The sequence below is a fragment of the Melospiza georgiana genome, chromosome 16, assembly GCF_028018845.1.
Source record: "Melospiza georgiana isolate bMelGeo1 chromosome 16, bMelGeo1.pri, whole genome shotgun sequence".
Taxonomy (NCBI): Eukaryota; Metazoa; Chordata; class Aves; order Passeriformes; family Passerellidae; genus Melospiza; species Melospiza georgiana.
Window position 1 is genome coordinate 16097287 of NC_080445.1, and position 59847 is coordinate 16157133.

General features: G+C 47.5%; 1 protein-coding gene across 4 annotated transcripts; it reads left to right on the top strand.

Moving 5' to 3' along the window:
• Nucleotides 1-4370: 4370 nt before the first annotated feature.
• On the top strand, nt 4371-43045 carry TBC1D24 (TBC1 domain family member 24). Of its 4 annotated transcripts, none has more exons than XM_058035691.1 (9): nt 4371-4433; nt 16289-16525; nt 18853-19887; nt 24008-24025; nt 28341-28499; nt 29441-29504; nt 33345-33440; nt 35907-36141; nt 39070-43045. In XM_058035691.1, the coding sequence occupies exons 3-9, from the start codon at nt 18929-18931 to the stop codon at nt 39222-39224; spliced, it is 1686 nt and encodes a 561-aa protein (XP_057891674.1). In that variant the 5' UTR covers nt 4371-4433; nt 16289-16525; nt 18853-18928; the 3' UTR covers nt 39225-43045. The 4 variants fall into 4 exon arrangements, with proteins under 4 accessions (XP_057891674.1, XP_057891673.1, XP_057891675.1 ...); XM_058035690.1 differs by having other exon boundaries at nt 4372-4427; XM_058035692.1 differs by having other exon boundaries at nt 4372-4427; nt 16289-16419.
• The last annotated feature ends 16802 nt before the right edge of the window (nt 43046-59847 follow it).

The following is a 59847-nucleotide window of genomic DNA, read 5'->3' on the forward strand; positions in this document are numbered from 1 at the left end:
AATGTGAGATATACAACTGTACGTAGCAGAGAAATTTCTGTTCCTGTAGGTTCTGGAAAATGTATGTTCAGGGGGAATAGCATTCCCACATAAAGGAATAGTTCAGTATGAGCTCACTTGTTCTTCAGAGAACAGAGAGAGAAGCCACCATCAAGGCACAAAGCCCAAAGGTCACAGGCTTCACCCAACACTGCACTTGCAGAACTACTTTATTTCATGCTACATGAAATAACTCTGGGAACTAGTTAGATATAAACAAAGATCCTTCTTTCATCCCTCAAAAGTCTCCATAGACTCACTGCCCTCCATGCCCAGGGACTAGCCAGGTCTTTCTCTTTATTTGAACCACTGCAGGGTTTAGGACTTAAGAGAGCCTTGGCATTCCTTGGCTTCTGTAAAGCTGCCAGCAATGAACATCTTCCTCCAGGAAGAGGAGTGGCTGCATTCAAACATGTTTTGCAGCAGCCATCAGCCAGCTCCTCAAGCAAGGCCTTCACCCTCTCTCTCACAGTCACAGACAGTCCAACAGCCTGAACACAGGTTGGTGGAGATTACTCATACAGCCACGCAGGCTCCAAAGTTTCACATCCATTCTACCTGTATCATCTGCCATTTCCACCATAAATCCACAGACTGCTGTCTCCTTTTATCATGCATTCACACAGGCCCCTCCTGAAAGATTTCCCCACATTGATCTTATCTCTGTGCCTTTATCTTATCTCTGCCTCCTTGAACTCTAACTCCCTACTGCACCCAGAGTACCAGAATTAGGTAAAAACACCAGGCAATTCAGAGGCTTTAGGCACCATTATACTCCTAAATTATCTCTCAATAAGGCACCACTGAGCATGAGGACAAAAGTTCAGAGAAAGCCTTCCTACTTTCAGAACACTGAGAACAGCTGTCTGGCTAAACAGCATGTTCAGCTCCAATAATGGTTCACATTTCAGGAGAGAAACTCTGTGAGTCTGGTCCCTCTCCCTGTGCCTGCTCCTGCTTTTCCAAAGCCTGTCACTCCCCAGCTTCCTTTTCCCCATGTGACACATTGTCTCTGCTGCAGTTTCCTGGGAGGGAAGTGAGAACAGCAGTGCTGCTTTACCTCAGAGGGGCACCATGAGCCCAAGTATGCAAAATACATGTCTCACATATTACAGTGAAAGGATCTATAAATACTGAAGACAGATGAAAGTTTTCTATCCTCCTGCAAAATGCTGCCCACACTTATCTCTGTCCTCACACCTCTCCATCTACTTTCATCCTCTTTTAAACCTGCTTTCCTTGCTAGCTCAGCTTCATTTAGCAGAAGGAACATAATGCTTTACATGTGTGGAATGTCCTTTAGGGCCCTGCAGAATTAAACACAAGTGAATATAAAATAATGTATTATATTCCAATTTATATTTGGATAAACAAATGATTTCTTATCACAGCTTCTGGAAGTGGCTCTCATGCTCCATGACACGAGCCCATTGCTGTCCACAGATTAGCCAGTCACAAGGAAGCACATTGCAAGGACTGCTTACTGCTTCCCCCAGTTTGGGGCTCAGGCCTGCCCTGCCTGGCCACCTGCAGAGGCAGGGGCACAGCACAGCCCAAGACCCCACTGACCAATTGGCACAGCACAGTGGCTGCTGTGTCTGTCTTCAGGACTTAACAGGGGTCTGCAAGAAAGGTGAGGACAGGCTATTCAGCAGGGCCTGTGGTGACAGGAAAAGGGGGCATGGTTTTAAACTGAAAGAGGGGAGATTTAGACCAGGTATTAGGAGAAGGTTTACTGAGTGAGGGTGATGAGGCCCTGGCACAGGTTGCCCAGAGAAGCTGTGGCCGCTCCATCCCTGGGAGTGCTCAAGAGCAGGTTGGACAGGGCTTGGAGCAATCTGGTTTAATGGAAGCTGTCCCTGCCCATGGCACAGGGTGGGACTGGCTGGGCTTTGAGGTCCCTTCCAACCCAAACCTAGGATTTTATCTTGCCTCTCTGCTCAGGAGCTTTAAGGTAAATATAAAACACCCTCTTAAGACCCTTAAAATGCAGCTGCAAATGGCTCCAAGTCCTCTGTGTATTTTATGTTTCATTATCATGTTTAGTACTTTCTTTGTGGTCCTTTGTGGTTTCCTTTAGATTGTAAAACTTCCAGGTAAGGGATTTGTTATCTCTTTGGCAAGATCCAGCCGTACCAAGCTGTGTACATATACAACACCATATAAAAGATTAGTGCTTTATTGGCCACTGAAGCATAGCTAGTTAATAATCTTTAATGTGGCAGTTATTTATCCAGTCGTAAACAGAGCATTGCTGCCAAGCCAAGTCAAATAAACACTATGGAAATCCTTCATCCTTAAAACGAACCAATTTCTGTCCTGGCCATTGTAGGCTTTGCAAAAACATATTGTTACTGAGCACAATAGTCAGATTTTAAAGCTTTCCTAAGGCAGCAATTGTTTCTAACATCTGCGCTGAGCTTTTCCCAGGCCCCAGGGCAGAAGCACAGCCCAGTTCTCCTCACACAGCCCTGCTCTCTGTGGGATAATGACCCAGGAGCCAAGCAAGGGCTGAGGCTCAATACCTACAGTGTGTGCTGGGTACCCTCTGTGTTATCTCTGTGCATGGAGAGCTGCACAGCTGATGTCAGGAAAGGCCCTGAAGGAGCAGGTCCTGTACAGATGCAATGATCCTGCTCTCGCTCTGAAGAATGAAGCAAATGAGAACAAAGTTGTATGACCAGAACTTCGAAGGACACCATAACAAAAAATCAAAACAAAAACCACAAAAAACCCCCCAACAAACCCTGCATATGCTAATTGCCTTCATTAAGTACCTTAGTCTCACATATATTACAGTATTACATTGCTCTCTGCTTAGATCATGCTATATGTGAAGAAGAAGGAGGGGGATAAGATTGGGGTGTATATATGGAGGGTAAAAATTTCACCTAGTTAGGAGGAAGACCCAAAAGGACCTCAGAAACAGATGATGGGCTACTAGTCTCCTCTCCCTCCTCCCAAGCATTCATTGTAAGCTTTTACATAAAATGATTACGATTATTATTACCTCAGCTAACACTATACTACTGCTATTGTTAGAAGTCTACCACAGCTAGTGCATCCATCTAGGGCAATTCCAAATCTATTATTTCATAGAATCTTACAATTGTTTGGGTTGGAAGGGATTTTAGAGCTCCTCTGGTTCCACCCCCTGGCATGGGCAAGGACATCTTCTACTGTCCCAGCTTGCTCCAAGCCCTGTCCAGCCTGGCCTTGGGCACTGCCAGGGATCCAGGGCCAGCCACAGCTGTTCTGGGCACCCTGTGCCAGGGCTTCACCATCCTCTAAGTAAAGATTTTCTTCTGAAAATCTAATTAAAACATACTACCTTACAGTTATTCTCCCTTTCCATTCCCCCTTGCACTTCTGCCGCTTCAATAAACCATACTATTCATGAACCTGTGATGGTGAAAGTTCTTATTGAACATTACCAGACTCAGTGTTGAACATGCCCTGCTTGAGGACCTGTGCTCATGGAACTTCCTATTGAACACAACCACTTATAGTACCAAACAAGTTATAATAAGAACTTAAGCCCAGCTACCCTCACCCTCTCTGATCCCTAATGACCAGCTGGCTAACAAGGCGTTTCTTTTCCACCAAATTTCTATACTCTTATCACAACACTGCCACAACCACCCTGTCTGCCCCACATTGCCCACCATTCCTCACAGTCCCCGTCACCCCTCACACTCCCTAAATTTTGGCCTGCACTCCCCTCACAGTCCCTCCCTGTAACCCTCACAGCCTCCTGTTCCTCCAAAGCTTCCATCAGCCCTCACAGCCACCCTCACCACCCCTTTGTCAGCCCCTCACAGCCCATCACAGCCCCTCACCACCCCTCTGTCAGCCCCTCACCACCCCTCTGTCAGCCCCTCACAGCCCATCACAGCCCCTCACCACCCCTCTGTCAGCCCCTCACAGCCCATCACAGCCCCTCACCACCCCTCTGTCAGCCCCTCACAGCCCATCACAGCCCATCACAGTCCGTCATAGCCCCTCACCACCCCTCTGTCAGCCCCTCACAACCCCTCCATCGCCCCTCACAGCCCCTCACGACCCGTCACAGCCCCTCACAGTCCGTCACAGCTCCCATCAGCTCTCACAGCCCTTCACAGCCCTCCACGGCCCCCACCACCCCTCACAGCCCGTCACAGCCCGTAACAGTCCGTCACAGCCCTTCACAGCCCCTCACAGCCCCTCACCGCCCCTCACCGCAGCGCCGCTTGGCCCCAGGGCCGCGGACGCTCCGCGCGCTCCCGCCCAGCCCGGCCCGGCAGGACCGCGTGCGCGCGCCCGTCCCACAGCTGCCGCGCCCTCTGCGCAGGCGCGGGGCCGCTCGCGCCCCCGGTCCCGCCGGACGCGGCCCGGAGCGGCGGAGAGCGGTGAGGGTGAGCGGGGCTCCGGGAGTCCTCCGAGGGGGATGGAACTCGGTGTCGGGCGGTAGCATCGCGGCAGCATCCTCCGGCGAGGGGCCGGGAGGGAGCCGGAGGGGGCCGGCTCCGAGGCTGGCCTTCGTCAGGCCCCCGTGTCCGGGCCGCGGGTCGCTGGCTGTGCTCTAGACCAAGGGGCAGCTGCGGGGGAGGCTCGGGCGCGGCCCCAGCCGCTGTTTCTGGCCGTGGGCTCCGGAACCCAGGGCGGAACCTCCGGGGGTGTCGGTGACCGGAGAGCGGGCGCCGGTCCCTGCGGCGAGCCGGCCGTGGGGGCTCTGGGCTGCGCCTGGGGCCGGCTCGGTGCGTGGAGGGGCTGGAAGATGTTCGAATGGCTTGTGCGAGCCCCAGGTGCCGGGCAGTGCCCGAGGATCTGCCCGCTGGCGAGGCTCCCCCGGCACGCACAGTTTACACCTATGCTGCCAGCCCACCCCGCAGCGGGCAGCGCGTCTCGGCAGGGAGAGCTCGCTAAGCCTGGCTCTTGTGTTCTGCAGCCTCCGCCTTCAATGTTGTTGAAATTTCTGTAATGAAGGTAGAATTTTGTTGAGAGTTTGTTTTCACCTCGGTCTTTCCGGCCCATGCTTCAGTGAAATTTGCTGATGGAATATTTGGGCTGGCACACTGTTAGCCACCAAACACCAAATTTAGAGTGCTGCCTGGGACCTGTCAAAACGCTCCCCAGCCTCTCTGGGCCTGTGAACAAGCGAGCGATGGCCGGGTGGATGCAGCTGATGCTGATTCTGGTCCCAGGGCAGCAGGAGGGAGCACTCCTCTCATGTGCTTGTGAGGAGAGGACAGTGAGACCTTCTCCTTTGAACTGTATTATCTCAATCCTTGTGTTTTTATGTCCAATTCCTACAAGAAGCTGGAGCATCTGAAAGCTTTTCTGGCTTAGAGGAAATCCCAGTAGGATTTTCAGAGCATACAGGAGTACCCAGAGCATAGAAATAACATGGATCATATCTAGGGCACTGTATTACCAGAACAGGGGATTCCCTGGTGTTGGCATTCCTTCTCTCTGTAATCACTAGCTGTTAGACTGTTGCAAAAGACTTCTCCGAGGTGGTTACTCAAGAACAGCAATGATAACTCTAGTTCAAGGATTCCAGCAACATTTTATAGTAATTTTTTGTTCCTTCCAAGCAATACCTGATACTTATATCCTTTGTATTTTTCAAAACAGCTGTGGATAGTATTGAACAATAATTAGCTGTTGGGAATCCTTGTACTGAAAGTCTTTTCTGTCATTAATATTTGAAAGTTTGCAGGTGTTCCCATGGCCATAAATTTTAACTCAAAGAAAAACAGCTTTCTCCCTGAGATTTTTTGGGTTGGTTTATTTGTTGTTTGTTTGTTGGTTTTGAGGGGGTTGTTGTTTTGTTTTGTTTGAGATTTTTTGGTGGTGGTGGTGGGGGTTTTGTGGTTTGTGTTTTCTTCTTTGTTTCTGAGGGGTTTGTTTGTTTGTTTGTTTGGGGCTTTTGGGGTTTTTTGCTGTTAGTGATTAAGTGCTGCCAAGTAAATGTTTCTAGCAGGCTGTTTGTGGATCCATCACATATTTAAGTACCTCTGCTCTTCCCAGCTCGCTCCTTTTTTTTGTGATCTTTGTTTTCTCCCTTTGGTTGTATTTGCTTATTTGTTCTGTTAATCTGAAATCTTAAAGGGCCTCCATCCTCTGATCCCCCTGTTATTTGGACTGCAAAGAAAATGGGAAAAGAAGCTATCCCTGTACTAAAATAACTGTCCATGTATTTAAGGCAAGCAAAGCAGTCCACACTGCATGGGTGTCTCAGCATCTCCAACACCAAGGTTATTGCAGTCTGATATTGCATTGTTTAGACATTATTGTCGGCTTGTGTTGTTTGCATTGTCTGGCATTTGTTTAGGTTGTAAGTGCCTTTGCTTTAGTGCTGAAGAGACATGCAGGCAGTGACAGCACGTTATTGGTAAGATGCCATAGCTTAGGTCCTTGCTGTTCTTCTGGCTCTGCAGAATTCCCCCTGCCTTCCCTGTCAGGTTGGAGAGGCAGCTGGGCTGTGTGGCTGCATGCTCAGGCACAGATGAGTCTGTGTTACCACTCAGAATTGATAAACTGTGTTACTGGTCTGAAGGAAAAGTAGCTCCTTTTATTCTGTCTGTACAGCCTTGAATCAGGACTAAAGAACTACAATTTTTCTCAAATTTGTTTGGGGATGCCTTTATTTTCAGGTTTATTTGCAATAGTCTGACACAATTGAATGGAGGTGCTGTAGGTTTTGCTGCAGAAATGGTGTTCTTGAGCTATTTCCTGCTTTGGTACTTGACCAGTCACCTGAAACAAAAGTAGATCTTATTGCACTATAATTAATGATTGACTGGCTTGGAGTCCACATGTGTTGGTGGGGATATGTGCTGGTGAGGTCCTGGTCTGGACTCGAATGTTTTAAAATCCCTGACATTAATGGAAGTGCTTGTAGCTGTGGTGTTCATACTCTTAGGCTTTAACAGAACTCATTGTTTCTCCTCCTGCTTAAACTTCTGCAGTTAGAGAACAATTGCCTGAACTTTCAGAAATGTTGCAAAAGACCATGAGCTGTTGATTCCCAGTGTCTTGTGAAGGAGACTCAGGAGAAATCTGGGTGACTGCCAATGTCTGTGTTAAGGAGTGTGCTGAATGATGCTTGAGGTGCAGGCAGCTACATCACCACAGGACCACAGAGTGCTTTGCCTTGGAACAGCCCTTAAGGCCCATCTTGTTACACCCCCTGCCATGTCCAGGGATGCCCTCCACTGTCCCAGGTTGCTCCAAGCCCCATCCAGCCTGGCCTTGGACACTTCCAGGGATCCAGGAGCAGGGATTCCAGCTTCTCTGTGTCTGCCAGGGCCTCAGCACCCTCACAGGAAAGAATTTCTTCTGAAAATCTAATCTAAACTTACTCTCTGTCAGTGTAAAATCCTTTCTCCCTCTCCTGATTATGTTGTCAAATAAGCGTAACTCAGGTGTAGCTGCCAAAATTCAACACTTCATTATTTTGTTATTTTTTATGGGGAAAACAACTTAAAGGAGAAATAAATCATCCACAAGTACAAGTGTAGTGACTGTGTTTCAGAAAACGTGTACTATTATTGCCAAATCTATGCTGGCTATCAACATTTTGAAAAGAAAAATAACATTCAGATTAGTTTGAATTTTTCTACCTAATAGGACAAGGGCCAGATACCAACTCTCAGTGAATCAGCTGTTCTAACCCCATAGTCCACTGCATATGATCAGAGTGGAGTTGGGTTTGTTTCAGAACTGGTGATCCAAACACTGCAGAGCTGGAATTCCAAAATCATGTACCTGTGCAGCAAGTACCTATTAGTCCCTGGAGGAGAGACATTTTCCAGAGATTGCCTATTTAATGTAGGCTTTGTACATCCTGTAGAGAATCAGGGGGGGCTAAAAGTATTTGTGACACAGCCGCCCCAAGTAGTAATCCTGCTTGTGATTTTAGGGACTGAAATGAGTTGTTGATGCTGCAAGCACTTTGATAATGTGGTTATTTAGCTGTTCTCTTTGGTGAGGGTGTTTGTCACCTTGTTTTCTACAGCACAGTTTCAGGAATGAAGGTTGAAGCTATGCATGCAGATAACTTTTTTTTTAAGCTGTGGAGGTCAGTGGTGCACCTGATGCATATCAGTGTTGCCCAGTGCACTGTTGAAAACACAGTCTAGTTTTTACAGGTTATTTTTCACCTCACAAACAGACCAAACAGAAGGGAGTAAGTTATAAGAAGATCTGTACAGTCACAAGTTCTAAGATAAGGGTTAATAAAAGCACTTCAGTCTGAGTGGCAGAGGAGTTTTGGGATTCTTTTTGTTTAATAGTTTTGTTTTGTAATATCTTCATTCTATAAAGAAAATCTTTGTTTTCTAACCTGGATGTGGAGACAGGACTCTGCTCCTGGTTTACATTTCAGTGTGCCTGTATCCTCCGGGTGCGAGACTTGGAACCCATTGGCCAGGGCAGTGCCACTGGAGAGAGGAGCAGGTGCCTTGTGGGATGGAGACAGAGATCTCTGCACCAGGTCAGGAACTTGGGGTTTATTGCACAGGGCCTGGGGGCAGGGCCCTGCTGGGAGCTGCCAAACACAGCTCAGAGCAGGCTGAGAGAAGAGAGGGGGAGAGAGGGTGAGAGGTTAAGAGAGTGAGGTTCCCATTACAATACAATAAATCTTCTGTGTTGAATATTCTAATTCTTACTAACCAATCTAGTACAAGATACAAATCCTTCAGCATTTCCATACAGCCTATAAGAATCTTACATTACCATACTGTGTTACATTTTAAACCCTATAAACTGCTCTTTGGACCCCTTCTGCTACTCTGACCCTTGGGCCTGTCTGCAAGCAGAGGGTGTTGTTCCATCAAAAGGGGATTACCTTCAGCTGGACACACCATTGTTTTCCAGTTGTTCAGTACCTGAGGGATCTCAAAGCTTGCTTTCATTTCAGTCTCGCTTATAGTTTCTATATTCTCAAAATCTTTTGCCACACAATCATATTTATAAGGCTTTCCTGTTTCATCTTCCTCAACAGTGTGTCAGGTGTGTTAAATCCCTTCAAGTTTCCTCAGAGCAAGCACATGGGTACAGAGCACCCTCAACAGCAAACCTTCCTGTAAAATCTGTGCCCTGGATTCTGAACTCTATGACAGAGCCAGTCACCCAAAGTTCTCTCCCCAGAAAAACTAGAAGATTAGCAGTATAGTATACACTAATAGTAAGATTATAAACTTGGCAACCTGTCTGTTGTGATTTTGAAATCACAATCAAAGTAACGCAGGACTAGTGTGGGATTTCGTACTCATCAGTTTTTCATTACAAGGTGCTGTTTCTGTACCTTTGCTGCCACACAGGAGTGTTTGTTGCTATTATTTTAATTAAGCATAAGTTGTGCTTATGCAATGTGTTGTTCCAGTTGCCCAAAGTGGAGCTTTTGGATGAGCTTAGGTTCTCCTTTGCTTGTAAAGTGTTGTAGGTGTCTGAATATCTCCCCTGTGTAGGGTAATCTACACTTGGTTTCAGCAAAGGGTAGTCCATTACAGGGCATACCAAATTATTGAAGCTTTTCTTCTGAGCAAGGTCAGAAGAAAGGAAAAAAATCTGTAGGGTTTTGCAGGGCTACAATAAAATTAAATTCTGACTATAATGACAGCTTTAACTCCTTTTTATAGGCTCATTTTACTGTAAATTGGCTTTTGCTTTCCAAGAGAAAACTGCTGTGCCCTTATACTTAAAGTAAACAATCATTAAATACTCTGAGATAATAAGGTTTCCCTTCCCTGTTTTTAGCTGCTGGCTGAAGTTATGGGAGCACAGATCTCCCCGGAATAAAAACGTTGTGGGGATAACTGTTGGCAGGAATGAAGTGTACATCTCCATTTGCTTACCACACATACAAGAAGTGTGTGTAGTGAATTCCATATGCTCAGCATGGATAAGGATTTGTGTGCTCCCTTACACCAGGGTTACAGCTGCATCCACACCTTTCCCAATTTAGGTGCACCTTAAGCTCTCCAGCACTGCCCCTCAAGTCTTTATATGTTCATGTGTTGTTGCACTGAGGACGTCTTAAACCACTATCAACATGTATTATCAGTTAATTTTCCAGAAGAATTAAACTGGCATAAGTATCCACACAGATACTTGATTTTTTTTTACTAAATTGTCTTTTTGTTCTGTTTTAAAGATGATATGGGGAATTGGAATGTTGGCTGGTTTCCTTAACAGACTTTAAGTGGCAGCATTCATATTTTGAACCTTTCTCAAGAGAGAATGTCCAGCAGTCATCTGTGTGGGTGTATTTTTGATAAGTATTAATATTGTGGGGAAAATTATTCTGAGCATTAGTTTTTAAAAATGACATGTGTATTTGATATATTGTATATATATACAATATATTGCCATGCACTGGGAAAGGCTTCTTGGCAAACATCTCTCCTAGGGAAGCCCTTTCCGGGTATCTCAGATTGTGTCTTCTGCTTGTAAAAATATACCTGTGTTTCCATTCATGCTGTGAACTGCTGTTCTGGACCTGAAGAAACTCTAAATGTAAAAGAAATAACACATGGCTGCATGTACCTGTAAAGTACATGTTCCTGCACCCTCTGGTTTAGATAAGAGGAAAATAAATAAATCAGTGTTTGACAGAAACCAATGCAGTCACTGTGTCTGAGAGAAGAACATATCATCAACAGATATTTAAATATGTTTTTCTGCCAGTAAATGTAGTGGAAAATAGTCTCAAGGTGATAGATGTCAAACTGACAGCATCCAGTGCAACAGAGAGGGAAGAGGGATTTGTATTATTGTGTATGGATTTGATACCATATCAGGTTTATCACTGACAGTCAACACTGTCTTTGGTTCTGCGTAGTTGACTGTACTTCCAAACAGAGAAAGATACAAGTGTTATGGGAAAGTAAAAATAATAAGACCAAAGATTGTATGTTCAGAGTCAGAGGTTGCTTTGAGGGGATACATGTTTGCAGTTATTTCCATTTTGCAACCGAGGGAAGACAAATAATTAGCACAACATGAAGGATTTTTTCAGCCTTACAGTTTGGGAGGACCAGAAGGAAAACTCAGACTATGTGGTCAGAAAATTGTAGTGATCTTTTTGCACTACTTTGACAGATATCGTTTTTATAATGAATCATTTTTAATGCATCATGTAAGATAGTTTTGCAGTTAAGTGCAGTTTTCATCTGGAGGGAAAAAAGGTAGGAATTACCCTCTCTTTAATTTTGCTGTTTGTTCCTTGAGTGTTTTTATGGTGTAGGCAGGAGAGAAAGCTACTGATCTATGGCTTTGATAACGTTTGCCTCCAATATCCTCTTACAATGCTCTGCTCTTTAGCCTTTTTGAACCTTTGTGGAGCCATTAACTATTTCTTTCCTCTTACATTTTTTCAACAACAATATGTTGTGTTTTTCCCCAGACTTTTATCTTGTTGGGTTCTGTGTGTGCCTTTTTGATATCTTACTGCTCACAGCACCCACAGGGACATCAGAAGTGCTTGTGTCATCCCAACCCAGAGATGGGAAGGAGGGGATGCTTTGTAAGTGCTTGCAGCTATGAGATGTATATAAATTAGATGTTAGGAAGAAATTCTTTCCTCAGAGGATGGCGAGGCCCTGGCAGAGGGTGCCAGGAGAGGCTGTGGCTGCCCCATCACTGGAAGTGTCCAAGGCCAGGTTGGATGGGGCTTGGAGCAACTTGGGATAGTGAAAGGTGGCCTTGTCCATGGCAGGGGGTGGAATGAGATGATCTTTAGTCTCTTCTGACCCAAACTGTTCCATCATTCTATGGCATACTCATTCTCCTAAATATATGCTACTATCACTTACCTGTCCAGCAGTGAGGAAGTGCTGTGTCTGAATGTGCGTCTGAACTTTAATGAAGTGCACAACAAATTCATTACAGATAATTTAGACTGTTTAAGAAGGTGATAGTATGTTCCTAAGAAAGAAAACATGGGATTCTAGGACAAACTCTGTTACTGTGCTTCATACACAGTGGTGATATCCCAAGAGAAATCATCTAAATGCCTAAAAGTATTTGCCCTGTAGAGTGCTCTGATATCAGGTCTTTATCAGTTACTTGGGAAATTGTGAGGACTTTGTCCTTAAAGCATATCAAAAACCCAGCAGGAAGCATCTAATAATCTGCTATCACACTATTGCTAAACTTGTAATAGAACATTATCAGAAATTTTATTGTGGCACCCAGCTTGTGAGTGCAGAGTGCCCAGGGCACAGAGAGATCGAACTGCATTTAACCACGTTAAAGCAATCCATCGAGCTCTGTGTACTCTGCTAGAAGGCATCATCACTGCACAATGCAGCTACTGCTCCCAAACGCTGCATGACATGAGATGGTCGCTTTCTGATGCTAAATGGAGTGTTTAATTCAAGCTTTGAAACACATCTGTGTTACCGGGCTTGCAAGGGTTCCTCAGGGGTGAAGAGATAGACGAGAATCTTGACTCCATGATCAGAAGGCTGGATTTATTATTTCATGATATATAATACATTAAGACTATACTAAAAGGAATAGAGAGAAAAGTTCAGAAGCTTGCTATGCTAAGAATAGAATAGGAATGAATAAACAAATGAGCTCTCTTTGATTCTGTCCCAGAGAGAGCTTGGTCTTTGATTGGCCCTTAATTGTAAACATGGAACATGGGCCAATCACAGGTGCACCTGTTGCATTCCACAGCAGCAGATAACCATTGTTTACATTCTCTTTCTGGGGCCTCAGCCTTCCAGAAGAGGGAAAAATCCTAAAGAAAGGATTTTTATGAAAAGATGTCTGTGACACGTCTGCACCAGGGAGGGGAGGCAAAGTTACCATGGAGGCTGTACAGTACTTGTGATCAGGAGGTGTTTGGGTGCAGGGGGAACAGCGATGTCCAGTCTTGTTGCCAGATCCATGTAGCAGAGATGTCAAGGGTGCTGCTGTAAGTCCAGCATTGGGAAAGCTGCAGGATGCACTGAAATACTGGGGGAGGAGAGAAAAGCTGCCTGCCACTTGGCTTTTGTTCTGCAGTTACTACTACCTTACTGAGTTGCTTTGTGCTTCTGTCAGACTTCTCTTTATGAAGCAAACATCTCAGAGGTGATTGAGTACCCCTCAAGAATGGAATTCATCTCAGACTTTTGGGGTTCATTTCCTCTTACTGGGAAAAGGACTAGTAGCAAGCAGTCTTGAGGAAGCAGTTCTCATTATCTCTTCATGTGCCTTCTGCATGGATTAGTTGCTGCACAAGGTTATGAAAAAGAATAAATTTGAGTCTTTTCCATGCCTACAACACTGGTCAGAAATATAAACACCAAAGGATACGCTGCAGGTCTGGAGGATTACGTTACTCTTGATTTGAAGGGCAGCAAAAAGGAAAAATAGCTTTCTATTAGAACCTTAAAAAAATGTCTGCCAAAATGTTGGTTGTCAGTATCTAACTGTGTCTGTGCTTAGCAAAGAGCTAAATCCAAGGTGGTGTAACTGCTCATGCATGAGATGAAAAATGTAATTTTCAAATTTGGTAGTTCCTGTTATAGAGCAACTACACTGGATTAAAATAAGTGTTTTAATAATCTTTTAAGCTGTAGGCAGACTTTCAGAATACAAAGTTGCAAGAATACCTAAATGGAATGGGGAACCAGGATCTGATTAATTATGGCTCGGGTTTTTAGGACACTCTTATGTTTATTAAAAGCAATATCAAACAATGTAATCGCAGGCTTCAGCCAAAGTTGGAATTATTTTTAAGAAGTTTAGACTGTGCATATGTCACTACTGCAGAGTATTTTATGTGCTCTCACTTTGAAAAAATAATTGCCCTCTGAGTTAGTTGTGGTTCAGATATTTCAGTTTCCTAGTTCCTGCATTTTGTAAAGAAAAAACAAACAAACCCCTTTAATAATAAGATAATTATTCTAAATAATAAAATTGTTGAACTTGCCCTCAGCCATGTTATCTTTAGTAAAATTGTAAGCTTATGTTCCCCATACTGAAAGTAAGTAATAATTCAAATTTTTTTTTCTGATATGTTTTTAAACACTTCCTTAGAATTTTTCTTTGTAGACAGTATGGGAATTTTCCTGTCACACTTGGCTTCACTGCTGTGTGTTTTATACAGATTCAGACAGTTTTCAGCAGCCTTCTGAAAGCAGCCAAAAGACAATGGGAAGAGCTAAGGGAATGAAATGGAAAATGTGGCTAGAATAGCAAGCTAAATATTTCCTGAAAATTCAGTCACTGACTTAAAATCATGCAGGTTGCTGTGGTCTTTGCTTGGGTTTAAATTGTAATGGTTGCTTGCCTGCTTCAGAGTTTAAACTTAATCTTGAAAAAGCTTTTGCCTGTGCTGCAGCCACTGTTGGCAGTATGCATTTTTCTGGTTCTACTTCTCACTTGGGTACTTGCCTTTTTTTTTTTTTATATTGCACTTACCTGAAGAGCTCAGTTAAAAACTAATACATTTAACAATCCACAATTGCAGGGTAGGTACTAAGAAGAAAGCTCTTTCTCCTGGTTCTGTTCTTCTATGTTAATTCCTACTTTTTTTAAAGTCAGTCTGATTAGAAAGGATAATGACCGCTTACTCTTAGTACAGAACTCGAAAGTTTTGTGGCTGCTCAGAGAAGCTGTAGCTGCCCCTGGATCCCTGGAAGGGTTGGACAGGGCTTGGAGCAAGCAGCCTGGCATAGTGGAAGGTGTCCCTGCCCATGGCAAGGGGTGGAATGAGATGAGCTTTAAAGTCCCTTCCAACCCAGAATGTTCTGTTTCTATGGTTGTTAGAAATAATGCCTTTTTTTGTTGGGTTTTTTTGGGGTTTTTTGTTTTTTGTTTTTTGTTTTTTTTTTTTTTTTTTTGTTTTGGGGATTTTTTTGCTACTTTATCCAATGCCCTTATCATTCTATGCCAACTCATACTGGAGTGCATTTCAGTTCTGTGCTGTTCAGGTGCTCACCCATCCTGGTGTCCCTGTCTCCAGTTAGGGGACATTTACCATAACATGATGTTGACTTCTCTAAAGCAGGAGGGAAAGTGGTTTGCTGCAATAAGAGGCTGTAAATGAGTCTCTGCCTGCCTATAGCCATATCTGTATATATACATTTTATTCTGAAATGGTTTTTTCTCTTCTGCCTGTCTTACCCTCCTTTATATGGAGGGGTAAGCAAGGTAGCTCAGGTGAATATGGGACTTTGTGGCACAACTGCAATCTCACACAGCCATCCTCCAGTTTTACCCCTAACTGAAACTCCAGCCTCCCTCCAAATACAATTCTGTACTGCCTGCTCATTTCCTTGTGGTGGGAGGGATGGGCAGGAGACAGCCCTGACTCACTGGCTCTTGACTGCTGAGGGTGACATCTTCTGTCTCCTCTTCCCAGCAGCCCAAAGTTAAACATTGCCCTTTACCAGAAGAGAGAGAACTTGCCTCACAGGAGAGGGGGAGGACAGTTCAGAAAGAGTTGAGGAGGAGTTGAAGGCTGGCTGGAATTTTCCTGAGATTTCTTGGGCTCTTCTGTGGCAAGTAAATCCTCCCTGTTTGAGGCCTGCTGGTTTACAGTAGCTGCTGGCAAGGTATCAGGAGCTATGCACCATTACACTGGAGCACACAAGTTCTGTTGGTTTTGCAAGCACAGTTAAGAGCTGGTCATGCTCTGGCAGCCCTGACAATGCCCAATTACTTTGCTGTCACTTTTTATTGCAGCATCTAGACCTGTGAAAAGTATAAGCAGCCAGACCTACTTGCAGACCCCACAGATTTATCCCAGCCAAAAAATGTATAAAACTGTGAGCTCAAATCAAAACTTCTGGCAGTCTGACTGCCATGGATTTCAATGAGCTTCAAGAGCACGCATTAATGAAAGTCATTAGTTCCTGGAATGGGCAATAATTGCTAGAGTGAAAATGTCTGTTTGATGCAGCCTCTAAGTATGCCTGTGTATGTTAAGAAATAAGACAGGAGAAGAAGGTTTACAGGGGAAAAAAGAAAAAGCCAAAATGAATCTGGGTGTCTTAGAAGTTGTCTTACATGATGAACATTTTACTTAACCCTCCCTAATATAAATCTGAGCAGCTCCCAAGGGACGATGGCAGAAGGTAGAAGCCTGCTGGAGACACCAGCAAGCACAAGGCAGGGATAGTTTCTATGCTGAAGTGTCCAGGAACAGAATGATTCATGCTTCCCATGCTTTTGCCACTGCAAAGTAGGATTAAATTTCTCTTCTACAAAAGGACGTTATTTTAGGATTTGCATTAAAAAGGAGTGTTTCTGTGATTCCCAGGTGGAGAATTACTGAAAAATGTTCACTTCCCTGGAGCTGACATTGGCTCTGCGATGGATGGGTGTCCTGCTGTTACGGGATCTGCAGGAAACACATGCTGAGCTCACACGGAGACCCCACAGCTGAACCCTGTAAGATATCTCACTTTCAGAACGGGAGTCAGGACTATGTGTTGCCTCCTTTAATTACAGCCTGAGAATTGGTTTTAGATGTGGAAGAATGCAACAAAAAGAAATGGTGAGCATTTCTGTATCACTCTTACACTGTAAGAATGATGATCTAAAACCAGTCTTCTTTTTATAAAAAAGCCCTGAATTAAATATAGTAGAGAAGAGCCATCCAAAAGCGTTCTCTGAAAGGCTCCTGCATGCTGCTGCCAAACTTTTGAAAGAGGAGTTAAATTTGGGACTTTCAGCATGTGATTCCAAAATACCCATGTTAGCATTTACTCAGAATCTAGAACTGTCTGGATTGGCTGCTATGGCTGCTTCAGGCAAAATGTTTGATTTCTTTTCCAAAGGTGCAGCTATGAGGATGAGATCTCATCTTGATGGTATATCTTCCTTAAGAGCTTCAAATCATTTTAAAGCACCTGATTTATGGAATGTAGCAGCGTGGAAAATGGATGGTGTTTGCTGCTACCTTCCCAAAAGCATCTTCTGAGAAAGCCGCACGGGCGGGCACAGACAGTTCCTCAGTCCACACTCACACCACAGATAGGTCAGCAAAAAAAGATGGAAAAGGTGTCTGTGTAGAGTTCCAGCAAGGCTTGTTGTAGAGTCATGCTGGAGGAGTCCAGGGACAGAAGACAACGAAGCAATGCAGTGTCCTGGGTTAAGTATGGGGTCAGGGGCAGTACAAGGGCAGGGCAGAGGGCAATGACCTATAGGGAAGGGGCAGGGTAGAGGGCAGTGACCTATAGAGAACTGAGGTAAATTAGCATAGTGCTGCAGAGCACCATAGGAACAAACCTTTTCCTCTCACCCTAAGCAGTGAGGCATTCTCAAAGCCTGTGGCAGATTCTTCCAGGACATTAGAAGTTCCCTTAATAGGCTCAAAGGCCTCCAGAATGGAAAAGCATGCCAATAAAGGTCAAGTTCCATGTGTTTTTCAGTCTATCAATACTGGAATGGCTAAGAGTTCTTTGGAGGCCTTTCAGTAAACATTTTCATTGCTTTAACCTTGCTATGTAACTTTTTAATTGGACAGAACAGTTTTATGGGCCTGTTGGATTTTATAGGGATTGTCTACCTTTGCAGTGTGCAGCTTCCACAGCCGTGTTTGCAGCTTCAGTTGGACACTGAGGGCACACGGGCAGAGGTTCCAGCACCCAGCAGAGCTGCTGCAATAGTGGAGGTTATTGTGCATCCCCTTCTGGCTTTGCACTGGCTGATTAAAGCTGGTTTGGATATAGCCTTTAGTGGTGACAGCCACACTCTCTGCTGAGACACAGGTGTGTTTGAACCTGGAGCCAGCAGGTAGATCAGGTAAATCTGGCACAAGGCACTAGAGGCCAGAACCTGATGTTTCAGCTCCTGGTGCTGTCACAAAGGTTTCTGTGGCATCTCCAATGGGAGAGCTGTTGTGTGCCCCTGTCACAGGGCATGGCCAGCATCCAGAGCAGCGCTTAGAAAATCTAAGTGCTTTAATGAAGGTGTTTGAAACTGACTTGACCCTGTGCTGCAGTCTGGAAGCAGAGTTCTTGTCCTGCTCAAGTCTCTCTTCTGGCACTAGCAATGATCTGGCTGACTGTACAGCTGCACACTGTCATTGAAGTTGGAAAAGACCTCCAAGATTGAGTCCAACCTTTGACCAATCACCACCCTGTCAACTAGATCAGAGCACTAAGTGTTACATCCCATCATTTCTTGAATGCTTCCAGGGATGCTTCTTGAGCACTGTTCAGGAACAGTGATTCCACCACCTCCCTGGGCAGCCTGTTCCAATGTCTGACCACTCTTTCCATGAAGAAATCTTATCCAATGGAAGAGGAAAATTGTACCAGATTAACAAGCTAGTCTCGGTGACTCTGTGGTCACACAAGTGCTATGACAAATAAATTACTTGGAGGACGTGGCTGTGGTTAGTAGGAGCACAGTTTATCTCCTCAGTGGCCACACTGTCTGAGAACAGCATACACTACCTATGAGACTGCATCCTTCTAGTATAAGTTTCACTTTATACTTCCCCAGAGAATTGGAAAGAGAGGTTGCAAATTGAACATACTTTGCAATATTTTTTTTTGCAATGGGAGTCTTCTGTTCTCTTAAGTAGGATGTTAATGTAAAGGTTCATGCCTCAGCTTGGACTTTCAGTTAGGGAAATTAATTTCATGGAGAGATGTCCTCAGGATCAGCCTCTTGGCTGGCATTTGATCAGTTACTGCAGTAGGAGTTACTGACAGAATGGAAGAAAAGTTTGGCTTAAAAAGGCATCTTTTACTTTCTTTGCTTTAGAAAACAGTTTTGCCATTGCAGGAACAAGTATGCACAGATCTGGGTTCATAAAGAAAATAAGACATTATCTGTTACTCAAATGTCTGGTTTTTTACTTCCCTTTTGCAGAAAAATCCAAGAGTCCATCAATGACTTACTAAAGTCTCAGTTTTCATGATTTATGTGATTTGCTTCTCCGGGAGCCATGGATGAATACAGCCGCTTTGTGGACTGGGACAAAATGGATGTGAGTGCCCAGAGCCAGGACACAAAAGAGCTCACCTGCACAGACTTACATGAGCTCAAGCAGCTCGCCCGGCAGGGCTATTGGGCCAAAAACCACTCTCTGAGAGCCAAAGTGTACCACAAACTCATCAGCAATATCCCATGCCGTACAGTGACCCCCGATGCAAACGTGTACCGGGACATCGTGGGGAAGATCGTTGGAAAGCGCAGCAGCAGCTCCCTCCCACTGCCAGAGTTCGTGGACAACAGCCTGATCCCCACGTACTGCCTGAACGCGGAGGGCGTCGGGGCCGTCAGGAAGATCATCCTGTGCGTCGCCAATCAGTTCCCGGACATCTCCTTCTGCCCGGCGCTGCCCTCGGTGACCGCGCTGCTCCTGCACTACAGCAAGGACGAGGCCGAGTGCTTCGAGCAGGTCTGTCGCATCCTGGCTTGCAATGACCCCTCCAAGCGGCTCATCGACCAGACCTTCCTGGCCTTTGAGTCCTCCTGCATGACCTTCGGGGACCTGGTCAACAAGTACTGCCAGGCAGCCCACAAGCTGATGGTGGCAGTGTCCGAGGACGTGCTGGAGGTGTACTCAGACTGGCAGCGGTGGCTCTTCGGAGAGCTCCCCATGGTCTACATTGCGCGCATCTTTGACGTCTTCCTGGTGGAGGGGTACAAAGTTCTCTATCGCGTCGCGCTGGCTCTTCTGAAATTCTTTCACAAAGTCAGAGCTGGGCAGCCCATGGAGTCTGACAGCATCCAGCAGGACATTCGAGCCTTTGTGAGGGATATTGCCAAGTCGGTGTCCCCGGAGAGGCTCCTGGAAAAAGCCTTTGCTATCCGCCTGTTCTCTCGGAAGGAGATCCAGCTCCTGCAGATGGCCAATGAGAAGGCTTTGCAGCAGAAGGGCATCACAGTCAAACAGAAAAGGTAGGACTCAGCACAGGTAACCTGAGCAATCTCCTGAATTTTCCCAGTGTGGGGAGCAGTCCTGGCTGACTGGTGGGGAAGCTCCACTGGTGCATGCTGGTGTCTGCTGATGCACTTTCTCTGCAGAAAAACTCAGCAGCTCCAAAATCAAGTGTTGCTGGGATTGTAATGGGAACTTTAAATGAAGTACTATGATACAAGAGGAACAGAAGTTTCTTATGAATTTATATGGGTATATATTAATTACAAGTATCATATCTCAAAAGTGTGTTTCATAAGCACTTTTCAAACTAAAAGGCATTTTAGCAAAGTTGGTGTAGTGGTTTTGGTTCGCCAGTTTGAGATTTCCTGACCAACACACCAATTAATGTAGTGTGTCTAGTGCTGGCTAAATGCTAGTGCACCCACTATAATATACTTACTTATTTCCTGCTGTGAGGTAGGATTAGGAGGAAGGCAAAGAAGACTCAAAGCTTCAAAAGGGTGTAAAGAAAGCTTTATTAACAGTAACTAAAAGAAAGAATAATAAGAATCAGAATAAAAGCTTTAGAACACTTATCCTCCCCCCTTCAACCTTTTATTTCTCACTCACAACATACAGAAACAATTCAGTTTATCACTTCTAGAATAGTCTTTCTTCAGTTCACTTAGGCAGAGGAGTCCCTCTTGTCAACTTATGGAGACTTCTCCACAAGAAAGCAGTTCTCTTGTGGCTTTTAATTTCCATGAACAGCAGCTACCCAGAAAATCTGAGATGGTGAAGTCCTTCCCATTTTTCACAGCTTTTCCCACAGCTGTGTTTATGGGCCATGTCAGCATATGGTGTACTATTTTTAGGATGAGCTGTTCAAGAGCAAAGGTTTTCTATATCTATCTCTGAGATTATCTTCATCTCTAGGAACAGAGGTCTTCTTCTTCTTTCCCTGTCTTTCTGTTCAAGCTTCTCATAGGATCACAGCTACTTTAACATCTGCTTACTATTGTATTATATTAAAGAATGGTATACTAAACTATACTAAAGAATACAGAAAAGATACTTAGTGAATGCTAAAAAGATAATAATGAAAACTTGTGACTCTTTCCAGAGTCCCAACACAGCTTGTCCCTGATTGGCCAAAGAGTGAAAACAACTCACAGCAGAAACCAATGAATCAATCACCTGTGGGTCAACAATCTCCAAACACATTCCAAAGGAGCAAAACACAGGAGAAGCAAATCAGATAATTATTGTTTTCCTTTTTCTCTGAGGCTTCTCAGTTTCTCAGGAGAAAAATCCTGGGTGAGGGGATTTTTCCAGAAATGTGAATACCATAGCTTGCTGCAGCTTGGAGGCCTTTGCTCATATCTACAATTTGAACGCTTCATCTCCCCATATTTTTCAATGAGTCACAGGGAAAAGGAGTCTGATGTATCAATTACATCCTTCTCCATAGCTTTACAAGAGGATTTCAGCCCTAAGATCAAGGCATCTCCTCATCCCTCCCATCTGGGACTTGACTCTTTCTTTACTGACCTTGGTGTCTTCATGTTGTTCTTCTACATGTTCTCACTCTGTCCTTTTCTCTCACCTGAGGGAGGACTGAAGGTTTGCAAGTCTCATCTGTGCACTGAAAGAGTCAGTGTCTCACCCGGGGCCTGCAGGTGCTCGCCTGAGGCCGGCAGAGCTGCAACTGGGCTGGGCTGGGCCGGGCCGGGCCGGGCCGGGCCGGGCTGGGCTGGGCTGGGCCTGGCCGGGCTGGGCTGGGCTGGGCTGGGGTGGGTCGGGCCGGGCCGGGCCGGGATGGGCTGGGCCGCGCTGGGGCAGGGCCAGGATCTCAGCAGCCAGGCCAGAGCACAGCAGCAGCATGGCCGGGGGGCCGTGGCTTCTCCTCCCGACGGCCCGGGGCCGCTGCCAGGGCCCGGCAGAGCCCAGCTCAGGCGGGGCTGGCGGCGGGGCAGGGCTCAGCCACAGCAGATGCTGCAGCCCTGGCCTGGCCCGGCCTGGGCCCCGCGGCCTCCCCTGCCCCCGCCGGCAGCCCATGGGGGCCCGGCCCCACGGCAGAGCCCACCCGGCCCAGCCGCGACAGGGAGGGGCCGGGCTGCCCTTGTGACCTGCTCTCAGGCCAGAACAGAAAAAAAGAGAATTCCCGGCGTTTTTCATTTGTAACATCGGTGTTCACAGAGGCATGTTCAGCTCTCTAGTGGTTTAACAAAGTGTCAATATTCAACGCCGCTCACTGATTGGTTTTACCAGGCACAGAGGAAGCTCTCAGCAGCTCCAATGATAAAACCAGCACTGATAAATTACTTGGAAGAAACATACCCAAAGAAATGTGGAAATTGATTCTTAAATATGATATTATTTGTATAAAATGTCAATTTGATGCTGCCCAGTACTGTGAATTCAGCAGTTTCTTTAGTGTGAGATGCTGTCACAGCTGAGAACATTGTGCCTGACTGCAGAGCTGTTTTAACAGAGCAAGGAAGAAACATGTCTTATTTTCAGGTTACTTTTTAAATAGATTTGGCTGCAAGCCTCCTGGAAATCAAGAGTGTAGTACTCACAGGTAGGAGTTGACCTGTTTTGTGGCAGGTTCATGTACTATTAGAAAAAATAATTTTGAAAGAACCATGGAAGAGTGACTATACAGATCCAAGAAACTGTTGCAAAATCACAAGCTCTTCTCAGAAATAAGGGGAAGAAGAACTAACTCTGAAACCAGTAAATGAAATCCTGCATTGATGTGACAGTAAAAGTCATACTCATAAAACGCTTAGCTGAAAGGCCTCTCGATGGATATAGAAAAGGCACCAATATATTAATCTGAACAAAAATAGCATCTTGGCAAGTGCAAATGTATGTACAGGTGAGTAGTACATGTTCTGTTTTTCCAGAGGCTTCTGACAGCAGAAAACTTCTCCCAACAATTTCTGAACTCTCAAGTTCAGAACTGTTGTACAGTTTTATGAACTGCCCTCTGAAGAGAGGTGACTTCTCAAAGTCCCCTGGGTCAGTGAGTGTGATATCTGGAATTTGGTGTTCTAGACACACAGTCTCACTCTCTAAATCTCCACTGATGTAGTAGGATCTTCCAGCCAGCTGTGTTGCTGAGTTAGTTACAGTGGTTGCAAAGTTACCATTCCATGGCATGGCAATACATACTCAGTACATTTCAGCCTAAAAGATGACATAAATGTTAGCTGAACCTCCTTCATGTGTCTGCATAACTGGTAAGCTCCCCCTGGTCTCTTCCAAGGGTTAATTTTTTAGACTCACAGCTTGTTTTAGAATCAGCTTCAGTATTTTCCTGTCAGTCTCAAATATTTCAAGGTCTTTAGCCACTGGATTGTCACACTAGAGGCAGTTCAGACCTTTGTATTTGAAACTTGTAGCAAAATATTGACTCCTCTATTGTATTTTCCTGTTAGGAAGTTCAGGAGAGTTGTAATACCCTTGAGTATATTGTTTAAATTGGAATTAGAGCTTTAAATTTAAAAATAAATAAATAATTTAAATAAACCAGAGAAAAAGAAAACATGCATCAAGCAACCACAGATGCTCCAAAAGCTCCTGCTGTGTTAAATGTTGCAGGGAAACTCTCACAACAGTGATGCTTTCAAGGCAAAATACAGTGATATGCCCAAATAAAGCCAGTAGTTACTGCTATGCCAGGCAGAGTTGTCACTGAAAAATTTTCACCCTCTCTTGGCTACCTTTGTAAACCCACTGAAATTTCTCAATGTCCCCAGGCGCAGGGCTGCTGGGAGTTTGGCTTGGCTCAGTTTGGGTCCCAGTGTGGGCAGATGGAGGTGCAGGAGAAGTGAGCTGTTCTCCAGTGCTCCATGGGGTGCCAGTCAGTTCTTTTCTCCCCCTATTTGGCCTGTGCAAGGAGAAGATGATTTATTTTCCCATCACATAACAAAACAGGAAGAAAATAAAAATATAAATGTTTTAACCTGTCTGATTATTTTTCAGTGCTTGATGACTCAAATCAAACCTTGCTTTGTTTCTCTCCAGGCTCCTTTCACTTTCTTTGTCATGGATGTAGGAAGTCACTGATCTTTTCTATCTTTTTTGTCTTTCTTTTTGTATGTTCTCCTTCTGTCCATTCCATCTCCACTGCACCACTCCTGTATGCAGTCTTGCAACTCCCAAAAGGTAGGTTAAAACACTGCAGTCTCTGCACTTTGCTCATTCCTGCTGTCTTTGGCTTGTTGTTTTTTCCAAGGTGATCAATATTGCTAACATTGGGGCAGGAGAAGCAGGCCAGCAATCAGAGCACCAGATTGCTGTGCCACATCTCCAGAATACCCTCCTGCAAAGTTAGTTCATAGCACCTGCAAAGCTGTGAGAGCAGGGGTAGTGGGCCCAGGGGCACAGCAGAGTGGGAAAGAGTCCTGTACATGGAGAAAGTTCATGCTGGGATTATGGTTATGGCTATAAAAGGCCTTTATAATAATGGTCCTTTCTACTCTGGAAGAAAAAAATGTCATTTTTTTTAAACATCTCAACAGCTCGGAAGAGCTGTTAGGTATCATCCCAACTCCAAACCTGGTATATGCTGTTGCATTAGGTGTGAAATATAGTCAACTTTTTATCTTCTTTGGAAGCTTTCTGCAGTTAATTGGAAAATTTTTGGACTGACCCCAACTAGGCACACTCCTAAAAATGACCTGTCTCTATTCACAGTAGTTTATATTTGCTTTTAAGTAGGTTGGGAATTTTTAGAGCCAAGACAAGACTTTTTCTGTGTCAAGGAGGTCAGAGTTACTCAGCCGTAGAGCATTAATGGTTAATGAAGTCATTTATCAAGTCTTGGCCTGAAAAGTAAATCTTAAAGAACAAAACCCAGTGAATGGATTGTGATATCTGATAAGCGGAGAACTTGGAAAGAGAAAGGCTGCCCTGTGAGTATTAAATACCAGAGATGTTTGGGTTTAAATTCATGCCTTTGAGAATCCTCTGGCCTTGCTGCAGGTGCCCTGAGTTAACTTTAGTGAGTGATGAGCACTAACATCTGTACTAATTTATAAAATCAAAGCTGGAGTTAACTTCCTCATGTTTTCATGTTTGAAAGAACACCTTAAGAGACTTAGCAAAGCATGTTTCATACCGTAACTTCTTTGTTGAGGATTTTACCTCTGATAAATCAAAAATCTGTTAATCCCAGTCAAGCGAATCTTCAGCATCTGTGTATTATTTTTGCAGTTAGGTTGTTCTGAAAGTAGCAGAAAGGCTTGATTTATGCCTAGGAAGCAGTTTGGATTTAAGGGGACTTAGGGAGAGCAGGATGTCTGTTGACACTGATCTGGACACAGGATTAAGTTTCAGGCTTATATATCACAAATTACTTATATAGCTATTTATGACTGAAAAAGAAATCTCCTTTTACCCTACAATTATGCCCTCACTGAAATTATAATGGATTTCAAGATTAATGCATCTCCTCTAAGATTTGACCCAAGCCAGAGTAGAGAAGGAAGGTGCCATTCTGAGAGTAATCTTTGGAGTTGGGGATTTTTGGTTTTTTGAATAATACAGGGCACATCCACTTTGACAGGTGCCACTGCACGTCCTCAACCTTGGCTTTACCTTTGGGAGCTTTGAGGTCTCTGAAGCACATAGTATTAATGATAATAGCTGGAAAAGCAACATTTCTATGAAATTAGCAAACGCTGCTTTATTAAACAGTAATTGTGCTGGTTTTCAAATCTAATTCCTTGGAATAATAGCAGTTGAACAAGTCTTTCTAACATCAGCAATCAAGAGAAGGTTACCATGTCAATCCCAGTAACTGAGGAAAACACTAATGCAGGTAAAACCTTCTGAGTTTGTTCAGTCCTAGTGGTAGACTTTAATGCTGTCCAAATTTACTGGTCTCTCAAGCTGCAATGTTTTCACAGATGACCCAGAAAAGAGTGGAGTGGTGAAGGCTAAACTGAATTTTCCTCAGTAAATAAAAACCAAAACACTTGGGTTTTTTCATAGCCCACTTGTGTTCTGTTCATTTTCACTCATTTACTGCTTTGAAAAGCAACTACCAAAGTGAAGGAGATGATTTTCAGTGTCATTAGATAAATACTGTTAAAAATGAAGAGAATTAATACAGGTTAGATGTTTGTAACTACTTGCAATTAATACAGATTGGATACTTGTAACTAGTTGCAATCTGGAACTCCCCCCAGAAAAGTTATTTTTTTGCTCAGCAGCATGGAGTTTGGTTTGATAGGTGCAAGCTGTATGTGGCCACTTCTCAACACAGGGTCAGGTTTCAGTCTCAACCATCTGCAGCTGTGATTTGTTACTGGGAGATAACACATCATTTTGTTTCACATTCTTAGGCCATGTTCTTTGGTTTAACTAGATGGTGCCATTAAATAGAAAATTATTTACTGTGATAGTCAAAAGGCAGGAACTGTATGCCTGGTACAGTTTTAAATGGTCAATACAGTGGTAAATTCTTTCTAGTAAATCAGAAAGATCTGTTTGAAAAGGTGATACTCTGCCTGCAATAAAGAGTTGTGGGAAGGCACAGAGTACTGAAAGAGATGTGTTCAGAAGGCTGCTGAACAGGCTTTGAGAAGGGTTTGGGTAGGAAAGTCTTTAAATCAGGTTATAGTAGCCAGGAGAAAGAAAAGTTTGAAAGCAAAGATACTCTGAGTGAGAGCCTTTTGGAAAAAAGAACTGGAGTTTAGTTGCCCAAACAGTTCACAGAAATGTGAAAGATGTACAGTCCAGGTACACAAATAATTCTGAGGCTTGCTTGAGGTGTAAATTTAAACCTGTATTATTAAGTCTTAACCTATTTATCACCATTGCTTTTCTGCTGGAAATTCATTCTAATAAACAGTTGACTGCCCTAAATATTTTTTAATTCCTTAAATGTGGAGGGAGGAAAAATCTTAATTTCTGCTGAGCTGAAACCAAGTCTTAGTGTCTCAGCTCTGTTCCATAGTGATGTCAGTTTTAGCTGCAGACCTGCCAGAACACAGAGGATGGGACCTAAAGTAAGATTCTGAACATGGAGGTTCAAGGCTTAGTCCCTAATTTGTTTCAGTGGATCTCTCCTTTGCCTCAGATTGCTGTGTTTAAAAGTACAAATAATGTCCCTAGTCAGTGATACTGTAAGTTTTAAAACCCATAAATAGTTACAGCTTGCCTAATAGCTGCCCACAGAAGTTCCTTGCATTAAATAATGCAGGGTAGCAATGCAAAGATTGATTTCATTCATTTGGCTAAAATAAGCAGTAATGAATAGTCACTTCATTGAAAATGCTGACACCAAGGTGCCTACAGTGAATTCCAGAAAGCAGCTCCCAGTGTCTCCAAGCAGGCACTGCTCTGCATTGCAAATGCTGCTGATTTTTTGGTACTATGAGCATGAAAAATAAAAAGTTTATATCTTTTGTATGTTTTAGGGAGTGAACTAAGGTATCCAGATCCATGCAGATGTACAATACTGAGGGCCCCTTCATGATCATCAAACTGAGAGAAAAGAAATGTGTAATTGTCAGAAAAACCCATCAGAAATAGGCAAATACTTGCACCCAAACCCTTGCATGCAGAGCAAAGTAATAAAGCTTTATTTAACACCTGGCTGCCCAGTAATTCAGTGACTTGTGTAAATTCTGTGTCCTTGGCTGTCTCCATTGCATTTTAAGCATTTAACATAGACTGTGGAAGCAAATAACATCTAATTCCCAGGCTCTGGGTTTGCATGCTTGTTTAATTTGAGAAATGAAGACTGGTTAAGATGGTGATGATTGTTACCTTCAAGTGTTTAAAAGCCATGAATCAATCCTAACTGTATCAGACCCTTCTGGGGGGTACAGGGATTTCCTTCCCAGTGGCTCCATCTGTAACCACGATCCCAGGAACATGTTTGTTTCATAATGAAGTAGAAGTCATTGGTAATTACATGTTTCCAAGAGGTGGAACTTCTCAAAAGCTTCAAATATTTGCCTTGGATTAAAATTGCTTACCCTGGTAGTACTGATTCCTCTAAAGTTTCTGGGGGGTTTAGGAATTCTCTAGTCACACAATATGGGCAGGACTTCAGAGGTAGAAAAAATACTACCCTTTCCTCTCAGATCTTGTCTGTTTGTTTGGGTATTGTGTTCTCTGTGCTTAAACACAAGTGCCAGAGAGAATTAAAAACAACAAATATAAGGCCATGGTAATTTTTAGTGGCTCAGTGTTGTGTCCTCTGTGTGTAAAGGTGCAGGCCACAGCTGCCATACAGAGGAATAGAAAATACAGTCAAGCCAGATCTCTGCCTCTGAGGATTATGTTAAATTGAAGTAAGTTTATTACCTTCACCAGGTCACGACCACCTAACTCCGTGGACTGGAGCTTTGACCAATAATTTATATACTGGAGTCTGTTAGCATTCAGCTGTCTTCTCATGTTTCAGTTCAGTAATCTGAAACTTGTTAAATTATTGCTTCTCGGTGTTTTGTGTTGCATTTCTCAGGCAGAATGTGCACTTGGCAGTTCATGCTGAGAACTTCAAATCAGAAATTGTCAGTGTGAAGGAGATGCGGGATATCTGGTCATGGATCCCAGAGCGGTTTGCACTCTGCCAGCCCCTCCTGCTTTTCACCACCTTAGAACATGGCTGTAGTCTGAGCAGGTAAGGAAAACCTTCTTCTCTCTTCTCTACTGTAGGGCAGAAAGGAGCAACTGATAAGTATTTGCTGGATTGACAAAAAGCCCATTCTTAGTCAGGATTTGATCTGAAGAATATCATTAAGGATGGAATATAAATGTGACAAATTCCTGTTGCCTGTGGCATTTGACTGGGATATTTCCTATGCCATAACATTTTAAACTATTCAAGATCAATTGGAAAAGTCAAACTTGGATCAGTTCACAGATTCTGCAGGTCTGAGTCTGGTTCCTTAACGTTTGAATGGTTTAAGTCAGTGGCTGCTCTGCAGGCACTTTTGATAGATAACCACATTCATACTGATCCAAGGAAGAAGAGAACTGGAAACTGGAAATTACCTATGAATGATTGGGGGGTTTTCTAAGTGAGATAAACTAGATGTGAGTTGTCCTTGCACCTGGTATGGAACACTATAACCCTGTAGCCCCTAATAATGACTTTGACATCCGCAGGTACTGAGGCAGGGAGTGACCTGCTCTCCCAGCCTTATATGCCTATGAGGAAGAGCAAAAGCAAGCAAAGAGAATGCATCTCAGTTAATTTCCTTCAGGACCTAAAGCCCTTCAAACATGGTCATCAGTCCTAGGCTTTTACAATCTTTTAGGCTGTTTCAATTCAATATGCTGTAAAAGGCTGCAGTTCATCTAGGTAAGCTTCTAGTTATTCTTCAGAGACATAAACTGTACAGGGGACTGAGTAGAGAGCAACTGCTTGATAGTATTTGCTTACACTCAGCTATATTATTTACATGGACTGTATAAAGTATTTGCAGGAATATTCTCAGTCTTCAGGTGGTTTTTTGCCATGGCACCAGTTGGAGAAGGAGGCAGTGCCTGACGTTGAGGAGGAAAGGAGCTGCAGTTGGTGGCAGTGGAGTGCTCACTTTGTTGTGCTCTGCACTTCAGGTTCTATTCCCACAGCGAGGGACATGAACCAACTCTGCTCCTCATCAAGACAACAGCGAAAGAGGTGAGTGAGGCAAAAGACAAGTGATTAAATTGGTGTTTGGGCAGTCTGTAATACTGTGCTGCAACACACAGCTGTTTATAATAAAAGGAATAAGCAAGCTTTGGCTTGGTTTTGTTAAGAATCCATGCTTTAAATTATTCTATTTGTTGGTTATAGAACTATGTGTTCTTGGGCAGACCTTGCAAACCAGGTCTTGGTTAACTGCTTTTTCTCTTGCAAGTAGTGTGGGGTGATGGACTAAAGTAGCTCATTTTGCTCTTGGACAGACTGAAATGCAGAACCAGAGGGACAGAGTGGGAATTGTGCTAAAGTTATGATTCATAGAAGACATTTTCATTTTCTCAAGGATATGAGGGAAGAAAGTAGCAGAATTTAAATGGTATGAATAATGTTAGACTACATGATGTGAAAACAAAAGCCTTAGTTCATCTCATTCTTGATTGGGAAAAAAATAAGCCAAGAAAGCTCTGAGAACCTGAGGAGGAGTGCACATGTCCCTTTTTTCTGCTCCTGTGTGTGACAATATTGGACAGCATAATATGAAAACAGCAACATGGTTGTTTAAAAAATTAATAACTAACCAAGAAGTCTTCCCAGAACCTTCTCAGGAGGGCACACACGAACTTCCTGTAATGGTGTTGTTGTCTGTGCCACTGTACATGACTTTGAAATATTCTTTATATAACATTAAGCTATTACTGCAGCCTTTATTCCTGCTTATTACTGTGGGCTTTATTCCTGTCTATATAGAATCACACAGAATTACTGGGTTGGAAAAGACCTCAAAGATCATCGAGTCCAACCCAACCCCAACACCTCAACCAAACCCTGGCACCCAGTGCCACATCCAGGCTTTTTTTAAACACATCCAGGGATGGTGACTCCACCACCTCCCTGGGCAGAACATTCCGGAACTTTCTCACTCTTTCCATAAAAAACTTTTTCCTAATATCCAACCTGCATTTCCCTTGGTGCAATTTGAATCTGTGTGCTCTGGTTCTGTCAGTGCTGCCTGGTGAAAGAGACCAACCCCAGCTGAGCACAGGCACCTTTCAGGGAGTTGTAGAGAGTGATAAGGTCACCCCTGAGTCTCCTTTTCTCCAGGCTGAGCACCCCCAGCTCCCTCAGTGGTTCCTCAGAGGCCTTCAGTGTTGCCAGCCCCTCTCCAGCCTCGTTGCCCCCTCTGGATGTGCCCAAGCGTCTCAATGTCCTTCCCAAACTGAGGGCGCAGAGCTGGACACAGCGCTCGAGCTGTGGCCTCCCCAGTGCTGAGTACAGGGCAAGGATGAGCTCCCTGCTCCTGCTGGCCACAGCATTCCTGCCACAGGCTGTTGGTGCAGGATGATCCATTCCTGATCCAGACCAGGAGCCGTTGGCCTTCCTGGCCCCCAGGGCTCACTGCTGGCTCACGTTCAGCCGGCTGCCAACCAGGACCCCCAGGTCCCTTTCCACTGGGCACTGTCCAGCCACCCCGTGCCCAGACTAAAACATTGCAGGGGATTGTTGTGGCCAAAATGCAGGACTGGGCACTTGGGCTGATTAAACTTCATCCTACTGGACTCTGCCCGTCCCTGTGGGCTCTGTTCAGGTCTCCCTGCAGAGCCCTCCTACCTTCCGACAGATGGACGCGCGCTCCCAGCTTAGTGTTGCCTGCAGATTTACCAATTAAAATCTCAATCCCCTCATCCATGTCATCAATAAAGATACTGAACAGGGCTGGCCCCAGCACAGAGCCCTGAGGGACACCCCTGTGCCTGGCTGCCAGCAGGATGCAGCAGCGTTCACCACCACTCTGGCCCTGCCATGCAGCCAGTTCTGAGCCCAGCACAGAGTGCTCCTGTCCCAGCCCTGGGCTGCAGCTTCTCCAGAAGTGTGCTGTGGGACACAGTGCCAAAGGCCTTGCTGGAGTCCAGGTATACAACATCCACAGCCTTTCCTGCATGCACCAGGCAGATCACCTGGTCATAACAGGAGGTCAGGTTGGTCAGACACGCCCTACCCCTACTAAACCCCTGCTGGCTGGCTCTGCTAGCCTGCCCATCCTGTAAGTGCTGTGTGGTGACACTTAGTATAAACTGTTCCATTACCTTACTGGGTACTGAGGTACTAGTTACCAGAATCCTCCTTCCCACCCTTGTTGTGAATGGGCATCACACTGGGCAGCTTCCAGTCATCTGGAACCTCACCAGTGAGCCAGGACTGTTGGTAAATGATGGAGAGCAGCTTGGCAAGCTCATCTGCCAGCTCCCTCATCACCCTGGGGTGGATCCCATCTGCTCCCGGGGATTTATGAACATCCAAGCAGCTCAGCAGTTCTCTGACTGCCTCCTCCTGGATAACAGGGGGCCCATTCTGCTCCCTGACCCCATCTACCAGCCCAGGAGCACAGCTGGGGACAAGCCATCTCCCCACTAAAGACTGAGGCAAAGAAGGTGTTAAGCCCCTCTGCCTTCTCTTCACCTGCAGTTACTGTATCTCTGCAGGATGGCTGTCCATGAACAGGCCCATTTCTGCTCTTATTTACATCTACGCAATGCTCACCCTCCAGGCCATTTCATAGTTCTGCATGTGGTTTATGTCCCTTCAGGCCTGTGTTGAAATGCAAGTGGCTTATGGAATGCCCCTGGTATCTGAAGGGTAGAGGAGGGAACAATTCTTTTGCTTCTTGTTTTGGAACCTGTCAAAAGTCTGGCTTTGTAAGGGATTCTGTTTTTTTATAGGATGGTTTGTTCCTTACCCCTCAAAAAACCATATATTAGCCAAAACAAACAAGCAAACAAACAAAAACTAGGAGAAAAAAATGGGGTTTTTTTTCATGCTTATGGATTTGGAGGGGTTTTGCAAAGGGTTGTTCATCCTTTATTCGTATGTCTATGGTTAACTTTTAGAATGAGGGAAATTTGCCTTCTGATTTTCTGCCTCTCATATGCATCAGGCATATCACATCAAATGGACTTCTGGATCATTTAGATTTAATTCTAAATCTGAATTTACATTTAAATCTAAATACAGATTTATCTATATAAAAGAAATCTGATCTTCAGAAATTTTGTCCTAGGAGCTCTGCTTGTAATGCTTGTGGAGGCCAAACAGCAAATGTACCGTAGAACAATTCTGTATAATCATAATTGTTTTTCTGATTTCTAGGGGGGTAAGCACAGATGCCTTCATCCCACTTTTGGAGCTTCATTGTTTCCTCTGTGTGCACATGCCAGTGATGTGTGCTGCTGGTAGCAAAAACTTCTGGTGCAAACACAAGACTGCAGAGACCAGCTCAGCCCTCAAAGGGTGCTTCTCCTTTATTGGAGACTAGAGGCCCCCATGTGGTTTGAGTGGATGCTCTAAATATCTGAGCTAGTTCAGCATTTGCTTAGCTGAGCTGGCTTTAACCTATACTTTGAAATGTAAGAAAGCCACCAAGCCACCACTGTTTGACTAAAAAGTGTTCAGGCAGAGCTGCTCATACTGTAACTTTGGACAGCTCTGCTGCTGTGATTGCCAGAGTGAGTGAGTAGGAGTCAGGCTGTACAAGCCTGGAGTGATCTTTATTTTGGTACCTGAGGTTGTGTTAGAAAATTGTGTTTAGAAAATTTCTCTTTTAAGGCATCGGAGGTATGAAATAATCTGTGACACTCTTAGGATTTAGAGGTAACCAACAGCTTTAAAGCAGCTTAAATCTGTCTTTAGATATAAGTGCTTGTGCTGCTTTAATCCACTGGTGTAGAAACTCTGAAACTCAAACTGAAGTAAAGCCTGCATTTGCTCTCTGAAATATCAGTATCAGTGGGTTTAACACACTTTTTTTTTCAATGGGAAGCCTGACTGTGCTGTCTGTGCCAGGTCTGTGGGGCTTACCTGTCCACTGACTGGAGCGAGCGCCGGCGAGGAGGGAACAAGCTGAGTTTCTTTGGAACGGGCGAGTGCTTTGTGTTTAGGGTGAGTAAAATTTCGTTGTTGCTGCCCAGTACCCAGACAGAACAACTGTACTGGTTAGCTGTCACCTCCCTTCCACTTCAAGAGGCTGGATTATGTGGAGGAAAAATTTTACTTTTAAGTTTTGTGGTGACTCTTTTTCTCCCCTTGCACAGAACATTTTCTAAAAAGATCATAGAATCATCAAGATTGAAAAAGACCTTTAGGATCATGAAGTCCAATCGCCAACCCAGAAATACTATCATGTTCATGAGTAAACTATGTCCCCAAGTGCCACATCCACACATTTTTTGAACACTTCTAAGGATGGTGTTGTGGTTTGACACTGACTAAATGCCAGGCACCCATGAAATCTGCTCACTCACCCTCTCCTGCTACAGCTGGGCAGAGGAGAGAAAATTTAACAAAGGATTCATGAGTTAAGGACTGGGGAAAAAAACGCTCCAAAAGCAAAACAGGCTCAGCTTAGAGATATAGAGTGAAATTATAATTAACAAGATCAGAGCAGGAAAATTAGAAGTAAATTAAGCCCTTAAAAACACCTTTTCCCCCAACCCCTCCCTCCTTCCCGCCAACAGTGCAACAAGACAGGGCCTGGAGGGTTTGGTCAGTTCATCACCCCAGGTTTTCTTCCACTGCTCAGGGAGAGGGGTCCTTGCCCTGCAATGCTGTGGGGTCCCTCCCACATGAGTCAGTTCTCCATGAATTCTGCAGTGTGGTTCCAGTCTCTGTGGTTCCAAGCAGCAGCTCCCTGCAATCTGCTGCAACATGAGCCCCTCCCACAGACACACAGTGTCCCCAAACTGCTGCAGCGTGGGTCACTCTTCCACGGGGTGCACTCCTCCCAGGATAGGCTGCTCCAGCCTGGAAGCAAGGGCCCCCTCTCTCCACCAGGTCTGCAAGGGGCTCACAGCCTCCACCAGTACCCACCTGCTCTGGCCTGGGCACCTCCCACACAGGCTGCAGGTGGATCTGCATCCCCGTGGATCCCCACGGGCTGTGGATGGATCTCTGCATCCCCATGGACCCCCACGGGCTGTGGGTGGATCTGCATCCCCCTGGATCCCCACAGGCTGTGGGTGGATCTGCATCCCCCTGGATCCCACAGGCTGCAGGTGGATCTCTGCATCCCCATGGACCCCCATGGGCTGTGCATGGATCTGCATCCCCATGGACCCCACAGGCTGTGGGTGGATCTCTGCATCCCCATGGACCCCACAGGCTGTGGGTGGATCTCTGCATCCCCCGTGGATCCCCACAGGCTGTGGGTGGATCTGCATCCCCATGGACCCCCACAGGGTGTGGGTGGATCTCCATCCCCATGGATCCCCACAGGCTGTGGGTGGATCTCTGCATCCCCATGGACCCCACAGGCTGTGGATGGATCTGCATCCCCATGGACCCCCACAGGGTGTGGGTGGATCTCCATCCCCATGGATCCCCACAGGCTGTGGGTGGATCTCTGCATCCCCATGGACCCCACAGGCTGTGGATGGATCTCTGCATCCCCATGGACCCCCACAGGGTGTGGGTGGATCTCCATCCCCATGGATCCCCACGGGCTGTGGGTGGATCTCCATCCCCATGGACCCCCACAGGGTGTGGGTGGATCTGCATCCCCATGGACCCCACAGGCTGTGGGTGGATCTGCATCCCCATGGACCCCCACAGGCTGCAGGTGGATCTGCATCCCCATGGACCCCCACAGGCTGCAGGTGGATCTGCATCCCCATGGACCCCACAGGCTGTGGGTGGATCTGCATCCCCATGGACCCCCACAGGCTGCAGGGTGACAATCTGCTTCACCACTGCCTGCAGAGGAATCTCAGCTCCAGCACCTGGAGCACCTCCTTTCCCCTCCTTGGTTATCACAGAGGCGTTACCTCCATTTCTAACTGGCCCAGCCTTGGCCAGCAGCATGTCCATCTTCAGAGACATCAGGGATTGGCTCTGCTGGGCATGGTGGAAACTTCCAGCAGCTTCTCACAGAAGCCACCTCTGTGGCCTCCCCACTATCAAGAACCAGGGTGTGCAAAACCGACACAGATAGTCACTCTACCCCTGGGCAGCCTGTGCCTGTGCCTGACAACCATTTCAGTGCAGAAATTTTCACAATATTTAAACCTTCCCAGGCACAACTTGCAGCCATTTCCTCTTGTCTGTCTCTTGTTAACTGGGAGCAGAGCCTTACCCCAACGGACTCCACCCTCCTTTTATGCAGCTGTAGAGAAAGATGATCTAGAGAAGAGAGATGTACTAAGGTAACCCGGGAGTTATTGCATCATTTCTTCAACCACCTAAAAAGCAAAGGAATCAAGGATAACATCTGGCCTAAAAGAAAGATTGAGCCAAGCTTTACTGCTGACTGTGCAGGTGGAGACTGAGGTGCTGGAATGTTCTTTTCTGAGCAGAACTCTGTGTAGTGTGCGTGCACTAATGTCAGCTCTGCCCTTTTCTGCCTCTCTGCAGCTGCAGCCAGAAGTGGAACGCTACGAGTGGGTGATCATAAAACACCCAGAACTAGCCTCGACTGGATCAGAGACAGAAAACCATGCCCAGCCAGCTTCTACCACCCTTTCCTCCAGCAGCATTCCCTCAGATCCTTCAGATCGCCTTTCTCCCTTCTTAGCAGCCAGGCACTTCAACTTGCCTTCCAAAACAGCCTCCATGTTCATGGCTGGCAGCAGTGAGTGCATCATTGTAGGTGAGTCCGTGTGAGAATTCGAGCGCAGATCCTACCCCATCTCTTCCTGTCCACCTTAGATAGATGGTAAACATGTACCCTGTAAACATGGTGCCTGACCCCTTTATCTATTTCAGTATCACCACAGGTAGAGATAAAATTGCCCAAAACCTGACATCATTTCTAAACCAAAATTTTCTGTGGTAAAAACTGCATACAAGCATTTTAGAGAAGAGAGTAACTCGTGGCTTTAAGTATAGCCATTACTTCATACTGCCTAATTCACAATGAGAAGTAGTTCTCAAAAAGGACCTTACTTTTTCATCAAGGTTTTTGAAACACAGAGTAAGCTATAAAACATGTTAATTCTCCAGGAACTTTATTGGATCTGTGGTGCTGCTGACTTTGGCAAAAATCTGCTTAGTAAGGTTGTCACTTAAATGGGATTTACAAGGAACAGATCTAAAATCATAGTTGTCATTTTCCCAAAAGTCTTTACTTGACACTTGTTAGGAGAGCAACTAGCCTATAATTTCCTCTGTAATGTCAAGTGTTGGCTGGTTTCCCACTTGGCAGCATGTGCTCTAATCATACAATCATGGAATTGTTTAGGTTGGTGTTATGGTTTGGGCCTGGCAAAGCCAGAGCCCCCATGAGTATACCTCCTCCCTGAGGTCTGCTGTGAGATGTGACCAGGAAATGAGCAAAGCAGGCTCCAACTTAAACATAAAGAAAAGTTTATTAACTAAACTACACACACAATTACTAAACTACACACACAAAAAAAAAAGAAAACACAAGGAGAATGAAAACTACACAGAAACACTTCCCCGTCCTCCTCCAGATCCCCAGTACAATTCATTTCCCAAAATTATCCACACTCGGTCTGGCACCACCCTTTAGAAAATCAAACCTTCAGCTCATGAAGAGTAGACGGAGTCCTTCCTTGTGCCACGGACTTCTTGTCACATTAGCGCTGCCCGGAGTCCTGCTATCTTGTGACATCTCCTTTCCATGCCAAGGTGCTCTCACCACCAGGCATGGGATGGGGCAGAGGCCTGCTTTCAGGGTGGGCCTTTTTAAGGATGCCTCGTCTCGTTCCAAGCAGAGCACACTCTCATCTCTGGGACCTTTGTCCCCCCCATTTCTTCTACACCCCCTGGGGCTGAGAGGTCTCAACACCAAACTCTCTTGGCTCCAAGCCTCCGCTTCCCCCTGCAATGCAGCCTCTGTATCACCAGGAAACAGTCCATGGATATACAACAAAAGAGTCCAGCAAAATTGCCACTCCATCTTCCTCCATTCCTTAAACATCTCTCTTTCTCTCTGCCAGACCCCCTTACTGGCCTGTTTCTTCCTTCATCCTCCACTCTTATCCCTTTCCTAGGAAAGGTAATGTTCTGTGAAGTTCTCACTATCCACAAGGGTTAAAAGCTCTCCCAGGCAGCTGGGCTGCTCACAGCCCCCCCCCTTCTCCTCCCAGCCGTGCTGCCGGCACATGATATCAAGTTTCAAGGTAACAGCACAGGCTGCATTCTCTCCGTCTCCAAAAAGTGGGGGGTGTAAACAGGTCGCTTGGTGCCCCCTCCACCCTTCCACCGGGTCCGGCCTACCTTAGATGATGGGCCACGTGGCTTTCCCCTCCCCCAGCCCAGCAGCAACTGGGCCGGGGGAGAGAGACCCAACTCCTTCACGCTGGAAATCCCAAGAGGGCTCTGAAGGACAAGAGCCCTGCTTTTAACTCCTTGGGTTTGTAGTCTCAAGAGGCGGATACAATACCCCACTGGTCAAACCAGGTGCTCATCTTAAAATCCGACCACCCATTGGTGACTACAGCAAAAACAACATATCCCAGATGTCCCATTTCTGGTCAAGCCACGACAGTTGGAAAAGCCCTCTAAGACCATCAAGTCCAGCCATTTCCCCAGCACTGCCAAGGCCACCACTAACCCATATCCCCAAGTGCCACATCTACATGGCTTTTGAACATTTCCAGGGATGGTGACTCCACCACTGCCCTGGGTAGCCTGTTTAAGTGCCTGACCACCCTTTCAGTGCAGAAATTTTCCCAATATCCTACCTAAAAAATCCCTGGTGGTTGAGGCATTTTCCTCTTGTCCTGTCACTTGGTCCTTGGGAGCAGAGCCCAACCCCCATCATGTTCCACCCTCCTTTCAGGGAGGTGTGGAGTGTGATGTGTCCCACCAGCTCTTTCTACCAGCTTTAGGTAAGGGAGTCACTTATATTTACTGTATACTACACTACACTATACAGGCTTGGGTAGCAGATACATGGAAGTGAGTGTTGGACACAGCTCCAGCTGTGGACCAGAATTCCCACCCTTTTGATTCTTCAGATGGCTTTAGTAACTGTTCTTTGATGGTTGCCCAATAAGCAATAGGGAATCTTCCTTTTTGTTCTCCTAACATATTTCTGTCTAACTTTATTTCACTTCTCTGTTTTCTGACTGAAAGCTCTGTGAACCTTGACATAGACCCACAGATAACCAAAATGCTTTTAACACGTACATGGTTTATAATTATTTTGAAGACCAAGCCAGTGCTGTTACTTACTGATCTTGTTGTTCTCCCAGCTTTGATTTTTGACTACTAACAGAATTATTTGGTTTTCCTTTAATGGAGAAAAATTTGAAGTTGTAGCTTCTGATATCCTCCAGCACTGAAGTACAAATCTCAAATGCAGGTAACTTTTCTTCTTGCTGAGTTGCATTACTTTTCTTTATCACCATTGAAAGAAATCATTCAGTTCTGGTATTATCATTAAAAGCCTATACATCTGATCCTATACTGTTACATCTGAAGACAGCAAGCAGACATTACTGAGGGCTTCCAGTTATTCCCCATGGGAAAAGCACTAAAATATCTGTACAGCTGTTTCCCATGCCAAGAAATGTGGAGATATCCTTACCCTGTCTTTGTCTCTTCCCAGGAGGTGGTGATGGCCAGGCTCTGTACCTTGATGCAGATCTGAACCACGGGAGAACCAGCCACTGCAACACTTTCAATAACCAGCCACTGTGTTCTGAAAGCTTCCAGATCTCCATCCTGGAAGTGTGGGGCTTCAGGGACACCATGAATGGTTGATGTGACTATCATTAATCAGCTAGTTTTTCAGTTGTCCAAGGGAAATTCTGATACAGGAGCTAAGTTAGAACATCCTTTCTGCTGGGCTCAGTGCTGTGAGTCATTCCTAAGTGGTGCACTTGGATGCAGGCCTAATTGTTTACTCTTACTTTATTTAAGACAGGTCAAGGTGAAGTAATGTATCTGGTTAAGTGTTTGTCTCTTTACCTCTAGAGATCTGTATTCAGGGACTGTTGGTAAAAATGAAAATGTGATGAATTCAGAGCCATGCTAGATAGATACAGGCCCTAATCATGGGATAGGTTTGAGTCCACAGTTGCTCAGAGGCACAGCCCTGGCTGAGCTGTGCTGCAGAGCTCTGAGCCACTGGCACCAGTAGCTGGCCTGAGCCGGGAATATCAAATGTCTCCTCACAGGGAGCACTGGTGACCTCAGATCTGACATAGAAGAGTAGTTCATAAAAGTGCTTCCCTCCTATGAGCAGATGTTGTATAGACAAATCAGTACCATTAAGTTATGAAGCTCTTCATTCACACCAGAACCATGATTGCTGATCTTCTTGTACCAAAACCTTTGACATGTTCCAGTTGCATATGTTAGAGCAGTCTGCCTCAGAGAAAGGCATCCAGACTGGACAGTGATATGTCCAAGTCTTGATTTTGTTTACATTCCTATTCCATATCAGTATGATGACTTCTGAGTGACTCCCTGTGTCAGGCAGCTGAAAGCCAGAGAGTATCTGCAGTGCCCAGAAATGTTCATTTCCTCATCTTTCCTGGGAACTGAAATGAAGCTTTAAATCTGAAAATGACTGTGCTGATATTTCTGTGTGTTTGGGGAATTAGACCTGGTGATAGTGGGAACTTAATCCTGTCCCCTCAAGGAAAGAAAGGAAGGCAGGAGGCAAATCTGGGAGTGAATGGATTCCTCAGGAGAACTAGAGGCCACACTGTTTCTCCAGATGTCTTCCCAGTGATGAGATCCCTCCTGAGAAGCTAACAGTTTTCTTCCTGTATATTCTGGTAGGGTTTGGGTGATGAAAAGAGGCTTTGCTCATTCTTGAGCATTCCTGCATTCTCTGCAGGCATGCCCTGTGTCTGGAGACAATTCCCTAGAGTCTTTATCCAAAAATTGCACTATCTGTTGTGGAAATTCTCCCACATGAAGCACAAATACATAAACATCGGTGAGTAGTCCACAGTATACAACAGGATGCTCAGAGCTTCAGTGAGTAACTCACTAGTAAGATTTATCACAACAGGGAAAATGAAGGGAAAGAGAAATTGCTGATTTTCTAAACAGTTCAATCTAAAAAATTGCTGTAGAGTGGGATTTTTACTTAATGTTATTGCTATTTAAGCTTGAAGTTCATTAAAAGAAAAAATTTAATAATGTTAAAAACTAGGTTGGACAAGGTCACATTCATATTCAGAGGTCTGAGGTGAGTTTTTGGTCATGCTGGCTTGTCCAGCTTGCCAGCCATGACAGTGCCTCATGGCTTGGGAAAGAGTTGCCTCTTGCAGAGTATGTGAATAAACTTGGCAAAAATAAGATTTGCTTTTTAAGATGCCATTTTGAATTTTTGTCAAAGTAACTCTTTGAAAAATTAGCCTATGTGCAGAACAGTTTAAGATGTCTTTTGAACCATTTGTATTTGCAATTGGATTCTCTCACCCTGCCTGAGGGTCAGCATTGGGCCTCCCTTTCTCCTTCCCACACAGTGAGTTCTGCCCAGTTGTCTTTCCACAGGTTTACCATAGGCTTGATTGAACTGCAAGAGGTAATTCAGTTATACTGTTATGTTTTGATGTGGAAGAACTCAGTCATATCTGGCTTTTTGCAAACACTGGCTGATGCTGCCTTCTATTTTTCCAAGCCACCCATGTCTCTTTGCCCTTGCAGGTATCTCACAAGCTTCCTCAGACAAAAGAAATCACTCAGAAAGTACAGATTCTACTTAGTGTAGGTGGGATTTCAGTTTGGTTTGCATCTCCTGTTTTGTGCTTGTCTGAGGAGGTGCCCTTGGGAACAAAAAGCAACTCAAAAACACAATAGTAATAATTTCCAGCTTGTTGTCAGAAATTCCCTGGAGCTGTGTGTTGGTAGGATTTGTGGGAGTGTAATGTTCTACTCCAAATGAATAAATTTTATCTGCAAAAACTTGGCTGCATCTGGCAGTGTGATGGGATTTCCTCGCTCCCATCCCTGCTGGGTGCAGCTATGTCAAAACCTTGTCTTAAGCCATATCTGAGAAACATTCCAAAACATGTTCTTTCCCTGCTCTGTTCTTGGTGCACAGAGCACCAAGATTTGAGTGTTTAGAATCTGAAATAACTGCTGGTTCCTCAGAAACTCATCATAAGATACCAGTGTGAGGATCCAAGGAGCAGGCCTGGGACTGGTTTGGCTTGGTGAAGTACTGCCCTACCACAGCCACCATGTGGGACTGATCTGTGTGCTTTGAACTGGAATAGCCTGGATGAGCAAGAAGCAGCAATAGTCCAGGGAGAGCAGTTCTACAGTGCTGCAGCAACTTCACACAATCCTTGTGTTCAGTAAAAATGGATATTCTTTGTCATGTGCAAGTCCTCATCCATCATTGCTGGTGTGGTTGTGAGACACCTTAGAAGAGCAGCGTTTTGACTTGGTTATCTTTCCAGTAGCAGAGAGGCATTTTTCCTGTCTGTTTAGTTAAGTTGTTGCTGACTAACTGTATATCTAAGTTCAAACCCTTTGTTTCATGCAAAACTCTTGAGATGGAGGCCACAGGCTGGTTTTGAAGACAATGGCTACGATGGACCCCTTATCAGAAAGTGGAGTTATCTCAAGTACTCCAGCCATGAAGTGCTTTAGTCAGGTGTTACTAGCAGCTCTGCACACCTGTTGAAGTAGGCTGTAATCCCTGTTTGTGATCCTGCTGGCAGCAGCAAGAGTGCCAGAGTTACGGGATGGGCTTGGGCTGGGAGCTGCAAGCTAGGGTTGCCACAGTTCTGTGAGAGCATCTGTGCTTTCCTGAAAAGCTGCTTTTTGCTTTGTCATATTCCTTGAAGGCAGAAAACATTAGAAACTCCTGACATCAGAAACCTGACTTCACTGTAAATGGCAACCAAAGTGTTTGCAGACCATGGGAACTGGATCCAGCTGCAGCCAGGCTGGACAGACTTCACTGCACCTGAGATGTCTTTCCTGCAGCTCCTGCACTTTGCCACACTCCTTTTTCTGATGCAGCATGTTAATCAACCTCCTGTTAATAGAGACAAATCAGCCAAGGGAAGGGAAAAATTCTCCTTTCCTCTTTGATGACATATCTGAAGTCAAAATGGAGTGAGGGTCAGTACTGTTCTTTGAAGAGTTAAACCATGCCAATAGAGATCTGTGGTGAGCCACAGAGGGGTGACGTGCAGATCCATGAACTGCTCTTCATGTGTGTGTATTGAAATGGTGTACCTTTGCCCTTGGAAATCCATCCTCATTTTTTGTGGAGCATCATCTCCTGTGCCCATGGGGACACTGATGCCGCAGTCAGGAGCTGACCCACAGCTGTGGCACTGCAAGAGCTGGGTTCCTGCCAGTGGCACTGAGTCAGGCTGTTGGGTACAGCTGAGGTGTGGGCACCTGGCTGTTCTGCAGCTCTCTGTCATGGATTTCAGACTATTCAGAGTCAGAATGAATGTGTGTGTACTATTTGGGGTGATGTTCTCTTCAGATGAGTGGTGATGTGCTGCCGAGTTGGTTTTCTACCCTATATTGGAATCATGCCCTATGTCAATGGTATTTTTGTCACTGTGCAGAATCTTGGGTATTAAAGGTATTTGACTGTGGAGTCTGCTGGCTTTGTCCTTTATTCTTGTCTTTTCCTTCCTGTAGGGCTCATAGCAAAAGGCACCCTGAAACCGAGAGAAACCTGGAATGTGTGTTCTCTGACAGAGCTTTCACTGTGGTGAGGTGGTGACATGGTTCCTGATCATTTCAGATCTCACAAGACTTCCCCTGAGATCAGGTGTCAGACTGACTCTGAAGTCTCTAGATAGCCAGTTCTGACATGAGCCTTCTTCCCTTTGCAGGGCCAGAGAGCATGGTTTGCTCCAGCCCAGCCTAGGTTTAAAATGGAGGTTAGGGGTGTCCTCTGGCCACCAGCACCTGTAAGTTGCAATCAGACCATACAGTGACCAAGGATGTAAATGAAAAAAGTGGAATTCCACGAAATTTGGGGGTTTAAACAAACTGCTGTCAGGCCAAAGGGATTTGTGTATTTCCCCTCAGAAATAGTCCCACTCCCCTAAATCCACCTCATACCCAAATCTGTCCACCTCGTGCTGCTGTACATTTCCAAGAGCAGAGCTGTGGTTTAAGGCAGTGCAGTGTGGAAAAGGGATTGCTGAGCTGGCAGAAGCAATTCCCAGTGGATTAATTCTCCAGACAGCTCTGCACTGCCAGGAGCTTTGCTGCACAGGAAGCCCGTGGCCACTAGAGGTTCCTCTCAGCCTGGTCCTGTGCCTCCATCACCAGTAAATCTATCCTTGCAATATTAAAGAGCTTTCTTTGCATGGTTTCCAAAGGTGACCTGAGCCTTAAATACCATAAAACAGAATTTTACAACTCCCTTGAAATCTGTAAACTTAATCATGAAGGTGCTTAGTAGCAGGGAGGTGTAAGTCAGGGATAGTAAGGAGCTGAGCAGCACAGGCAGCTGTTTTGGGACCTTGCAGCTGCTGTAAACCCAGTGACTGAGACCTGAGAGGGGAATGTGCTTGATTGCATCAGGCAGCAGAAGTTTGGTGTCCTGCCCAGAAAGCACGGAGGTGGGAAGGTCCTGGATGATGTCTCAGTGCTGGTAGCAGCTACAAGAGCCTGAACTGGAAAAGGAAGGCTGTGCTGTGGCTTGCTGTGCTGCCACAGCATGAGAAGAGCCTGATGTTTGTCAGTTGTGCATTTTTTTTTTTCTGTACAGGATTTTATGTAAATGTCTAAGAGATACCTGCTTCCTTGAGAGATTTTTATAACCAGCTGTGGCACAATGTTGCCTGTGGCAGCAAATGAGAGGGTTTTCTGCCTTTTCAAGCCCCTCACTGGGTGTTTTCAGCTCTGCCCTGCTATTGCCCTTCCCAAGCACTGCTTTGGGCTGCACAGCCTGTGCCTGAGCCTCTGGGAGGGTCGTGGCTCCACTCCTTGTCTGTACTCTGGTGACACAGGCTGCTGCTGACTGATTTCAGACCACACAAACAGCTCTTGGGTGGAGCTGGGTACAGAATTCAGCTGGGGAGAAGTGGAGCCTGTTTGTTCCTGCTTTGCAAGCCTGCTGCTGGGCAAGGGTAGATAAGGCCCCAGGACTGCTGGCACTGTCCTGAACTGGGGGATGCACATCCCAGTGCTGACACAGCTTCTGTCCACGGCCCCATGGTGAGTCACCTCCCTTTCCATGGTTAAATGTCCTCCAGAGTTACAGCTGTGCCCTCCACATGTCATTGACTGAAGGGTTTCTGACTGGTCTCGTCTTCCCGATCCCTCAGCCATGAGATGAGGGAGCCAGGTCTGGAATCCCATGGGGAAAAGTGCAAGCCCAGCAAGGCAGTGATCAGTACCTCATCCTCCCAGCCTGTGTGATGCTGGATCCTGTGTGCCATAAATTTACACATTTTTGATCCGTGAGCATTCCAGAGCAGCATTGGCTGCACCAGCCCAGCTGGCTGCAGCCAGAACTCTCCCACTGGCGGTGGCTGGGGCACAGTCTGTTCTTCTTCCTTAAACATCCTCCTCGTGCTGAAATCCTCCTCCTTAAACTTCTCTGGGTTTATGTGAAGACCCATTTTTGCTTCCTCACTCTCAGAAGCTCTTGGCCAATTCCTCTCCTAGAACATTTTTTTTTTCCTTTTGCATTCTTACCTGCTGCAGGGGTCTGAGTACACCATTCTTGGCACTCTCAGCTTGATGATCCTCTCAATTCAAGCCCAAGAAAGACCACAGCTCAAACAAGGTTGGCTGCTCGCTGTGAATCCTGCAGAGCAACTTGTCCAGTTTTGTTCAAGGGAGGTTTAGGGCTGAAACTCCACAAGCTATCACTGGTGAGCTGGGTCTAGGTGTACATCTGTTGTATTCATATTGTTGTGATATTTCTAGAGTCCCAGCTCTCAGGCTGCCACAGCTCTCAGCTGTCCTATCTTCTATTGTTGTTACCATATTTCTAGAGTCCCATACCCTCTGGCTGATTTTCTCACACACAGCTCTTCACAGCAGTGTTGCTCCTGCTTCTCCATCAGGGCTCCTCCAAGGCTCTCCCTGACTGCCAACCCACCCCCTTTTATCCCAGTTATCTTCATTGGCCACAGCTGCCACCCAATTAAGGACATCACAGCTCAGCCCATCAAGAACAATTAGGATTGGGGCAAGGCCACTTATACAATACATAGATTTTACTAGGACTCCTACTATATACATCCAGGCCTGTATCTTGTCCATGGACTTCCTGCATGACAAATCACACCTGCCTGAGGACAGCCCTGCCAGCTCCAGCAGCACAAGGCAGTGGCTGTGCAGCTCCTGCTGGGCTGTGGTGCCCTGCAGTCCGGGTTCTGGCAGCCAGCTGGCACAAGGGGTACATCTGCATCAGCCCTGGGCACCCCCAGGACCAGCTGTGTCTCTGTACCCTCAGCTGGACAGCAGGATAACCCTTGGGCACAGCAGTGGAGGCAGCTTCCTCACTGCCTCCACAGCCAAAATGCTGCAGGACTTCCCCATGGCCCCACTCAGCCCAAGTTGTTGGGGAAAGAGGCAGCAATGTCTCAGAGATCTGAATTTCCCCAGGTTTGGCTGCCTGTTCCACAGAACCAGGCAGTGAACTCCAGCACTGCTTCCCACACAGAAGGGCTGTGGTGGGGCTGGGGAGCAGAATGCCCCCCAGTCACCCACCCTTCAGACAAAGCCAGAGGAGAGTGGATTTCAGCAGTTCCACAGCTCGCAGAAATAATTGTGGATGCTCCTGTAAGGATCTGCCCAATTTTCAGCACAACCTCTCTCTCGAGTTCATTAAGCTTTTTTTGCACTCCAGAGCACCAGCCACAGCTCCTGCAGGATGCTGTGCTCTTGTGGGGCAAAGTATTTCCCGGAGTGATGGCTTTCCTCACAGCCCACCGTGGGTTGTGTCCCAGGGTTGACTCCAGCCCAGAAGCTGAACTCAGCAGTTCAGCTCAAGGACTGCAGAGCCATAGCTCCCAGGATTCCTCAGCATGTGGGTCTCCTCAGGATGGCTTTCTTCCCTAATGAGCAATAACAGACTCATGAACAGATTTTTGAAATTGCGGAAGTGGAAACCACAGGAGGAATAACTGATTCACTGAGGAAATCTTATTAATGTGTTTAACAGAGCCTTGGGGTGGAGGCAGGGGCAACTTAGGGCTTTCAAAGGAAGTGTGGGAGCACCTCTCCAGACCAGCTGCCTGCCTTGTGCTCAACCCTCTGACAATGTTGGAGACGCCTCCAGCTCACACCAGTCTCCTGGGGAGCATTTCCAGCTCATATTTAGGAGGGAAATGTGCTACTCCTCTGCTTGGTGGGAGCAGATGTTTGCTCCAGCCTGTTCCCTGGGTCACAGCAACCTCCATCTGGGTCAGATCCAGTCCCAGCTCCTGGGCTGTCCTGAGAGATGTTGATAAAGAAGAAGGTCCAGAGCTGCCCAAAAGAGGAAGGGCAGGCTCTTATCTTGTAACCAGCACAAATGCACGCCAGGCAGAAGCTTTTGGCCTGATTTGCTCGTGACCTTTGCCGTGCTCCGTCCCTCAGGCAGCCGGAGCCTGCTCGCCGGCGCTGGATCTGTGTTTCCTTGTACACACAGCAAGGGTACGCTCCAGTCAGCTCCAGCCCTGCCTTCACACTGGTTTTCTCAGGCAGGGGATGTTTTTAGGGGGTTAATATTTAATCTGACCCTACTGAAGAGGAGAACTAGAGGTTACAAGAGCCTTGGAGATGGCTGCTCAAGGTCCTTGTCCTTCCCAGGCTCTGTGTGCTTCCAGCCTGGGAGGTTTTCAGAAGGGCATTGATGTGAAACCCAGGGATGTGAATCCGTGTGAAAAGCCACTTGCCAGAGATGATGAAAGGCACATGATGAACATACCCCTCCAGGCAGGAGAGCTGCACTGCAAGCACATGGTAGAGGGAAAATGGGGAAGTTTTCAATTTCTGGGCAGTTTTATGCAGAAACACACTGCTCTGGGCAGGAGCAGTCATGTCCAACAGTGAGCTCTTGTGGCCCCAGGCAATGCCAGTTCCCCTGGTCAAGGCTGTGGGACCAGTTCCGTTCCTCCTTATGCATGGGATCAGGGTCTCCCTTTTCCCAAGGCTGCAGAAATGGGGATTATCCAACAGGTCCCTCTTGGTGCCTGGAGCCAGCCACTGTCCCCTGTGGAGCCCCCTGCCCTAGCCCCAAACAACCCTGGTGTTCTCCAAAGGGCCTTGTCCTGAGCCCATCCTCCCTACTGCTGGTCCCTCACCGTCACCAAAGCCACCACAGATGGATCTGTTGTGGAAGCCCCTGGGGGCCAAGAATCCCTAAATCCCAATCCCAAACGTTCCCTACTGCCCTTCCTGCTGGCTGTGCCATCCCCAGGGCTACCTGGTGAGATCCAGCACATGGAGCTGCTGCCTCCCACCCAGCCAGGAGCTCTGAGCCTGCAGCTCCCAGTGAGATGCAGAAATCTCCATCCAAGGGCTGCTGCAGCACTGGGAAGTTTTCCTGCAAGATGAAATGGGGAGGGAGGGCTGGACCACAGGGATGACAAGTGCCCAGGGAACAAGCCGTGGCTGTTCCAGTGAGCCAGTGCCTCAGCAGATATTACTAATACACATGTACAGGCATTCTGAAATAACCAGCTGTTCCTGAGCTCAGCTTCCCCTTGTGATCCTGACTTGTGTCAGCTGATGGGAAAAAATCTGTGTGTGGAAGAAACGGCTGTTCCTTGAAAAGGCCTGAGACTGTGCAGGCCGTGCCTCGCCTCTGGGCTCAGCCAGCCTGGAGCCAGCTGAGTGTGAGGGATGGGTGAGGACAGAGCCTCGTGTATCCTGGAGGGAAGATGGACCAAACTGAGATTTGGTTGAGATGTTTGGCTTGGTGGAGGCTCCCTGTCCTGATCTTAGATATGGGGCTCCAATCTAAACACGGTTCCTGTGTATTGTCCTCTCTTTCCCAGCACACACCAAGTGTCCAGCTGCTTTCTCTCTCCAGGGAGAGGAGAGTGTTTGCAAGGGGAGAGTCCAGTGCAGGACCAGGCTGTGAGGACATTGTGTGGCTGCACTCATACCAGCTGTCTCCAGTTTCCATCAGGGCCTAAAGGTGCTGGTATTTCCTCCTTTCCCAAAAGGAGTCACAGAGCTGGTTTTGTGTTCACTGTAAAACCTCTTGTTTTTTTAAACCTTGAAGCAGTGCTGGAAAACACAGTGCTTGATTGTCACTTTTATTGTTTCCTGGGCTTCGTGCCATGTCTGTCCTTACCTCTGGCTTTCTGAAGAATGCACAAACTTTCTGAACTAAGAAATAAAATATATAAAATCACCTTCTTTTAATCTGTTCAACATATGCTGCCCTTTAATTTCTATGCTGTACTTAGGGAATATGGTAGAAAGAGGAACCAATTGTTTTCATATCTCCCCCACATCTTTCCACTGAGTCTCCTCTCCCTCTTCCCCTTTTCTGAACCAACATCCCTGTATGATCTTTTGTCATCTGCAAATGCTCTTGCCCTTTTCATCTGCAGCCACTGAACTTTGCCATCTTGGCTGTGTCTTCTGCAAAACTCAGTGATTAGTGCAGCTCTGCACAGCAAGGAGCCCAGACTGAAGCTGTCTCTGCAGTAGGCAATGCCTGCAGAGCCCATGAAGCTGCCTGTGGTCAAGAGTAGCCAGTGGCACCTGGTCTGTACCAGCCATGGTGTGGCCACAGCCCCAGGACAGTGACCATCCCTGTGCTGGGCACTGCTGGGGCACCTCCAGTGCTGGGGTCAGTCCTGGGGTCAGTGCTGGGTCCTCATGACAGACAGACACGGAGGGGCTGGAGCATGTCCAGGGGAGGGAACAGAGCTGGGGAAGGGGCTGGAGCACCAGGAGGGGCTGAGGGAGCTGGGAAGGGGCTCAGCCTGGAGCAAAGGAGGCTCAGGGGGGACCTTGTGGCTCTGCACAGCTCCTGACAGGAGGGGACAGCCGGGGGGTCGGGCTGTGCTCCAGGGAACAGGGACAGGAGGAGAGGGAACGGCCTCAAGTTGTGCCAAGGGATGTGTTGTTATCATATTGTTGTTACCATATTTCTAGAGTCCCATATCCTCTGGGTGGTTTTCTCACACACAGCTCTTCACAGCAGTGTTGCTCCTGCTTCTCCATCAGGGCTCCTCCAAGGCTCTCCCTGACTGCCAACCCACCCCCTTTTATCCCAGTTATCCTCACTGGCCACAGCTGCCACCCAATTAAGGACAACTAGGATCAGGGCAAGGCCACTTATACAATACATAGATTTTCTATGGCTCAAAGGCCACCTATACAATACATACTAAGATTCAATGGCCACCTATAGGGATGTTCAGATTGGGTATTAGGGAAAATTACTCCATGGAAAGGGTGGTTTGGCACTGGCAGAGCTGCTCAGGTAGTGATGAAATTGCTATTCCTGAAAGTGTTCAGGAGACAAGTAGACTTAGAGTATCTGGGGACAATGTTTAATGGTGGCCTTGGCCAAGCTAGAGTAATGCTTGAATTCAAGGATCTTGGCTGCCTTTTCCAACCTAAACAATTTCATGATAGATGGGCAGTCTAAAAAGCGCTAGAAAACAGAGGATTGGGCTTTGGAAACCCTGGGGTCATTAGCCAGATCTTCTGCTTTGGTGTCATTGATGTGAGCAGGTCGATGGCACACAGTAATTTCTCCTATCAAATATCATCTTTCTTGGATATTTCAGCCCCAAGGGCAGCACACCTCCTGCCAGCAGTGGTGGTCCTGCCTGAGGCCTGGGGTGCACCCTTGACACAAGTGTAAGTGGCCAGGAGGAACCTGCAGGTAACCAGCTGCCCCCCACTCTACTGGAAACTTGAGCTGGAGCCTTTGGGGGTCTCTGAATTTCCCTGTGGTGTGCTCTCTTTGCTACAAGAGGTCTGAATAAGGCCATCTTTGACTAGGCATGATGGAGCTTCCTTCAAAGGAGGTGTTGGATGCCACACCCATGGTCAATGATGAGCTTGGGCAGAAGAAATCCCAGTCAGGCTCTGGCACACAGGAGAGAGGTGAAGCAGCCCCAGACCGAGGTCCCACAGTGCATCCAGCCCCCACGTTTGCTGCCTGCAGCCAGAGACATTCAGGGCTCAGTCCCCTTTGCAGTGTGACAAATCCCAGCCCCTGGGGCTGGGCTGGTGTTGAAATCTGTGGTTTTTTTCTTCTTCATCCTGCCACAGCAGTTCTAAAATGCCGTCTCTGTCTCCTGGGGCTGGGTATGTCCCTGGCTGCAGGCACCAGCACTTTGGTCTCCAGAGAGAGGGGCAGGCTCTCTTCTTTGGGGGAGAAGGCAGCACATGAAGCCAGAGACAGGGCAGACCCTGAGAGCTCAGACCAGCATACCCGGTCTCAGGATATGGATTTTGGGTTTGGGTGAGCATTTCTTCCAACCCAAGAGGAACAGAAACTCCCTCTCACTGCTGCAGCTTTTCTGCTTTCTGGCAGTCTGGATCCTTCCCAGCTGGCTCGTTCCAGAGGAGGTGCTCGTGCTTTTGGGAAACAGGCTCTGGTCCCTGCAGTGGGCACCAGGCTGCCTGCCCGGGTGGAGCTCGTACAAGCAGATGTCACCTGGTCCCCATGATCAGCCAACTGTCCTCTCGTTTCACAGAGGGGGTTGGAGGAGAGGAACTGCCCACAAGGGAGACACTAAACCCAGGAAACACAAAAATTATGCTTAAAATAAAAAGGTCTCGTGCCTTTTTACTCAGCAGCAACTCCAGGGGTAGCCAGGGCTTGATTTTCCCCAGCAAACTGAGCAAAGGAACAACATTCTGAGAGGGGAATAACACTTTCCTTCTGCCTATCAGTTTGCCTTTCCTCAAACAAAGTGATAACTGAGTGCTGGTTAAGTTGGCTCACCCACAACATTTTAGGTTGAGTGGTCCTGGGCAGCAGGGACACAGCACTGGCTGCCACATCCTTTGTCCAACAGTGGGGCAGGGAGGTGAGGCCGTGGGGTGCCCTGCCCCACTGTGAACTAACGGGGGCTGCCAGGGGTCAGAGCACACCCTGAGCAGCAGAGTGAGACTGGGGCACTGCCAGCACCCACACCCAGAAATACATCTGCAGAAAAACTGGTCACCCCAACCCATGAACAGAACAATTGCTGGGGACAATCTGACCCTGTTTTGGCAAATTTCTTTGCCCAGTCAAAAATATCCTTCTCTAAGTGTATTAGTCAAGCCCAAAGGAGAATGTGTGCAGGAGGGGGGGACTAACACTGCATCCATGAACTGCAGAGGACAGGAGCTTCAGGGGCTCCCAGACAGCTGCCACTGGCCCCAACACCATCTCAGTTTCATCTCTAGCTCTTGAGGGGTCCATGGCATGGGAACCTGGAGGAGAGGTCGGCAAGCCAGAGGTGATGCTCTGTCAGAGTGCAGGAGCCAAGGCAGGAGGAGCACAAGCACAGCAGCTGTGTAGGAACACTTGGGAAGTGTCAGAGGTGTCAATGCAGGACAACCCCCAGCCAGGAAATAATGTGCAAAGACTCCATGATTCAGAAGAATGAACAACTGCTTTATTATATCTATACTATGTTATACTACACTATATTAATACTATATCATACTACTAAGGTACTAAAGAAAAAGTTGTGACCCCTCACAGACAGTCACAACACAGTTTTGACCTAATTGGTCAATTGGTCAAAACAACCATCACCAGAGTCCAATTAACAAATCCCTTTCGGTAAACAATCTCCATAACAGATTCCACATGTGCCAAACAGGAGCAGCAAGTAGAGATAAGAATTGTTTTCTCTTCTCTTTGAGCTTTCTCACTGCTTTTCCCAAGAAAAATCCTGGGAGAGAGAATTGTGTCTCTCTCTCTCTCTCTGTACAAAGAATACATGAATACCACACAGAGGGGTTGGATTTAATTTGCTAATTGGGAGTGAGGGCTCTGATCCGTGCTGAGCCAGGCAGGGAGGGGAGAAGAGACTCCAGCCCTGGTGCATCTCACAGCAGCAGCTCCTCATGCCCAGCAGCTCTGCAGGAAGGCGCTGTTCTGCCAGCCAGCCAAGGTTTATCTCCCTCCCTACCTGCCAGGGCCCCAGGCCAAGGGAGCGCTGGCAGCACAGGGAAGCAGCAGGTTGTGAGGGCAGAGCCGTGGCACTGTCCCAGCTCAGTGACAAAGGCCACGCTGGCAGCAGCACAGCACATGGCTCTGAAGCAGCTCCCACCCGGGCAGCAGAAAGTTTCTGCCCTCACCAACCTGGATTTTCTCCCCAAAACTGAGTGTAATGACCCAAAATCGTGCTTCCCTTCCTTGGTGCCCTGTGGCTGCCTATTCTCAGCATCTGCCAGCAGCTCCAGCCTCAAAAAGATTGTGGCGCCCTGGGCCTGGATTTGTCCTGCCACATCCTGTCCCCAATATGCTCCTCTCCCCATGTCCCCAGGGCAGCTCCCAGTGTTGGAAAACATACCAGTTAAAAAAATATTTTATATCACTTTAGCCAGGTTTGTTCACCTTTGCCCTGGGGAAGGGAACTGAAGCTTTCTTTCCAGGTCATTGTTTCTCTAGATGAGGCCTGATGGACTTGGAGTAGCCCATAGATACCCAGAAAGATAAAAGGCCACCAAGGGAACATCAGCATCCATCTACCAACACCTACCCCAGACATCTCCTCTGGAAAGGAATTATGAAAAATCAAAGAATGGAGATCTAATTAACATCAGAGGTGAGGAGATTCGGATCCAATGGGAAACTGAATACTGGGGATTACTCAACTCTGCACCAATGAACTTTAAAACAGTGCATCTCTATGGGTTTTGACTATATAAAGTTTGGGGGAAATCTTGTAAAAGAATGTGTCATGGAGTTATTCTCTCTGCATACCCAGGCTATGTGTGGATGAGATTATTTCTGCGGTACATCCTGGCCAGATAATGAAATAACACCTTGACTGTCTAACATTAAAATGTTGTTGTGTTGTTATCATATTTCTAGAGTCCCATACCCTCTGGGTGGTTTTCTCACACACAGCTCTTCACAGCAGTGTTGCTCCTGCTTCTCCATCAGGGCTCCTCCAAGGCTCTCCCTGACTGCCAACCCACCCCCTTTTATCCCAGTTATCTTCATTGGCCACAGCTGCCACCCAATTAAGGGCATCACAGCTCAGCCCATCAAGAACAACTAGGATCAGGGCAAGGCACTTTTGCAATATAGATATTCTACTAGGACTCCTACTATATTGTTGGAGGGGTTTTGCTTTTCCCACAGTTTCAGTGACACCAGGGCAGCAGGAGAAGATCCACAGACAGGAGAGTCCCAGTGGCATTCCAGGCTAGCTCCAGGCTCTCTCTGTGGGGTGATGTCTGCCATGGCTGTGGGAAGATAACAAACAGTGCCTGCACTCACAAGCCCCTGGCAAGAAACAGCCGTGGCTGGCAGGCTGCAGTGCAGGCTGACCCGAGCCCTTGTGCCTCTCTGGGGGCTCTGCAGGGAGCCCCGGAGCACAGCCCACGTGTGGCTCCCAAGCATCCCTGCCACGTGCCTGCCCATCTCACCCAGCACCATGCCTCCAGAACTGCCTCTCCAGGATATGCCAGCTGTTCCAGGCCCCCCTTTGCAAACCAGCTTCCCAAAAACCAAGGGTGGGAGGTTGGTGTGCTGGGTCTCAGTGTCTGCTTCCAAGAGCTCTCAGATACAGTGCAGGGACAGGCTGTGTGCTGGGAAAACCACACTGGCTCCTCCTAGAAATACAAACCCTGTGACTGGGGACTGAAAATCCCCAACAGCACCGCAGGTACAGCCAGTGGGTTGCTGAAGGGTGCCAAGAGCCCACCCAATGCCCAAGAAATTCCTGCCTTTTCCATGTGTGAAGGTGGAATTAGTCAGTGATGCCACAATGGAGAGAATGTCCCAACCCAACAGCGGGAGCCACATGACTTCCACCAGTAACTATGGTAACCCAGAGCAAATAAATGCTATTTTCAAACCACGGGCAGAACCTCCTTGTGGGAAGCCCGGGCTGATCCCCACTGCCAGCTGAGTGCTGGGAGCCAGCATGGATTCCCTGTGGAAGGAAGGATGAGGACCAGCCCCACACAGTGTGCAGTCCTGGATAGGGCATTTCAGGAAAAGGATGGCAGAAAAAAACCAGCTTCTCTCCACACCATTCCCAGGAGCTGAAGAAACTGTAGGAACATGGATATTTTCCCAGCTGCACTCACACAGAAGCGTGGTGTGGAAAAGAGGAAGATCAGAGGATTTACATAGGGTAGGGAAGTCCTGGACAAAAAGATGACAAGGGAAAGACATCAGGGTAGATGGGGATGGGATGGGATGGGATGGGATGGGATGGGATGGGATGGGATGGGATGGGATAGGATAGGATAGGATAGGATAGGATAGGATAGGATAGGATAGGATAGGATAGGATAGGATAGGATAGGATAGGATAGGATAGGATAGGAGGCCCCTGATTGCCTCATGAGGAAGTCCAGCACCAGGGAAGTCCCAGGAAAGAATTAACAACTCAGGGTGGGCATCAGTTAATTAAGACCCTATTTGGGCCCAAAGTCCTGACCCGGGGAGGGAGGAGCAGCAGGGACGGCCCCAGGGCCGTGACTCCTGCCCTGTGGTTTCGGAGGGAGCTGCAGGAGGCACTGAATGAGGAAATGCTCCACAGGCTTTGCTCTGTGGCTGCCCAGCGCTTGCTGCCGAGGCCGTGAGCAATGCACCCACTGCCAGACCTGCATTTCTCATTCCCAATCCCTGCACCAGCTCAGCTCCACTGTGTCTATCAGACCTCCAGAATGAAAGCCCACCTGGGCTTGTCCTGAGCTGAGATGCATTTTTAACACCTTAACACAAATTCTCTCATGGTACCCGGGGGGCAGAGCATTCCCTGTCTGTCCTGCAACAATGCAATTCCACACTGGCATCTCTGTACCCAGAGCTGTCCTGCAGGGGCAGGGGGCTCCCAGCTGGCTGCACAGATGCCTTCCACCTTGCTCCATGACATGGGCAAAACCACTAGCATTGCCATGGCTTTTAGAAATAGATCCCCTGCTAAACAACTCTCCAACTTACCAAAAACCAGCTGGGTCAGGGCAGGTCAGCAGCCCTGGAGTCCCATATGCAGCAGACAGTGTCCAGCTCCTGCTCACTGGAAGCAGCTGACAGAAGCTGGAGCCCTCTGAAATTGCTCTCCAGGGTGTCTGGTCCATGCACAGACAAGGCCCAGGGCAGCAGGAGAGTCATCTGCCAGGAGGCCACCCAGAAAATACCCCCCAAAAGGTGGTGGCACCTCTACCCTGCACCTGCTGGAAAGCCCACTTCATCCCTCTGCTCCTTCCTTGGCATGGGAACAGGCAACCTGTTGGGGAGGATGGAAGAGGAAAGCTTTATAAATATGATTGCCTGGCAAAAGATTTTGAGAATATAGAAACTATAAGCGAGATTGAAATGAAAGCAAGTTTTGAGATCCCTCAGTTACTGAACAACTGGAAAACAATGGCATGGCCAGCTGAAGGTAATCCCCTTTTGATGGAACAACACCCTCTGCTTGCAGGCAGGTCCAAGGGTCAGAGCAGACCCTGCAGCTTGGCAGAAGGGGCCCAAAGAGGAGTTTATAGGGTTTAAAATGTAACACAGTATGGTGATATAGTGATTCTTATAAGTTGTATGGAAATGTTATAGGATATGCATGCTGTAGTAGATTGGTTGATGAGAGTCTGAATATTCAACACTGAAGATGATTTATTGTATTGTAACGGGAACTTCGCTCTCTTTTCTCACTCACTTCTTCATCTTCTCCTCTGCACTTCTTCACCCCCTCCTTTCTACAAGCTCTCTGCTCTTAAACCTTTGTCTTTAACTCTCTTACACTTAGGCCTCTCTTCTCTCAGCCTGCTCTGAGCTGTGTTTGGCAGTTCCCAGCAGGGCCCTGCACCCACGCCCTTTGCAATAAACCGATAGTTCCACAACCTGACTGCAGAGATCTTTCGTCTCCATCCGTCCCGACCGCGCATGACCCCCGTCACTCCTACAGACTTTCCTACAGCAACCCAAAATCCCTCTCAGGCTGGGTTTGGTTTGGTGTGGTGCCATGCCATGCCATGTGGTGAATCAGAAGGAAAAGGCAGCTCTGGAGGTGCCACCCTCACGTCCCCCTGGTGAGCGTGGGTGTGTTGGTGCCAGCCTGGCGAGCGCCTGGCGAGGGGGTGAGTGCTGGTTGCTGTGGGAACAGGAATTCATTTGGGTTCTTCTGCATCCAAGCTCTGGCCCTTTGTCTTTGATGTTGTGTTTACCTCCCAGTTTGCATTGAATTTTGTTCCTCCTCCCATTGCCCCTTCCCTGAGGAAGAAATACCCCTGCAGCTCCACAAGGCAGAAGCAGAACTGGCCTGAGAGCCTTGGTGTCCCCGCTGAGGGGTGGCAGGAGGGCAGTGACATCCCGGGGAGGGCTGGCTGTGTGCAGCAACCACGGGGGCCAGAACAGGGCCAGGTTTGACTGAGAGCCCCCAGCCAAGGGTGCCATCGCTGCCGGGCCTGCAGCTGCCATGCTGCTGGCGCTGGGAACGCCACGGTGCTCTCGAACAGCCCTGCTCTGGGAAGGACTCCAGTTATTCTTGGGGACCTGCTGCAACACACCAGGCATGACAGGGAGCCCGGAGAGGGCACACGTGCTGTTGTCACCGGTATCCAATGAGTCCTTTCCTTCCTCTGGCCCACGTGGGCTTTGTGCATCCCTGTGTCCCCTCACTCCACCATCACAGCCCCACCCGGGCCGCCAGTGTGGCTTCACGGGCATCGCAGGAGAGCGCCTGGCACACGCTCCCTCCATCGGCCTGGTCAGCCCGGGGGGTGTGGAGAGAGTGAGGAGGGCTGGGCACTCCCGGATGGGTGAAAGGAGGGGGATGCTCTCATTTCCAGCACCCAGACCTTCCCTCTGTGCACACCCATGTGCAGGGGGAACCACAATGACTCCACCATGACCTCCACGGCTCCACCCGGGTAGGAGGAGGCTGAATAAATACGTGCCGCAGGGAAAATGTAAAATGCAATGTTTTGAAAGGAAATTTTGTTGCCAAGAGCTTAAAAAATATCCTCGCTGTGAATCAGCAATTTCAGGTGAAACCCAAACAATTTATTGGACCTTTAGTGCTGGAGAACTGAGACCCGGAGACATTGAATGAGTCCCGAATGAAGAGCATGGGAGGCGGAGAAGGAAGGAGAAGAGGGCTTGGCTCAGCACGATGCAGGGGCGGGGAGAGAGTCCCGGCAGCTCCAAAGGGGAAGGGAGGGAGCTGGGCCCTGGGGGCGCCGCTGCTCGGCCTCAGCGGAGACGCGGCACCCCAGAGCGGCACCGCCGCCGCCACTCGGGAGCCCCCGGCCACAGGAGGCTCTTTGTGGGGCGCGACGGAGCTCGCCGGCAGCTGGGGCGGGGATGGGCCGGGTGATCGGCGGGGACGGGCCCGGCTGATCGGTGGGGATGGGCCCGGCTGATCGGCGGGGACGGGCCCGGCTGATCGGCGGGGACGGGCCCGGCTGATCGGTGGCAGCGCCGGCCCGAGGGGCACGGCAGGAGGCGGCGGCACCGCCGCGGGCACGGAGCCGCTCCACGGCAGCCAGGGCTGCCCCCCGGGACAGGCACAGGGGAAGAGCAGCCCTTAGGGGCCCGTAAAATCCACCCTGGTCCCTGCTCCTAATATTGTTGCTGGTGTTGCTTCAGTCTCTCGGTGTCCTTGGGGCTTTGAGGCTCTCGCCCAACAACACGACAGCAGCCATCACCCACAGATAAATTCCGTGGGGTGGAGATCTGGGCTCATCCCTGCCAGCCAGGATGCCCACGGCACTGTCTTTGGGCTCTGCCCCTTGCAAGGTCCCCTCACTGCAGCCAGGCCAGGCACAGTGCTGGCAGAGATGCCCACTCCAGGTGAGGGCTGCTGGCAGCACGGCCAGACCCGGCCCAGGAGGGCACAGACCTGAGCAGCGGGGTGGCATGAGACACCACAGGCCAGGCCCCATCTCCCCTCACCACCCAAATCTGGCCAGCAAATTGCTGATGCTGCCCGTGGCCCAAGGGGTGAGAAATGCACTCAGTGACCAATTGCTCTGGAGCCTGGAGACAGGGATTGTCCTGTGACAGTGAAAGGTTAATTTGAGCTGCTGGAAACACTGCTAGCAGTGACAGCCACCACCACAGAGCGATGACAACGATGACCACACTGAAAAAGTTCATGTCCCAGCGTGGAAAAGCAGCAATGGGGGGAGTTGTGCTGGTGGTGGCAGTGATGATGACTGTGGTGCTGGTGGTGGTTATGATGGTGGCAGTGGGGATGCTGGTGGCAGCGGTGGTGGTGACAGTGGCAGTGTGCTCCCAGATGGGATGCACAGCCCCTGCAGCCACCTCTGCCAGGGCTCAGGACAGGCTCCACCTCTGTGGCTGACTCCCAGCCCACTGCTCTCTTTGTGCCTCCAGCCAACCTCTGCCATGGGCCATGTATGTGCTGGATGTCCCCATGAACACTTGGTGACAGTCTCCCCCTCAGAACCAGCATGCCCTGCTGCCAGTCCCCAGCACATGCCAGCCACCTCTGCCCACTGAAGTGCCAGCACCCTTTGTGCTCAAGCAGCAGCAAGGAATTTGCCAAAGTAAATCCTGTCCTCAGTTTCCCTGTGGGCTCTAACAAGGCTGAGGGGGCCAGAAAAGTGGCAACACGGGAAAGGGCAGGTGGCTCTTGAATAATTAAGAGACCTGGTGTTTTGGGACATGGAAAGCTCAGCCAGATTTGTGGCAGCAGGAACTGTTAATGACCCCCCAAACCCTGGGTAACAGAATGGCATGAGTCACCCTTCCAGGATGGGCTGTAGGAGCATCCCTCTGGGATGGTCTGGGATAGGTTTGGCTCAGGGGAGCGCCTGCAGGAGAGAGTAGGTGGCAGAGCTATGGAGGGATGATACTGTGGTTCAGACCCGGCCCACCCGCTCACCTCCAGCCTGGGGAAGAGGATGGGCCAGGGGCTGGTTGTCACATCCAAGGGAGCAGGATCGATGGATGGGACGGCAGTAGAACTCCAACAGATGCTGCTGGGACTGGACCCTTGGAAGATGTGGAGAGCAGGGGCTGGAAGGCCCTAGAGGGGAGCCCAGGCCAGCAAGGCCTCACGGGCACAGCTGATGCCTCGTGGAAGGCTCACAAGAGCTGAGCACAGCCTAGGGGACAGGGCCAGACAGGAAAGGGGCACAGCACGCAGGCAAGGCACAGGGCAGGTGGCACCTGGCACACAGCATGTGCTGGGGAGGACACGGCACGGGGAACATGGCACAGGGGACACGGGACATGGCACGGGGAACACGGCACAGGGGACACGGGACATGGCACGGGGAACATGGCACAGGGGACACGGGACATGGCACGGGGAACATG

What these genes read in the sequence shown, in the direction of transcription:
- TBC1D24 (XM_058035691.1), top strand. Translation starts at nt 18,929, where the DNA reads ATGGATGAATACAGCCGCTTTGTGGACTGGGACAAAATGGATGTGAGT. An exon ending in CATGGCTGTAGTCTGAGCAG is followed by an intron (nt 28,500 to 29,440) that starts GTAAGGAAAACC and finishes TCTGCACTTCAG; the next exon opens with GTTCTATTCCCACAGCGAGG. An exon ending in TCAAGACAACAGCGAAAGAG is followed by an intron (nt 29,505 to 33,344) that starts GTGAGTGAGGCA and finishes TGTCTGTGCCAG; the next exon opens with GTCTGTGGGGCTTACCTGTC.